The sequence below is a fragment of the Panicum virgatum genome, chromosome 5N, assembly GCF_016808335.1.
Source record: "Panicum virgatum strain AP13 chromosome 5N, P.virgatum_v5, whole genome shotgun sequence".
Classification (NCBI taxonomy): Eukaryota; Viridiplantae; Streptophyta; class Magnoliopsida; order Poales; family Poaceae; genus Panicum; species Panicum virgatum.
In genome coordinates, this window is record NC_053149.1 from 49,588,950 (window position 1) to 49,659,754 (window position 70,805).

The following is a 70,805-nucleotide window of genomic DNA, read 5'->3' on the forward strand; positions in this document are numbered from 1 at the left end:
GGGACACAGTTGGCTCCAGATACAGGTGGCCTAGGCCCATTCACCGAGTTGGAGAAGGCCGATGCAGTAGGCTTGTTTCTGGCATATGGGCAGTTGGCAATGTAATGCCTTGTCTCACGACAGTTGAAACAAGCCCTAGCATTGTTGTTGTTGGTGGTGACTTGGCTGGCATTGCTCTGCGGGGCCTTCATGGCGTTCTGGCACCTGAACTGTGTGTTAGGGGCCTGGGGGCCTGTCACTTGGGACTGGGTCCTATACTACAATGGGGCCTGAGATCTTGGTGCAGGATAGCTGGAGCTTCTTGGTTTCTGGAAACAGTCCTGCTGGCGGGCCTTGCTTTTCAGGAATTTGCGCTTGTTATCCTTTCTTTCTTCAGCTTTGGCTCTTTCTGTGAGAATGGCCATGTTCATCAGCATATTGAAGTCTGGGTAGATCTGAGGGGGTAAGTAAGGTCCGAAGCTCTAGGTTCAATCCCTTCTTGAAAATGTCCTGCTTCTTTTCATCCTTGTCCACTTCCTCTAGTGCATAGCAGGCAAGCTCTATGAACTGATAAGTGTACTCCTCCACTGACTTGTTTCCTTGTTGCAGTTCCTTGCGCTTCATGGTGGCCGTGGGGATATGATAACGGCGGAACTCCTCCACGAATTTCTTCCAAGTGATGGTGGAGACATCTTTGGCAGCGGCATAGTAATTCTCCCACCAAGTTAAGGCAGTTCCGGTGAGTTGGTGAGCTGCCAGAAGAACCTTGTCTCAGTCTTGGCATTCGAACGACTCGAGCTTCCTCTGGATCACACGCAGCCAGTCATCTGCCTCCAAGGGGTTGTTGGATCCGGTAAAGGTAGGTGGCTTGGTTCTCAGGAAAGCTGTCAGCTTGTCATTCATGGTCTGCTCTCGTGGCCGCTTATTGACGAGGGTATTGGCCAGGGCTTCCAGTATGAGGGTCTGATTGCTGATCGCCTGTGCTAGGTCCCCGAAAGGTGGAGGTGGTGGCAGTGGCGCTTCTCCTTGGTTTCCTCCTTCGTTCTGGCTCACTTCCTGTTCTTCCTGATGAGGGTCCTGTCCGTTAGGTGGTCCTCCTGCGCCAGGGGCTGCAGTGGTCCGACTGTGGGAGGCTCTTGAACCGCATCGGGAAGACATCTGTAGATTGGGTAGAGTCTTTGTGAGACTGGGATTTGGATTAAGTGTTATTTAAGTTATTTAGTTCGTATTTTTGAAAAGGTAGAATCCACCTCCCGCCGAAAAGCACACCGACAACAACAAACACACAGACTAACAAACAACAAGCACAAACAACTTTATTACTACAAAGGGGGTACAACACTAGGACAAGACCAAAACGCATACTACACGTCCGGGTACAAAAGCCACAATTAAGGGTACAACTTAACCCAAAGGGGCTGGGATGGCTTTTTCTAGGGTAGCTTCGGGACATGCTACTCGCGGGGCGAGCCTTCTTCTGGGACGGAGTATGCCTCCAGGGGAATGAGCAGTCCTTACTCGCTGTTCTCTAGGTTTCCATTTTCCAGGGGTTGCTCAGCAGCTTCTCCTTAAACAGCGATAATAGGCCCTTCAGGGTTCTCGGGTGGGGCTTGTGGGGTCCCCAAAAGTGGTCCCCATCCTATGATGGGCGTCCCAAGTAGGACATGGGTTTTCCCGATTGCTGGGACTGGCGTTCCACTTCTGGTCCATTCTTGCATACGCTGGTCCCGGGCCTACCTGAAACTCTCCTGGGCAACCGCTTCACTACTGATCGCGGCTGCGGTTCTTGCCTCGGCTTGAGCCACCCGGATCTGATGCATTCTTACCGCGAGCTCTGCTTGCTCGGCCCGATGTGTCTGCTCCCTCAGGATGCTGGCTTGCTCGTCAAAGAGCTGATCCAAGGAGGCTAGGTAAGTAGCCACTTGGTACAGGGGGTCCTCTTCATGGCGGTGCCATTCCAGGCTTCTCATGCGACCCTCCCAAACTGGGGTTCTGACGGCCAGAGGAAAGAACCTCATCGGTGTGGGGGCAAGGTGTCCCTAAAAAATCTGGCACAGATAACGAAGCGCCTTCCTGACGACCAAGGGATAGGTGTCTTGGTACCTAAACCCTGTGGCGGTCACTCGCCATGGCTGGATGTCGGGGTAGTGGTCACTTTTGGCGATGACCAGGATCACCCTGCAGCGGGGGTACCATGGTGCTCGTACTCTCTGTTGTAGTACCTTGGGCGTTCCGAAACACCAAGACCCTCCAGGGCATTGATCAAAAGGCTGGGGAAGCCAAGTGCAGCTTGGCAAATGCCCTGGGTCCATCCTTCCTCAGCCATTTGAAAACAAAGATAGGGTGAACAAACTTTGCACAGATACTTGGGTACAAAGGGGATAGATGGTCCTTATTATTACAACAGGGTGTGGTACATTTTCCATGGATACACGATTATTAGGATAGAGGCTCTAGCTTAGGTGTGCTACTCTCCTATCATGGGGACTCTTTCTCGATCTGGATAGGACGCTTCTTTGGTGGAAGACACTGCTCCAACACCTCATCTTCGGTCTGAGTACCCTTAACCCAATGGGTTTCTTCGGGTTCTTCTTCTAACAACTCAGTTTCTGTTCTGAGTGCCTCGTAGTTTTGCCATTCGGTTTGGAGAGCGGCTAGGGAGTTCTCGGCTCGTAAGGCTCTTTTCCTTTGTAACTCCATCTCTTGGATTGTCTTTTCTGCCCTACGGATTTGGTGTTTCAGTTGTGCCGCCTGTTCGTGGTAGAGTTGGTCCAAGCCGGTGAGGTAGATGGATAGGTGGGAGACCGTATCTTCTAGTTCTTCTTCTTCCCTCCCAAGTCCTCTTCCTTCAGTAGGCGGGAAAAATCTCATAGGAGTCCGCTGAAGATGATGTTTGTAAACCACACGCAGACGTCGTAGGGCTTTTCGGGCGGCCTTTCGGTAGGTGTCTGGGAAGCAAAAGCCAGTGGTGGAGATGAACCAGGGTTCCACATCAGGATAGTGGGTGCTCTTTCCCACGAAGATCATCATGTCGCACCGAAGGGTGCCCACTGGAGTCGTACTCCCAGTATGTGTACTCCGGTGGGTCCACAACTCCGACGCATTTCAGGCTAAGTAGCAACAACTTATGGAGGCCACGCTCTGCGGGACAGATTCCGCCACTCCATCCGTCGTCAGCCATCTAGAACAGGGCAAGTGTCAACGGTGAGTGTGTGTGTGTGGGAAAAAGGGTAAAACAAGGAAAGTCCTAATGTGGAAAGGCTTGAAAAAAAGTCTCGATCATAGAGGTCACGTCCTACGGCCAACCTACAGCTCTGATATCACCTGAAGCGTATACAAATATCAGTCCCAGGAGGTTGTAACACATTTATTACATCAGATGGCACATCACCGTACAACTCTACGCGGTAATGGGCAATGAAGTGCCACTATCGCGAGGACAAGAACTAAAACCCAAACAAGAACGTGAACCATGTCGAGGTCATCAGAGTCTTGCGCCATACGAAGCTTCCTGTGGGTGACCCTAACCACAGGCAAGGTTGGGTGCAGAACGAAACCCCTACTCAACATCCTCGGGAAAAAATTCTGGATCCTCCTCTGTAAAAATTAAGCAAGAGTGAGTACAAACGTACTCAGCAAGTCCAACCCCACCCACGAAGGAGGATAATACATATTTCATGCATATGATTAATCAAGGATAAGGCTATCGGTTAATTTGTGGTAAAGCTAATTTTATGCAAGCGTTTATTTAGAAAGAAGAATTTTCATAAAGCAATTTTTATCGTAGCCGAGTAACAAAATGTGGTTGATTCTCACATAATCCAAGATTTTAAAAGTTGCTACCGGACACCTCATCCGTCGTAGCACACGGCACTGCTGCCGAACACTTTTCAAAAACAACTCACGCCATCCCAACCATCCCCAGAAGAAACGCTAGTTATGTGAACAAACCATAACCCACTTAATACCGTGAGCACGGCTATTCGATTAGGTTTTATACTCTGCAGAGGTTGTACACTTTACCCACAATCGGGGTACCATAGCACGATCACCTTAGTGTCGGTGCAGATCCCATCGAAGCCATTGCCCACCTTAGCTAGACCTGACTAGCCAACACGGGATCCACCAAGGGGTCATTGACCTACCAACGAGGCCCAACCGGGGTATAATTCACAAGGATCGTATCCCGTCTCCTTGATCACCAGCTGCTCACCAGCTCTCCTGATGACTAACAGACTAGCTAGTGAGATTTATGCTAAGCCGTTGCCACACACAACGATCGAGTGGTTGTACAATAAATTGAGTTAGGTGAGATGACACATTAACTCGGTCCTTAATTGTGACAAGATGGATATCTCCCAACCTTGCTCAACCACACAGGTACGAGCACACCATTTGGCGTCGCACACAGAAATCACCATCCATCTCATCTAAGCATGTCTTTCTTTTATTTCCCTAAAATCCCATTTTTCTCATTTTGATACTCATGCTTTTCTTTGTTTTGAAAACACTTTGTAATGATATTTGAAGTGTAATGAGTAACCGGATCCTAAGCATGCTAGCAGGGTTTATCATCCAAACAGAGTAAATCATATTTAGAGACAAACCTAGGTTATCAAAGAATGGTCATAAAAATCAAAGGGTAGCTTTCCAACCGGGTTTTAGCAGAAAAGCAATATACAATTTTCAAAACATGCTAATAGGTTGTTTTTATAAAATTGGGATAAATATGCATCAAAGTATGAGATTAGACTTGCCGTCCTCAAAGCCTTCCGGGAGTTCCGGCTCACGGTACGGGTCCTTGGGCTCCGGCTCGCGGTACTGGCCTTCATACTCCGGCTGGCCTCCAAGCTCGTTCTCCTCCTCAATCACTCCGTCGGCTACGGCGATTACAGCGCAACGGCAAACAAATTAAGCAAGCACACAAAATAAAATAGAATAAAATGAGCTCAGAGGAAAAGATAATAGAGGGAACCAATGGTGTATGCTTTTGTAAGAATTTAGAAATTACGGAGAAAGAACTTGGCATGGTCGAGATAATATAGTTACAAGGTTGATGGCTTAATTAATTCCAAAAATGGAATAACATATGGGGAAGGGAGTGCACGGGTGTTAGCCTGTAGGACCACAAATGGGCGTTTTGGATTGGTAATTGGGCTAATGCTTGGTACTTTGTTTAAGTGTGCTGGCTGAAAAAAAAACAGAGGTGGGAGGGGTCACGCGACGGGGAGGCAGGACGTCGACGTCCTTGCGGCGCCGCTGATTCCCACGAGCAGCTCGCTGGAGCTTCACCGGAATCGAGCTGTGGTCCACCGTTTTCAAATCCGAGGGTATAGGGAGAGAGAGAGAGAGAGAGAGAGAGAGAGAGAGAAGGGCGAGGGGATTTCATTCAGGTGGCTCCGGGCATGAGAAACGAATGGGAAGGGGGTCCACCCCGAGCAGCCATGGCTGCGGTCATTGGAGCTCGTGGGAAGCTCGGCTCAGGCAGGGAGAGCGAATGCCGCCAGTTGGTGCTGGTGGAGGAGGGTACAAAGGTGCTTACCTCAAGAGGAATTGGCTTGAGATGGGCTGGTGAGGGAGATCGACGGTGGCGTTGTTATCACCATAAATTAACAGGGTTAATTAATGGGCCGCGAGCAAGTTGGGCTTAAAGCAGGAATTAAAGAAGGCTTGTGAATCGGCTCCTGCGTGAGTGTTTGGGCCATGTGGGCCATGTATCTTTAGATTTAGTTCAGTTTGGGTTAGAGATAGAGTCTGATTTTTACACGTTGGTTTAGCTTGTTTTCCAAGTCTCTGGACTATAAATATGTACCCTATGATATTCGTAAAGGAAAGAACGTCATCACGTCTAGCAACAACAATTCTCGGCGCACCGCCACCTCTAATCCTAGGATTTCATCCAAGTAAGCGCCATGCTGCCCTGATCCCTTCTTGCGATCAGTGCAGCATTGTTCTTGCTTTTACCTTGGTATTACTCGTACTGAAGCGTTTTTTATGGCGAGTAGTGCTAGTTATCCTGATGTTCATAGCATGACCTTTAGTAGATTTATCATACTCTTGTTGTTTATCATCTACGAATATCATGTTATCTCTGTGTGATCATGTATTAATCTTACGCTAATTCTCGTTGCATAGAGTTAGTCGCGTAGAGATAACACCCTACTTCTTTTCTATCTAGTAGATCTAATCTGTTATGGTTTGTTCCTATAATTAAGAATCGGCATAATATCTGCTAGGTTAGGCCTTGCAAACGGGTTGGACGATCTGGCGGCGTATTAGATGCTTTGCCTTGATCTTAATAGGGATTGATCCGGGAATCGGCTTTCGCTTATTCTTAGGCCTCTATTCTGGTTAAGGTTTGGTTATCTATTACGCTCGTTAGGCCTAACTATGTGTAAAATGTTCCGATCTAGCAGTGAAGCTTTTACCGTCGTGGATTGGATTAGCTAGATCTAATTGAAGCAGTTTTTGCAGTTATTTGCTTTATCTATTAATATCCGGATATGCAGATCTGATCTGACACCGGGACTCATTCGGCTCTTTAAAGCTGATGCAAGAGTCGTCCCGGGGAGCCAACCACGGCTCGGACTAATGTTTACACGTGTTTGTGCATGCAGGCAAATCGTCGAAAGCACGTTCGCACCTTCCTGATTGGGTATAGGTCAGGTGGCACGCCCTGCATCTCCGGAAGCGTCGGTGTGTGCCAGGATCTGAGCCGTTGACCGAGGGACCGGTGCCAGGCAGCCTCCCGGCTCTTCGTGTTGCCTGTCGCTACTCGCCGGTGGGTTTTGATCGACAACACATTCTGGCACGCCCTGTGGGACCTTCATCAGCAACAACGTCCACCGCCGAGATGACTGGACCTCAGAACCAAGCGCCGGTTCCGCCGGCCACCATCAGGTGGAAGGGGTTCTCACCCGAAGGCGCTCTCGACAACGTCGACCTGTCCATACCGTCAGAGGAGCGCACCAGAGCCCTGCGCCAGGAGATGAACTACATGGTGGCTCACTCGCTTCATCGGCACTCAGAAAGCCTGGTGAACGAGCTCGAGCGTGTGGCACATCGCGTCATCCAGGAGGCGATCAAGAACCAGTACTCCCCATCGGGACCAATCCTGGGGAGTCACAGGGGAGAAGCCCCACTTCAGTCTAGGCCGCCAATGACATATTCGCTCACAACTCCAGGACCGCAGACTTCGCCGATCTACGTCGTCTACAAGATCGGCGGTGATCCCGGGGAGGGCCAGTTCCTGAGCGAGCCGCCTAAGGAGATCCCGCACGGCTACACGTACGTGTACATACCTGACAACATCAACCCAACACGCGCGGGACAGCTGGTGAGTACAGGAGCTTCAGGGGCAGATGCGGAGAAACAAGCATGGCTAGCGAAGTACGCTACCGGGCCGAGTGCTGAGCCCTCGGCCCCAGGAGTTCTTAGTGTGGAGAAGATCAGCGCAATACTAAGGGACCAGTTCGGCATTCTGCCCAAGAGAAAGGCGATCGGCTATTTCAAGCCGTACCCAAGCGACTACGACTTGATCCCGTTGCCACCCAAGTATCGGCTCCCGGAGTTCACCAAGTTCAGCGGGTCAGAAGGGGCCAGCTCCATCGAGCATGTGAGCCGATACCTAACGCAGCTCGGGATGACTTCAGTTTCAGATCCTCTAAGGGTCCGGTTCTTCCGCCAGTCTCTCACGGGCTCAGCTTTTGGATGGTACACGTCATTGGCCCCAGATTCGATCCGCACTTGGAGGCAGCTGGAATACCAGTTCCACACCCAGTATCACTCAGAGGCTGCTGAAGCCGGGATTGCCGACCTCTCCCAAGTCAGGCAGAAATGAGGGGAAAGTGTGTCGGAGTACGTACAGCGCTTCAGAGAGGTTAAGAATCGATGCTACTCATCGCGCATCACAGAAAAGGAGGCAGTCGATTTGGCAGTTCTGGGGCTCACTAAGCCGATCAAGGATCTGGCTTTTCAGTTGGAATTCACCTCTCTGGCGCACATGGTGCAGAAGCTCACGATGTACGAACACTATCACCCTGAGCTGTACCAAGAAAAATTCAAGCGCCATGTGAATTTGGCCCAAGTAAATGATTCTGATGATTCTAGCGGGGAAAAAGAAGTGGCTGTGGCAAAGTGGACCCGGGGGGCAAACCTCATCCCGTGCAAGTGGGTCAAACAGAAGGGGCTTGTGAAGGACTTTGACTTTGACGTGGCCAAGGCAGAGCAGATATTCGATCTACTGCTCAAAGAAAAGCAGTTGAAGCTCCCAGAGAATCACAAGCTGCCAATGACGCAAGAGCTGCGGGAGAGGCCGTACTGCAAGTGGCACCACTCGTTCACCCATGCCACGAATGACTGCAAGGAGCTGTGTTGGCAGATCCAATCGGCTATTGAGCAAGGCCGATTAATTTTGGCCCAACACACGATGAAGGTTGACAGTCAACCGTTCCCACAGGCTAACGTGGTGGGGCTGTCAGATCTTAGACCTGAGGGCCAGAATTTTGCGTTCTAGATTAACATGGTGGGACCCGTACGCCGCCATGACGAGCAGAGGAAAGAGGCCGATTCTGGCAAACGGCCCCAGGATGAAGACGAGTCGGAGCAGCAACATATTACTGAAGAACAAGTGCGTCACATCCGCAATCAAGTCCCAGCTTCCAATCGGCTTCTTGAAAAATACGAGTATCAGTACAAGCTGCGTCGCCGGTATGAATCGGAAGAGGAGGAGTACGAGCAGCGCACGGGGAGAACGCTGGGGAGGCGCCAGGCTATACGCGACCACTGGCATTGCCCGTTCTTCAGGTACTGTTGGAATTCCGGCATGAGCCGATTGCCTACTGTCGATGATTGCCTGGAGTGCAGGCCTCGGGGACGCCAGTCAGGCGAGACGTCTGTGTTCCGGCGCTTGGGGCCCAAAGCGCGTCACGACGACCATGTTGAGCGGCCATCCAGGGATGATCTTGAGCTCGAAGGGGAGGATAAGTATCATCGTCCACGATGGTGTCCTGACGGAAGCGCAGAGTGCAGCGCTTACGCAATCTCGAAGAGGCGGAAGCAAGGTAGCTCGACGTATTGAGGAAGGCGCGCCCGGATCTCGCGGGGCAAGTCAGGCGCCTGCAAAGAGTGGCAAGGCACCCTCCAAGGAGGGAGTGGCGTCCCAAGCATTTAAAAGCCGATGAGAAACCGTCGGCTGATGTGAATATGGTATTTGTGCTCCAGTCGGAATTTCGAGCGCCTCATCCGGAGGAGCTAGCCGTCGCGCAGCTGGATCTTGGCCCCACAGCCGATCATCTTTGAGAAGCCCAAGGAGAAAATCTACAAGCACCTGAAGGGGTTATATCTCAAGGGTCTCATCGACGGCAAGCCTGTGAACAGGATGTTGGTCGACACCGGCGCCGTAGTCAATTTGATGCCGTACTCAGTGCTGCGCTGATTGGGTCGTTCTGCTGCTGACCTTATCAAGACCAATGTAATGCTCAATGATTTCAACGGGCAGCCGTCGGAGGCAAAGGGCGTCCTCAATGTGGAGTTGACAGTTGGCCGCAAGACCGTCCCAACCTCGTTCTTCATCATCAACAGTAAGAGTACGTACACAGTGCTGCTTGGGAGGGATTGGATTCACGCCAATTGTTGTGTTCCTTCCATAATGCACCAGTGTTTGGTTCAATGGGATGGCGACGAAGTGGAGGTGGTCCGTGCATATGACTCCAACGAGGTTTCGCTCGCAGACATGAACGCCTGGGACGCGGAAGGATAAGAGCCGATCTCAGGGATTGCGCTGGAAGACTGTGATCGGATCGAAGCGACAAAAAACGGATTGAGACTGGTCTTATCCACTGGCCTCACAGAATAAACACATCCTGGCACGCTACGGAATTTAGCAGGTTTAGAGAGGCCGGTCCCAGCAACCGGCCCCAAAAAGTAGATAATTCTTATTTGGAGTTGAAACTGTTACATTATGAACAAACAATAGCCTGCTCTAGCAGTTGGTTAGTTATTGAGTATTCAGTTTTGAATTGTAATACAGAAACGGCCAGCCCGTACGGTCGGCCTAAAATTTTCTTTTGTTATCTCTCCATGTTTGCTGTCGACGTGGCAGATGACGACGAGTTGCCTGCGTTCACAGTTGATTTTACAAGCGATGGCAAGTTGGGGTACGGGTTTACATCAGCTGACGATTTGAAGGAAGTTGATATCGGTCCCGGGGATAAGCCATGACCAACATTTATCAGCAAAAGGTTAGACCCGAGCCTACGTGAGCCGATGATAACACTATTGAGAGAATACCGGGACTGTTTCGCATGGGATTATACTAAAATGCCTGGTCTGGATAGAAGCATCGTCGAACATCGGCTCCCGCTTAAGAAAGGATTCCGGCTGTTTCAACAACGAGCACGACAGATGAAGGCCGAAATCCTAGAGGAGGTTAAGAAAGAGGTGCAAAAGATGTTGGATGCAGGGTTCATCAGGCCATGTCGGTATGCAGAATGGATCTCCAGCGTGGTCCCTGTACAAAATAAGGATGGCCGATGGAGAGTCTGCGTGGATTTCAGAGACCTCAACAGAGCAACGCCAAAGGACGAGTATCCGGTGCCCGTCGCGGAAACATTGATCAACGCAGCTGCCGGTCACAAAATGCTGAGCTTTATGGATGGTAATGCCGGCTACAACCAGATCTTCATGGCCCCAGAGGATATAAGCAAGACCGCGTTCAGAGTACCAAGCGCGGTCGGCTTGTTCGAGTACATGGTTATGACCTTTGGATTGAAAAATGCCGGTGCAATATATCAACGCGCCATGAATTACATTTTTCATGATCTCATCGGCGAACTGGTAGAAATCTACATTGATGATGTCGTGGTCAAGTCCACATCGGCTTGGGGACATCTGGAAGTTTGCGTCAAGTCTTGGAGCGGACTCGGAGGTTTGGGCTCAGAATGAACCCGAAGAAATGCGCCTTTGGTGTATCGGCCGGTCAGTTCTTAGGATTCCTGGTACATGAGCGAGGAATCGAGATCGGTTTAAAGAGTCAAGAAGCTGTAAGGACAATGAAGATCTGGTACATGAGCGAGGAATCGAGATCGGTTTAAAGAGTCAAGAATCAACTACTACGAAGGAGTTACAGAAGCTCATCGGCAAAATCAACTTTGTCAGACGATTTATCTCCAATCTGTCTGGGCGTATCGAGCCGTTCATGGGTCAGGTAAAGATCAAGTCTGAGGATGAGTTTCACTGGGGGGAAGGACAACAGCAGGCTTTCGACGAAATCAAGGGATACTTGTCGAAGCCTCCAGTGTTGGTTACTCCTCAGCAAGACAGGCCTTTCTTCATGTACTTGTCTGTGGGAGACACTTCCATCATCTCGGTGCTAGTTCAGAAACATGACGATTAGGAGAGGGTTGTTTTCTACCTCAGCAGACGCATGTTGGACGCTGAGACCAGTTATCCTGAGATTGAGAAGCTTTGCCTTTGTTTGTTCTTTACATGAACAAAGCTTCGTCATATTTTGCTCTCGGCGGAAACGATCGTTATCTGCATGTCGGATGTCATAAGGCATATGCTGTCGGCTCCTTTTCTAAAAGGCCGACTCGGAAAAAGGATGTTTGCGTTGTCGGAGTTCGATATCCGATATCAACCTGCAAAGGCAGTCAAGAGACAGGCACTGGCGGATCTCATTGCAGACAGGGTCAACACTGACGTGGCCGCACTTTTTATACGTTCTTGGGCCATATTTTTCGACAGATCGGCGTGTGATGATTGGTGTGGCGTGGGAATTCTTTTGGTATCGCCTCGAGGGGTGACTTATTCCTTTTCCATCAGGGTGACTACTCCATGCACCAATAATTTAGTAGAGTATGAGGCTGTTCGCAAGGGGATGAAATTACTCCTGGAAGCTGGCGCAGAAGCAGTGGAAATATTTGGGGATTCGAAACTGGTGATTTCTTAGCTCACGGAAGAATATAGATGTGAGAGCGAGGCTCTTTTTCCGATATGGATGCAGTGCCGTGAGTTGATGTCACAATTCAGGTACATTAATTTCCACTGGATATGCAGGACTTTGAACAATGAAGCCAATGACTTGGCACAGATGGCTTTCGGATATAAGAAAACAACCGATGGGGTCGATGTAGAGGTTCAGTTTCTAGAACTTGGAGATTGGAGAGCCGATATCTTCAATTATTTGAAGGATTCGGCTCAGGGGGCACCCAGAAGGATAAGACTCAAAGCTATGAAGTATGTTCTGATAGGGGACGATATGTTCTATAGGACTTTGGAAGGACTGCTGCTTAAATGTCTGGGGCCTTCGGAGTTGAATCGGATTTTGCATGAGGTTCATGAGGGAGCCTGCAGTACTCATCAATCGGCCCATAAGATGAAGTGGCTGATTAGGCGAACGGATATTACTGGCCTACCATGCTTGAGGACTGCTTTAAATATTACAAGGGATGTCAGGCATATCAGAGATTCGGCAAGATTCAGATGGTGCCGGCAACAGTAACGAATCCTATCATTAAGCCATGGCCGTTCAGGGGTTGGGCCATGGATATGATTGGCTAGATCAACCCGCCATCCAGCAAAGGTCACCAATGGGTGTTGGCTGTCACGGATTATTTCACGAAATGGGTGGAGGCGGTACCCATGAGGTCGGTGGCATCAAAAGATGTGATCAGTTTCATTAAAGAGCACATCATTCATAGGTTCGGGATTCCCCAGACCATTACGACCGATGGAGGATCGGTCTTTATATCAGAGGAATTTAGGAAGTTCGCCGATGACATAGGGTTCAAGCTGATCAGCTCATCCCCATATTATGCCCAGGCTAATGGACAGGCAGAAGCATCCAACCAGAGCCTTATCAAGCTGATCAAAAGGAAGATCGATGAATATCCTAGGCGCTGGCATGAGGTGTTGTCAGAGGCTTTGTGGGCATATCGTATTTCGTGTCACGGATCCATCAAGACGTCACCATACCATCTGTTCTACGGTCAAGACGTTGTGTTGCCATGGGAGATCACAGCCGGATCGAGGCGTGTTGAGTTCCAGAATGATCTGTCAGCTGAGGTGTATGCAGCCTTGATGAGCGACAATGTGGAGGATCTCACAGAGCTAAGACTTTGGTCACTTGAGAAGATCAAGGAAAACAAGGCTAAAGTCGCTCGTTCATACAACAAAAAGGTCAAGCCAAAAAATTTCAAGGTTGGAGACCTGGTTTGGGAGGCAGTGCTACCATTGGGAACTAAAGATAGGAAGTATGGTAAATGGTCTCCAACTTGGCATGGGCCGTACAAGGTTGATCAGGTCCTGCCTGGAAATACGTACATGCTTGAAGAATTAGACGGTGTCAAGTTTCCTGTAGCCGTCAATGGCCAACACCTCAAGAAATATTTCCCGAGCATGTGGGAAGGCGAATAACAAGAGCCGATGAAATCCAACTGGCTGTATTATAAAAGGCCAACACGTTGAGTTGGCTAGTAAAAAAAAGGGGAGAGAGGCCAACACGTTGAGTTGGCCAGTAAAAACTATATATATGATAAGCAAGGCAGCCGATGTGTAACCATCGACTTAAGATGTTGTTAATAGATACGAGTTTCAGATTTAACAGGCAACATTAAATGTTCTCTGAATTGTTCTACTAGTTCAGGAACCCTTCTAGGGCATGGATGGCTTCTGCGCGTATGGCGTCGGCTTTTGCTATGATCGCTTCGTCGTCCTTGTCATCGCCTGTTACTATCTGTTGACTCAAGGTGATTATCTCTATGAACTCTGCCCGTATCTGCTCGGTCATTTCTTGGGCTTCTTGCTTGGAGTTTGCAATCGAGGCTTTCTCCTCTTGGATCAGTCTCTGGGTGGTGCGAACCTTTTCTTCGAGTTCCACCAGTTCTTTCTCCAGGAGATTGAGTCGCCTTGTACTCGCGGAGATATCATCTCTAGCATCCAGAGTTGCTTTCTTCTGGTTGAGCATCTTGCACTTTTGAGCGATGTCGGCTTTCAGAGAAATTTGAGAATGATGTAATTCTATTCTCTGTTGTGCTGCTTTCACCTCTGTCCGAAAGAAGGGAAGATGGCCGGCTGGCCAGAGCATGACCTGAAGTGACTCTGGGAGTTGGGATTCTATCTGCTCGAGGATTTTCTTTATTTCGCAGGAATCATCAACCAGGGTACTGATTGGAGCAGATATCAGATTTTTGATGTGTTGAAGCTGATCGCGAGGTCAATCGGCTGCCGTGATGATGGTACTTTCGCTCCAGGGGCAATCAGGCCCATTGATGCTGGGTCAAAGGAGAGCAAATCTGAAATATTGAAGCCCTGTGGAGATATTGGAGTTAGTTTTGGGAACAAGGTGCATCAATGGAGTTATCGACTGATTTAGAATCGGCTCATGTAGTGTTACCTGTTCTGAGGAAGAAGCAATGGTCGGTCTGGGTGCGATCGGCTCAGTTGGGTTTGAGGCAACAACAGGGGCATCGGCTATATCAACCTGTTCATCACGACCTCCATCGGAGCATCGGGAGTTCCGGGTTGAACTTCCATCGGTACATCAGCTGTTGCAGTTCCTTCGCTGCGAATTTCTGCTGGAACGATGGTTGATTCTTGCTATTCTTGGATTTCAGTTGTTCCAGTGTCGGCTTCATGAACGTTAGTTCCCTGTTGTGCTGGGCTTCCAGTACTGAGGATGTCTCCAGCTGCGTCCTGGAAATAGGATTGTAGTCGACCAGAATATATATGCGTAAGGAAGAAGTTTCAGAGAGGTGAATTACCTGGTTGGTGTTGGATTCTGATAGATTCGGGGAAGGTTGCGCTGTTTTCTTGATGACTCGTCTTGCGATGATCTTCTTTTTCTTAGTCGAGACTCGGGGGGCAGCACTTCCAGAGGTTTGTCTCCGCTTAGAAGCCGACTGGGGTGAGTCTGGCTGAATAGTCATTATTACTTTCTTCATTGGCGGTGATTCCTTGCAAAAAAAGAACATCAGGGGCGGTTGGAAGGAAGTGGAATGGCTCCCCGTTACTGGTCATGGGTTCTGGATCATCTTGTTGCTGTAAGCAAGGTGAGCAGGGTAAGCCAAGTAAAGTGGTAGAGGACTTAGAAAGAATAGGTGCACAGATTCAATACCTCTTCCTCGGGGATTGCATATTCAGGACCAATTTGCTGCAGTAGAGGGCCTAAAACTCTTCTGAATACATGAGTTTTCCACATTCCCCACCATGTGTTAAAGTCGATTGACGAGGAAGTAAAGGACATATCGGCTGGTATTTGAATGTGGAGGTTGTCAAACATGTTGTAGCATCTTGAGCTGGTAAGACCATTGTGCAAATCGGCTCTACTCTCCACCAAGTGGTGAATATGGAAGTGGGGAGGGACTTGTCCTAAGCCAAATTGCCGAGCTGCTACGACTGGTTGATAGGTTTCATAACCTGGTTTGATGATTCTGTTGGAAGTACTTATGCCAACAGGGAGGAAGCCAGGTCGAATCATTAGGGAATATAGATGCCGAGTGCTGCCGTCATCGGCAAAGCTATCCAGCCTGAAGGTAGTTGGGTTTTCAAAGGCTTCAGATTCAGTGAATGGAAAGTAGAGGGGATTGTCTAGACCTTTGTAGAAAACTCTAAATCAGTTTGCTGCATCTGTCGAGTTCAGTTTACTGCCAGGGAGGCTGAATAGGGCTTGGCCATAGCTGGTGCATCAAATTGGCTTGCCATTCTCGTCGGGGAAGGAATTCTTGGCTAGGCTTTGAAAGTTTGGAATCTGATGCTGGAAGTAGAGTTGTGCCCATAACTGAATAAACCACCAAGGGCCTCCAGTTCTGAGTTTCCTTTGGCTGAGCAAATTAGTTGTCATCAGATGGAGACATCTGTATGTTTCTCCGAGAAAAAGTTTGCATAGGCTGGTGCGGTTGCCATGGGCCAGATGGTAAGCCAAAGGAAGGTAATTCTTAGTTGGAGCTAAGGACCACATAAAATAGAATGTTCTAACCAAAGATTTAAAAAGGCTGTGTGTTCTTTTTTAGTTACTAGACCTTTTGTCTTCATGTGCTGGTTCATGTAAGTACTCCAGTTTGTGCAGGATGAAAGTTTGAAGGGGGCTTCTACCATTCTGTGGGCTGCAGGATCAGGGGATCTAATGTCTAGGCCAGTAATCATGGTAACATCTAGCAAAGTAGGGGTCATGGGTCCATCACCAAAGAGGAAGCAGTTCAGAGCGTCGGACCAGAAATAGCCGATGGTCTTCAGAAGGTTTTCATCTTTATCAAGGGGGGATAATGATAAACTGAGTACATCAGCTATGTTCAATTCTTGCCACAAGGGCATATAGGCTCTTGCTACTCTGCTAAACCATGCAATCCAGCTCTCGGGTGGATTAGACCAGGCTCTTAAGCAGTCGGCCCAGGAATTTAAATTAATGTCTTGACTTACGAAAGGGATTCTATTCGCTTCACAGGAGATTAAATCTGTGGGATTTTCATAAACTCGTGGGCCAAGACAAAAAGATTTGGGATTGGAAGGATGCGGCAAAAGGATGTTTGACACCTGGAGTTCAGAAATTCAGAAATTTATATATGGTGTCATATTTCGGAGTTTAATTCATTCGAAGGTTTAATGAGCTGAAGAAAGTTAAAAGGACAAGCTGAATATTACCTTCAGGCCGTAGATTGCCACATCGACGATTGGAGATCTCGCTGTTTGAGCTTCGGAATCCGCCATGGTTCAGATCTGCTAACTTAGGGTTTGGTTGGTTTGCGGGCTCTGGTTCAAGTTTTGGATATTTTGTGAGTTTTTGCTCGAACTTATGGAGCGGGATTCTCGAATTGCGCTCGAATTTGGAATATCTATTTCGAGTTGGATTCAGAGTGGAGGTGATGTTCTGTTCTTATGCTGGTTGTTTCTAATTTTGAATTTCGTCGGCTCTTGGATATTAGTAAAGCCCGGTGCGGTGCCATCGGCTTTTGGAGAGTGATCCGAGCAAGCGTTTAAAAGATAAGAGACTTCATTAAAGATTGAGTCTTACAAGCGGAAGAGCCGATTTGACAAAGGACGAATCCTTCGGCTCTACATTATTACTCCTACAGTACTACCTACATCTGCCGCTCGTAGGCACCTAGGTACCTATGGTGCTTGGGGCTTTGCGCCGGCATGTCTCCGCCGTCGCTGTCGTCGCCATCGTCGTCGGCACTGCTGCCACCACTGGCCTCGTCGTCGTTGCTCCGGCCGCCGCCGCCGTTGCTTTCCTCTTCGTTATCCCCCTCGGGGGACCCGAGGAACCGGAAGGCGTTTCCGGCCATCGGGTCATCGCCGCTAGAGGAGGAGCCGATCTCCTCTTCCGAGGAGGAATCGGCTCCATCCCAAGAGAAGTCGTCATCGCTGTCGCTCTCCAGCTCCTCCTGGAATAGGAGCCGGAGGTCCTCGTCGTCCTCGGAGACGACCCCGAAGTTGAACTCCTCTGCATCCCAATGCAGAGGAGCGAGCGCCTCGTGCGCCGCCGTCGGGTCGTACTCCGGCGTCGGCTCTCGGCTCTCGGAGATGGAGTGGGGGGAGGAGACGGAGGAACTCGAGGAAGAGGGGGAGAAAGGGGAGCCAATGGAGTAGGAGTCAGAGGAGGAGGAGATCGCCATGGCTGATGTAGGTTTGGGTGTCCTGCGCTGTTTGGCTATGGGAGGAGGGTGAGTTTGTGGTGAAAGGAGTCGATTCGGGGTAGATTAAGTAATAAAAAATGGAAGATGGATCGGCATTTTCACATTCTGCGAGGAGCCGGCTGCAGAGACATTGCGTCTTCAATGGTGGTTGTAGTGCGTTTTAATGAGCATCAACGGGAAGATGAAGCAACGAAATGGTTTTGGAATTATCATTGCCAAAACCAGGGGGCATGTTATCACCATAAATTAACAAGGTTAATTAATGGGCCGCGAGCAAGTTGGGCTTAAAGCAGGAATTAAAGACGGCTTGTGAATCGGCTCCTGCGTGAGTGTTTGGGCCATGTATCTTTAGATTTAGTTCAGTTTGGGTTAGAGATAGAGTCCGATTGGGACACGTTGGTTTAGATTGTTTTTTCAAATCTCTGGACTATAAATATGTACCCTATGATATTCGTAAAGGAAAGAACGTCATCACGTCTCGTAACAACAATTCTTTGCGCACCGCCACTCCTAATCTTAGGGTTTCATCCAAGTAAGCGTCATGCTGCCCTGATCACTTCTTGCGATCAGGGCAGCATTATCCTTGCTTTTACCTTGGTATTACTCATACTGAAGCGTTTTTTATGGCGAGTAGTGCTAGTTATCCTGATGTTCGTAGCATGACCTTTAGTAAATTTATCATGCTCTTGTTGTTTATCATCTACGAATATCATGTTATCTCTTCGTGATCTGTATTAATCTTACGCTAATTCTCGTTGCATAGAGTTAGTCGCGTAGAGATAACACCCTGCTTCTTTTCTATCTAGTAGATCTAATCTGTTATGGTTTGTTCTTATACTTAAGAACCGGCTTAATATCTGCTAGGTTAGGCCTTGCAAACGGGTTGGACGATCCGGCGACGTATTAGATGCTTTGCCTTGATCTTAATAGGGATTGATCCGGGAATCGGCTTTCGCTTATTCTTAGGCCTCTATTATGGTTAAGGTTTGGTTATCTATTACGCTCGTTAGGCCTAACTACGTGTAGGATGTTCCAATCTAGCAGTGAAGCTTTTACCGTCGTGGATTGGATTAGCTAGATCTAATTGAAGCAGTTTTTGCAGTTATTTGCTTTATCTATTAATATCCGGATATGCAGATCTGATCTGACACCGGGACTCATTCGGCTCTTTAAAACCGTTACAAGAGTCGTCCCGGGGAGCCGACCACGGCTCGGACTAATGTTTACACGTGTTTGTGCATGCAGACAAATCGTCGAAAGCACGTTCGCACCTTTCTGATCGGGTATAGGTCAGGTGGCACGCCCTGCATCTCCGGAAGCGTCGGCGTGTGCCAGGATCTGGGCCGTTGACCGAGGGACCGGTGCCAGCCAGCGCCCCGGCAGCCTCCCGGCTCTTCGTGTTGCCTGTCGCTACTCGCCGGTGGGTTTTGACCGACAATAGGCGTGCGTGGCTCTGTTCTTGCTCGAGGAACAGAGGAGAGGGAAATTGAAGCGAGGAAGAAGAAGGGCGACGGGGCTGGTGGCACGGCGAACTCGGCGTGGCGATGGCGAGTAGCTTGGGCGGCTTTTATAGGCGGCGGGGGCGGGTGTTGTGCCAACGCTCGCCTGCTCACCTTCAATGGCGTTGCGACGAGACGGCAGGGGCGGCAGGCGGTGAAGGGACGGGTCGGGCCGGCGCCCTGGCGTGCTCGTGCGGCCTTGCGCGTGGGAGGCGAGGCTGAGGCGCTGTGGCGCACGGCGGCAGTCGCGGCGGCCGGCACGGCTTTGGCCCGGCGAGCAGCTCGGTGTGGTGATGGGACGATACGGCGGCTCGGCGGCAGCGGCTTGGCACTACGCGGGTGGCGCGGTGCGGCATGCGGCCTTGCCCGCGAAGCTCGCGAGCAAATCCCGGCTTTTGCTCGGCTTGCGTCGCGCGTGCTATGGCTGTGCTGCTGCTGTGTGCATGCGTGGGGTCACGCTGAGCGAGGGCGGCGGGGGCCTGGCTTGGTGTGCTCGCACGCGGCCTGAACGCCGCAGCATTGATTGAGGCAGGCTCGCTTGTGCATGCGTGTGTGCTTGTGCCTGGCTTGGTTGCTTGCATGTGGGGCGAATGAACGTGAGGAGGAAGAATGTGCAAAAGAGATTAGAGAGAAGGAAAGAATTAGGGAGGGTTTTAGGCTGCACGGTGGATTTAAAAGGAAGCAAGTATTTGAATAGTGATTAGACAAAAGGTAGAAATTTAGATGACCAGGGAGATTGAGCTCGAAAGATGAATTCATGCAAAAAGGTTTTGAATTCACATGATTTTTTAATATAAATTTTTGGGCTGTTACACTTCGGTGCGGCACCTACTTAGATCATTGTTTGGTACATGCTTTCGGCGGGTAGTTTTTACATAGTCTATATATATATACATATATATATATACATATATATATATATACATATATATATATATATATATATACCGATAAACTTTCGACGTCGTATTTGTATAGTTATTATATAATATTATTTTAATTTTTATGGATAACAGGGTCATGAAACTTTGGTGCCGCAGCCACTTAGATCATTGTTTGGTTCGTGGATATATACCTTTCTAAAGCAAGTAAGATTTTTTACCTAAACTTTTAATTTAGTCTGTCTTGTGTCATTGACAGTTGAACCTTTAGTTCATCCCATATGCGGTTGGACCAGCCCTCCGTCCACGACTCGATCACGTAGATCTTATAAATTAACATATGAGCTACTATATACATCCGATACTAATACAAATTATTAAATATTATTGTTTTACACTGGTTGATGTGGAGTCTATTTTGGTTGAATACTAGCTTACACTGGGATTTTCATCTCGTTTGGCCCATATAGAATTTGAGGCCTTGTTTAGTTCACGAAATTTTTTGGGTTTTGGTACTGTAGCACTTTCGTTGTTATTTGGCAATTAATGTATAATCATAAACTAATTAGGCTTAAAAGATTCATCTCATCATTTATAATTAAAATGTGTAATTAGTTATTTTTTAATTGCATTTAGTGCTCCATGCGTGTGTCTGAAGATTCGATGTGATATGTATTGTAGGAAAATTTTTGGAACTAAACATGGCCTGAATTATTGTTTGCCGCATGTTCAAACACATCTTAGATGATGAAGTGTCTCATTGCCACCTTTAGTACTTGGGATAAAGATCCCTCAAAAAGTCTAATGGTGAAGATAGACTTCAGTCTAAAGATGAAGATAGACTTTGTAAAATGTAAATAAAGTTTAAGTCTAAAGATGAAGATAGACTTTGTGAAATGTAAAGTACTATGACGGAGCTTTTTAACAAAACGCATTAAGATCCCATAAATAGGATACACCATAAGTCCTATCTATAAACAAAACATGTTAAGATCCCATACATATGATACACCATTGGTCCTACCTATAAATATATGCTGGCACACCCTACCCTATGAGCATCTTTGAAAATTGGCGCAGTACAACTTGGAATTGATAACTAATGCTTTGTCTACTACTGAAAGAATTTACTGCTAAAAGAAGCATGTTGTTAATTTCTAAAACGATCAAGAAAATGCTACCCACGCAACGATTATGTGTAGGAGTTCAAAAGTATTATTCAATACTTACAACCCAATAGTTCTTATATGAATATATCACAATCCTTTGTATAAATTAAATTGTGTATTATGATGATACACCAAAATCAATTTTTCTCAAGAGAGAACTAGACCCTGTGTCATCATTTTGCAATCTTTAATATATTTAGCAAAACTGAATTTTATAGTACCTGAACTAAATTTGTCCAAGAAATTTATATGAACATGCAGTAATATCAAAGCTTGGCAAGGCATTATGTATCTATTAAGTTTCTTTAATTTAATCAGTTTTGTTTGCATTTAATTATCATAATATGATATTGCTCGTTTTCATGAGTTACTATGTTCATAATGATATACACCTAATGGAAAATTGCATGGCAGTGAATGTAAGATTTGGTTAAAAAGAGTGCTTACCCAATTAAGATGTAGAACTCGTGTGAAGCACTTCTTGTGGGCGATTATTACACCCAACAAAATTGCTTTATATATACCTAGTTATACTACAACAAAATGCATGATTACATTCAAAATGCCTGGAAGCTTTACTGTCAAACGGAATATTAGGTCCACTAGAATTCAATGATATTGGCTGGAACAAAGGACCCCTTTTGTCCCGGCCTGGCGTTCCCGGTTGGGAAACCGGGACAACAAGGGTTTCCCAACCGGGATAAATTAGCGTTTCTGTAATAGTGTGGTTAGCGTCGCCAAATAAGGTCAGCCGCTACATCATTTAGCGTACTTTTAGTGAGCTATAGGGCTCATAGCGCTATGTAGCATAGAAAACTGCAATATCGTAGCGGCTCTTTTAAGCACACATGTTATAGTATTCTTTTAAGTATGATAAGACTGTCAGACTTGATGCGTAGCATATTGTTACTTGTTATCATTAAAACAAGACTACTGTCAAAGTATGTTCCTGTTAGATCCTTCTTGCTAGTTCTCCCAATAGCAGGAAAAAGATAAAAACGTATGCATAGCATAATCATTCCGGTCAAGGTAGAAATACCGTTCTCATACTTGATTGCTACGCTTAACTGCACACACAGTGCGGCAATAGCTGCCTAGCTGGACAGTAGACACAGCCCCGGTGCACCACTCGACTTCGTCGCTCCACCTCACTGCGCAGCCGGCGGAAACGGACAAGCTCCGGCGCACGTCCGAGCTGGTGCACCGGGCCTCTAAAAAAATCGTGCCCCCCCGCACGGCCGCGCGGTCGCTGGCGCGGCGCGGGGTGAGGCGGACGCGCGCCGGGCTCATGGCAGCTACCGCCCCGCCGCTTCCCTGCACGCAAAACTGCCTCGCGCCCCGCCTCTTCTTTAAGTCAAGCCCCCCGTGTGCCTCCCTCCGCGGCGCCGCGACGATCCCCTCCCACTCGCAGTCGCAGACCAACGGCGACGGTACTAGGTACTAGCAAGTGCCGGTCCCACATGCCTCTCGCTGCGGCTGCCGTCGCCGCCGTCGCCTGCCCCTCCCCGGTCGGCCTCGGCCGCCCCTTGTGCCGTGTCTACGCCCATCCGCGCCGCCGGCGGGGGTTCCGGTTGGAGGCCAGCTCATCGGCGCCCGCGCCCGCGCCGGCTGCGGCGGATGAGGGGGCTGGAGCGGGGCCGTGCCCCGTGGTCAGGTTCGACATGGACGATTTCGCCGTCGCTGACCGCGTCAGCGTCGGGCTCCATGGACGGGTGGGTGCTGATCGGGATCCGCTGATTCGCTCTCCAGCTCGCTGATTTTGTTGCGCTTCTCCTACTTTTTTGCTAACGGTTTGAGATTTTTTATTGGGTCCGTGGTGTAGTCGGATGAGATGATCTTCGAGGCCACGGTGCGCGATCCGAGCAGGTCAGTGTCGTAGTACACTCTAGAGAGTTCGAATTCGTTGCATTCGTGGCGATTGTTTCTGATTTTGGTGTTCAGCGAGCTGTATGGGTCAACGGTGGTGCTGCGGCAGCTGAAGAGCTCGCAGGCGAAGCGCAGGGGCCGGCGCGCGCTTGAGGTGGGTTTCCTCTCTGATGAGCTGTTGATTTAATGCTTTGGAGTACGTGTGGAACTCGGTGGTTCAGCTCGAGGTGGCTGTGTGATTTCAGGTACTGACGAAGCTGGCTCGCCGCCAGATGATGTACCATTCGTACGCACTGCAGGTCCATGGTTACATCGCTCCGGGCAATGCCGTGGAGCAGGAAGATGTCCCTTTCGTACTGGTGCATGGGGTTAGTGCTTTTTTCCTACTTGCTCAAGCTGATCTGGCTTATGTCACTTTCAGGTTTCAATTTTGGGCCTAATTGCAGTTTGCAGTCATTTTCATGTCAGCTCATGGGTTTTAGGGTGTATATAGGTGTACTTAAAACATTAATTTGCAAATTCTCCCAACAGAATGTCGGAGCTCGAACAGAGTTATTTTTGTGTATATTACCTTAACTCTTCAATAAGGACTAGGTTTTGCTTCCTTCTGGATTGAGCAAATGCACTGGTTGAGGCACTGCTTTTGTTGATTCATCATTTCAGGGTTTATTTATTTTTATGCAGTATCATGGGAGTTATTCCCTGCGTCACTGGTTGCAACTCTCGGATTGGCTCCCAACCTTAGAAGCAACATTAGCATTGGATGAAGAACAAGTTAGGAGGGTTGGAGATGACTCTGTTGGAGGACCAGCTGTATCTCGACAGCTACGTTTAATTAGGATTTTGATGAGAGACCTTTTGATTGGTGTAAGTTGCAAGCACTACATTTCTTGAAATGCACTCATTACCTGTTTATCTGGAACTGAAGGCATATTTTATTTGATGCAGGTAAATTATCTACATAGCCATGGGTTGGCACATACTGAGCTGAGATTAGAGAATGTTCACGTGAGCCCAATAGACAAGCATGTTAAGGTGAGCAGCCTTTCTTTTTTTATGGTCGTCATCTGTTGCATCAATCATGCTTCATGGTTTATTGTGGACATTATATTACATTTTTGTGCAATGTAGTCGAACAACTGAAAGTTACATTGCTCATTGCACATGATTTTGCATAAACATGTGGTCAGCATTTGCATTGTACCTGGCTGTGATTGAACAGTTTACTTGTATAAATTATTTACATTGCAATTTTTATGTGTTTTTTGTAAGTTATGTTATCCCATTCACCGTTTTCTGCTGAATCATACTCGTAGAACCTGTTAAAATGCCAAAATCAACAGTTGTCTCTACCTTTTGTATGCCAATAACAAACCCATTTATGTTTGACTCTTTTTTTAGTTAAGGAATCAGGCACCATGATATCATAGGCTCTCAAATGTTAACCGTTGTTAATCATGACAGTTATAACTTGCCACACAGATGAGCAACTGAATGATTGTCATGTGGGCTACACATTTCTCTTTGATCTTCTGCAGCTTTATTTCTTGATAAATGAAAAGATTGAGGTCATTCTCTCTTCTGGCTATAAACTCGCTTCTCAAGCAATGAGAGCTTCTTGGAAAATTCAACTTCTAACTGGAAAACCCTAGCAGATATTGATCAATCCAAGATATCATTATCAGTGTTGTTGAAATGTCATACCAGTATCTTTGTACATTACATTCTGATCACCACAATATTTTTCAGCACTTTGCAGATACTGTGTTTCTATTTTTTTAAAAAAAGAATTCTTAATGAATTGATAATTCTCTTTTTTTGGGAAGAATCCAAATATCACCAACTTGATTTGGTTTATGAAAAATTCATAGATTTGTGTAAATTCTTCTATTAGGAAGACCTGCGACTATCTCTTGAATGGAAATATTAAGTGTGGTGCGGTATTGATAGAAATAAACACCTAGACCCAGATTCTACTGTTTCTTGAATGATATTATGTGAACCAGCCCAACAAGAATAGCTATTTCTCTTCTTTTGTAATTGAATATGACATTTGAACTACTATGATCCTTAGCAATCTTAGGTCGTAGCTAATCCTGTCTCTAAGGAAACTAACCCCTAAGCATTGTTTGGTGCCAACTTGCCATGAGCCCATTTGGCCCAGCTATGCCTTTGACCCACACCCATGAAAACACTGATACACAGAATGCACTTATACGAATTGCTTATACACATATGCATGACATTAATCTATGGAATATATAAATTGAATTGAACTAAACCATTGAGTTAATGTTCAAGGCTCTGGTCTATTCCGTAAACCTTTTTTATTTTTTCATCTATACCTGACTTAACTAGCTTCTTTGATGATTTATTTATTTAGGTTGGTATTCTTGGAAATGCTGCTGATTTTCATGACAATGATCCTAGCAGTAGCACAGTAGCAAGTAACAATGAAAGGCGGAAAATGATGATAGCATTTGACATGAGGTAAGGTTTTGTATGAAATAAAGAAGCTCTTGTAGGCTTGTACACATCTGTCTAATTGCTTTTAAACAGTAGGTAGCATGAAGCACGAACCTTTATATACTTTAATTTAAGGGTCTTTTTCTCTTTGGTCCCTACTCTCTAGATGTGTTGGCTTCATCATGGCAAAGATGGTTTTAAGAGAGCTAATGGATTCTTCAACTTTCTTTAAATTCAAATCGTTCCTGACAAAGGTTTGTTTTATGCACTTCCCTGGCGTTATATCCTATTTGCCACTTTATGGTTCAAGCCTTTACCTTACTAAGATATGTGGTAGCCATAGTATGCTCATACTGTCACACAGTATACCACCTAGCACATATCGCAGAAGGTCCAATGCTATTTTATGAGCATTGCATGGAAGTAAGAATTATGGAAGTGGCATCCCAAGGCAATGAATGGCCTGCCTAATGAAAACATATGCTCCAGAGTTCTCAGCCACATCGTGGTTTTGTTTTATTGCAGGATATTAGATGCTCTTCTGACCTGAATTATTAGACTCTGTTTTATCTTACTGAAACTACCTGGTTTCAATTTTTAATACCACATGTTGGTGCAGGCGAGTCCAATATTTGATAAATACACTAGTACTAGAACTGACTAAACTATCATTTCCTTTCTTGGTTTGCTCTATTTCAGGGAAATGATCCATCCTGTTTGCGTGAGTTCCTTCTACCAATTCTGTGCCAAAATTCTCCATCTGGGAATATTGGTTTGCAGGCAAGTATTTATTTCCAGTAATCTATTGGGATATCATTTCTTCAAGCAATCTGATAGCGTCTTTTCTTACTGTTCCTTAGATGCTAGATAGGCAATGGGGTGCTGGTTGGAATCTTTTGGCCTTATTGCTGGCAACAAAACCTGAGAAAAGGATAAGGTGATATTATCATTCTATCAACATTCCTAGTCAATCCACAAGCTAAACACTACAAATTTAAAGATAGGATGGTTTCCGGCATTATAGAGTTGTAGATTCTTATTTTGTTGCACCAAGTCTGCAGTTGCCTTGATGCATTGCGGCACCCCTTCCTCTGTGGACCAAAATGGCGTATAAATCCATCAACTAGTATCATTCGATGGGGCTTGGGATCCACTGCTGTCCGCATGGCTGAAGATTATATCTATGGAAGTCATCAGGTACTAATTTCTTCACATGGGTGGATCATGTCTTAAGCTGCATCTCATTCCTAGTCTTGCCAAAAGGCTTGATCTTGCACCTAAACTTGCCAAAAGCTGCATCTCTTGTTCTTTTTGCATATTTACAGCGGAGGCGGTTAGCGTATTTCGTTGAATTGATGGAGGTCCTGAACCCTAATTTGAGAACAGAGGTAATGTCTTATTCTTCAAGCCCTGATAATGATGAACTATGTTACATGAACATTTTCCGGATATAGTTATGCTGGTAGCAACATTCCACTTTGGAGATTAGTCATCGTTTCGTGCATACAATAATTGCTCAGGTGTATATGCTATGAATTGCTCATACTCTATCATCATGGTGAAGTGGATAAATATTTGTTTTCTTTTTTTGGTATTTCCTTCTATTTTATTTATTTATTTATTTATTTATTGCTGCAAGATGGATAGTCTGGTTAAATTTGGTTTCAGTTTTTTATTCCTCTCCTTTTTCCCCTTCATTTTTTATTCTATGGTTGGCACTATTGTTTTATCTCATTATGCTTTTATTTATTTAGAACTGGCTTCAGCTCCTACATGGTCGTTGGCGTCTCTTGTACTGTACTGGAAGACACATTGGGCTCACGCTTCGTCAGCCTTCCCCTAGAATCCTCATCAGTGATGTGTTCCTCACAGTTAGTTCAGAGTCCGCTGATCCAGTCTTCTCTCTTATGTCGGATATTGGTTTCAGAATTATGCCAGAATCTAATTGGCCTCATGACAAATCTGGCACCGAAGGAGTTTTGTCTGTCACAACATCAGCAAGAATAGCTGCTGGGAGGATTTATATTAATGAACAGGACAGTAAAGAGAGTAGGGCCGCATCTTCTAGATCTTCTAGGAGATATCTTCGCGGTAAATGGAGAAAAGCTTCAAAGATGAAGGAGCTGCCAGCTAGTCTCCCCAGTGTAAACATTGCCATGGATGAAGTCAACATATCGATGAGCTGCAACTCGACTTTGAATGTCAACTCTGCACAAAAAGTGCTGCAAGAGATCCGCACGCAGACCCCACCGGAAATGTTCGATTTGTCAAAGATTGTCTGCGGGACATACATCGATGCGAGGTTGATGGTTCTTCGTGGTGTCAACGGGTCGGCTCTGCTTTTCATTAGATCGAATCCAAGGACCAATTCCTGAGGAGAATCGGTTCGCCATGTAATGTGTATTCTCTCTGTACATTCTGTATTCCTAGCTGCGCATTCATTTGTAGCAGGTGTGGATAAGATGCTGTAGGCCATTGTTAGATTGTTATATATCTTCAGCTTGATTAAAAGCTACTGCCCTTTGGCTTTTTTAATTTAAGGGCAGGAGCACTGCCATATCATATAGGGAAAATTCGATTCGTGCCACCACAACTCCGTGAAATTGGGTGTCACGTTCAAAATCATGCCACTCAATGGCATGGATTTCAACATGAAATCCAACTTCAAGAAATTGTAGTGGCATGGATCAAAATGACCCTATCATATAAGGAGGATTAGAATGCAGGTTCTTACATAAGTGTGCTTACATAATGAAATTATAAAACTCGAGCTCGTACTGAAAGACAACATTAAGAAGACAAAAAGCTCGGCTGCCTCTGAAGCGCTTGTCGTCGGACCTCCATTTCTTCTCTGATGAAACCCAGGACTGCTGTTGGTGATTGTGACGTCCCCTGAAATATTCTTCTGTCCTCTCATTCCAAGCCGTGTAAATCAGTATAGCGACGACCTTGGTTTCTGCTTTTCTGAAGTTGTGTTGCTCATCGTCAGATTCTACCAGTCCTCAATGCCAACCCCTGAAGGAGGTACATTGATCAGGCCCCCAGTCCAATTCCGAACCAAGTTCCAAACTTGCTGGGCGAAAGCACAGTGCAGACAAAGGTGAGCAGCAGATTCCTGCTCCTAATCGCAAAAACGGTGAGAGCTTCTTCCTCCAAGCAAGTTTGTACAGGTGTGGTGCAAAATCCCTCGGTGCCAAACCATTGGCCCAAGTTGAGTCCCAAAATGCAGCTGTACGACCATTCCCAATTGTAACAGTTGTGCTGCACCTAAACAGATGTTTGTCAGCTTCAGAACATGGGACATCAGAGCCAACCCAAGACCGTTCAGGGTCTGCCCATTGGAACCAACGAAGTCGTAGGGTAGGGCCCTGCTGAATTTCCCGTATCTCACGCGGCAAAGGCTTTGTTTGGTTTGTTCTAGAGTTCCTAGAACACGTGCCCCGAGATGAGAATATTGTATGTATGAAGTACTAAATGAAGTCTATTTGTAAAACTTTTTTATAAACAAGTGTAACCTTTCGCGACGAATCTAACGATGGTAATTAATTGCTGATTGCCTACAGTGATGTTACAGTAACCATCCTCAAATGATGCGGTCAAAGACCTCATTAGATTCTTCAGGGTTCCTAGCGCAGGGGTTCTAAAGTTGGTTTGGTAAATTGTCTTTATTTGACACCCCTAATTAGCGGTCAAATTACGTTCTAACCCATTAACCAAACAATGCCAAAATGGACGCGTGTAGCGCGCGTCCGGCAGCGCGAGGTCCGGCAGCGCGAGGAGGAGCGCTCCGCCATTCTCTCTCTGCTTCGGAAGAACAAAAAAGAGTAAAGTCCATCACCGGTCCCTAAACTTGTGTCGCTGTGTCATCCTGGTCCCTAAACTCACAAATCGACTGTTCAGGTCCTCAAACTTATCCATCTGTGGCATCTCGGTCCATAAACTTGTTCGACTGTGTCATCCCGGTCCCTAAACTAGAAAATCAAATGTTTACGTCCTCAAATTTGTTCAATCATGTCATTCTGGTCCCTAAACTTGATTTTGAGTCTCATATGGGTGAAACAAGGCGATTTAAAATCTATATATCAAAAATTAATTCATAACTTTTTCATATAAACTTGAATAAAGATAAACTTTATGTCAAAATGGTAGCCCTCGGCGTAATCTGCAATTTTGTAGTTTAAATATTTTTGAATTAAAGCTGTTTAGGGTCTCAAAATATTGTTGTCAGTTTATAGATTTTGAAATTTAAAAGTTAAAATTAAATTTTGGGACTCTAAACAATTTTAATTCAAAAAATTTCAACTGCAAAGTTGTAGATCGCATCGAGAGATACAATTTTGATATAAAGTTTGTCTTCATTCGAGTTCATATGGAAAAGTTATAAATTATTTTTTGATATAGAGGTTATAGATTGTCCGATTTGGACTTAGATGAGACTCAAAACCAAATTTAGGGACTGAAATGATACGACTGGACAAGTTTGAGGATCTAAACAGATGTTTTATAAGTCTAGGGACTGGAATGACATAATCAAACAAGTTTGAGGACCTAAACGATCGATTTACGAGTTCAGGGACCAAGATGATACAATCGAACAAGTTTAGGGACCGGTGACGCACTTTACTCAAAAAAAAAAAAACTAGCCTTCGCAATGGCGGCCGCCGGCGCTCATCCGCAGTGCGCGCGCAGGAACGCGTGAAGCGGGAGCTTGCGACTGACAAAGCTCGAAGCCATCGGAGCACGCGGAGGAGAGGCTTGGCCGCCGGAGCTTGCGCCCACCATAGCTCATGGAGGAGGGGCGAGGCTGGAGAGGAGCGCTGCCGCAAGACCCGGGAAGAGCGTGGCCACTGCCGCAGAGGGATATGCCACCGGGGCGATGCCGTCCGTGGCGGAGGTCAACATGACCGGGGCAGAGCTAGGCCTCCGTGCCAGGTCGACATGGTCGGGGCGGAGCCAGACTGCCGCCACGGGTTGACACAGCCAGGGTGGAGTGGGGCCATCACGTCGGGTCGACACAACCGGGGTGGAGTGGCCGGGCCGTCGCCACGAGTCGATGCGGCTGGAGTGGAGCGGGGTCCCCACGAGAAACACCGGCGGCAAGGCGGTCGTCAAGCCCCTCACCGCCGGCGTCCCCAGTGGCCGCACCTGCTGCGTCGTCCTCGGCATCATCCGTGGAGTCCGCTCCCTCAAGCTCCCCGACCCGCTGCGCCCCGTCCCCACTCGTATCGACGACGGAGTGAATTTTGATATTTGACGTTGAATACGCAGGTCTTATCTCTTTTGACATTAAATTCGCAGGCCTTTCAAAATATAATATTGAGTGTGCAAATTCTATTGAAACGGGGGATTTCTGCTTTTTTTCATGATTTCACGAATTTCACTAATATTTTTTCTTATCTAGGAACCTGAACTTCACATTCTACTCTCACTCCATCCTATCCGAAAGAATCGATTGGATCCAGTCGACTCTAGGGTTGGCAACGGGTCGGGTAAGGTGCGGGTAGAGCAAATACCCGCCTGCGACAATACCCGAAATTATAAGGCATACCCGTACTCACGAAATCTAGCGGGTAAAATTTTAGACCCATACCCGTCGGTACCCATCGGGTGTTTTAATAATAGCTTAAATAACCTATCATTCTGTCTCAGCATATTTTAAATTTATCATCCATATAAGCAAACGCAAAGTATTAGTAGAACTAATCGGATCATCTTCCACCATTTTTTTCTTATTTTAAACATCTATTTTGTAGTTGTATATAAGTACATGTGTTCAATTCTAGTTATGTATTCATCTAAAAAATGTAACAATGATCATACGCTTCACTACAAATAATAAGCAAAATATCAATGTCATATTCATATTTTTTTAGTTCACACAATCTCACTATCTATCTATTTAGTTCATACAATCACAAGAACATGAGACATAAAATTTGTGAATGATATGAGTTCACTTGATTATTTTTTGTATTCGGGTACCCGTTGGGTACCCTCGGGTGAAATTTTATACCCATATTCTTGCCCTCCGGTAAAATTTCATAATCATACCCTCACCAGTCGGGTCGGGTACCCACGGGTACCCGCACCCGTGGGTAAAATTGACATCCCTAGTCGGCTCTTCCTTTCTCCCGTGCCCTCTCTTGGCTCTTTTATTCCGCTGGAGGCCTCCATCCGCACGACAGCTAGCTAGACGGCCGCTCTGGCAGCGGGCTCGCTACGGCCGGCAGCGGGGCGAAGACCGGCGTGACCTCGAGACAATATAGGCCTCGAGATAGAGAGGGAAGAACACGTGAGAACTAGAGAAGGGGATCGATCTATTCTAATCGATTGGATAGGATAGGGAGAGGGTAGATTGGGAAGTTCAGGTGCCCAGAAAAGGAAAGTCATTAGTGCAATTCGCGAAATCATGAAAAAGAGCCGAAATCTCCTGTTTCAAAAGAATTCGCATGTTCGATGTCATATTTTGAAAAATCTGCAAATTTAATGTCAAAAGAGATGAGGCATGCGTATTCGTTGTCAAATATCAAAATTCCTCCACCGCCGTTCCGTTCCACCTCCCAATCAATCCGCAGGAGCAGGCCCAGGAAGCGCTAGAGAAGTGGAAACCCCGGGTGGTGCCATGGGCGGCAGCACGGGACGAGCACCTCAAGCTTGCGCTGTGGCAGGATAAGAAGGCTAGGAAGCCCACGAGCGCGGAGACAGAGCTGGCGGCCGGCGAGCTGGACCGGCTGCGGTAGGTGGCTCGCGGGATGTGGTGGAGGACCTGCATCAAAATCCTCACTCTCACCCTCATCCTCAGACCTCAGTCCCTCTCCCTCACCTGTCCGTCAGTTGTCTACTCAGATGGACGATGAGGATTGGATTAACACTTTTGATGATTACATGTCCAAGCAGCCAACCGTGACCTCCACTTATGTACGAATAGAGTCAGATTTATACTTAGAAGAGTCACTACTGCCTAGGACACAAGAGTTGGATATTATTCAAAGGTGGCAACATATAGGGCTCAAATACCCAACGTTGTGGAAAAATGCATGTGATGTCCTTGCTATTCATGTGACTACGATGGCATATGAGTCAGTCTTTAGTACTAGTGGTAAAATAATTAGTCCACATCGTAGTAGACTTGCTCTATCAATGATTGAAGCACTTATGTGTATGCAAGCATGGTCCCATGCTGATATATTAGGTAAGTGTAATTTCTATAAGTGGTCTCATTCCATATAAGTTATAGTACTAATTATGAATATATCAATGCAGGGTATCAATCTACTTTCGTTGGTGCTTTGATGACTTGTCTTGATGGAAAAAAATGAAAAAATTGTATTGCTGTTATTTTCTTATGTATTCAACTTATGAATTTACAATGGGTTGAAGATTTAAGTAATGAGCTACTCTCTCTATTTTTGTTTCACAGGATGAAGATAATTCCACCATAATTGATGAATGAAAATGAACTATGTAATAATGTTATTTGTTTGGAGGCCTACTGTTATTTGTTTGTTATCTGTTTGGCGGACTATGGATTTTGAATTGTTTGATTTGTGTTGTTTCGCACTTGTATTGAACTGGGAGTGCTTCTTGTGTGGTGTTGCTCTGTTTGTAATAATCTCAACTAGGTTCAGTTCGTGTTATCATGTACTCTTATATTGCCCTTGGTTGCTGGAATGCTGGTTTGTAAAAAAAATCGGGTTTTGGATTATCCGTCAGGTTTCCGGTTTGGGGCTGGATTTTCACCCGAATCAGAGTTCGGGTGAGGTCGGATTTTATGTTTGAGTTTCGATATTAGGTGCCCAAACACTCCACTCGAATCGAACCTGTCGCCATCCTCACGAGCCCGACATACAGCTGGGGGTCTGGGGTGGTGTCCATACCCACCACGAACAAGTACACGTTCTGCGACTATGCCCCAGAGCAAAGGAGCCACGGGAGCGCTACAGCTCGTGGCACTTGGCTTCATCCATCTGCTCGTCAGGTGTATGCGGCGCCGGCGCCGCAGCGTGAGGAGCCGTGGACTGGATCGATGTGACGGGGGATTAGAAAAAAAGTTCAATTTACTCCCTACAAGTAAGTATAGTGAAAAGTCTGATAACTTTTCTAAATTATAATTTAGTTCAATTTATCCAAAAACTATACTCACTCCGTCTAAACTGTAAGTAATCCTAACTTTTTTTGGAGAGTTTTTCAAGTTTGACCATGTTTAAACAATAAAGTACTTATATTTATGATACCAAATAAATAACATTAGATTCTTCATTAAATATATTTTTATAGTATATCTATACAGTGATATAAATCTTTATAATTTTTCTATATATTTTTTAAATATAAAAATAGTTTGACTCTGCAAGAAAAATAGAATGACTTACAATTTGAAGTGGAGGTATACTATTTAGTTTATTTTACCGCACGATACAATTATCCTTTTTATTTTTCCATTTATAATTTATTTTTAATTTCAAATTTTGCAAGGTTGTGGTGGGCATCACAATGCATATTAAAATTATAATAATTTTTTCATCGTTATTTTTCATATAAGTTTGAACTCCAACAATTAATATATTATTAAATATTCTAACTTATCAGAATAATAATAAAAGATTGTCATGTAATTTTTCTAACATGTGTTATAATGTGTACTATCATTTTGTAAATTTTCTATTTAAAACTCTACCTATGTATGGAGAAATAAAAAAAGGACAAATTGTATTCGAAGTAATTTGAACTAAAGAGCATAGTTAGGAGTTGGAATGCAAGTTAGATAATTTTTGGATCATTGGGTCGACTCAAAAAGTTGATAAAACAGACTAGAATGGCATTATATGTAAATAGTTTGGAAGGAGAAATGAACTAGAGTGGTATGTCATTGTAATTAACTAGCTGACTCAAAAAAAAACACCATTGAGTAGCCACTTGCATTCTTAGTTTGGAAGATAAAATGAACCTAGGGTTATTCACATGTTGACTACAGTGAAGGTAGGGGAGTAATTTAGACTTTTTTCATTAGAATACGACAAGCCCCGAGATGGGAAAAAGAACATGGCTGGGAATCAAGGGCTAAGACCCTGTTTGTTTTTAGGGTTTTTTTAGCCCTTGTCACATCAAAAGAGATTTTACTATTTAAGAGTATCAAATAAAATCTTTTTTATAAAACTTTTTGTATATATGGGTGCTAATTCGTGAGACGAATCTAATGAGACTAATTAATCCATAATTTAATACAGTGATGCTATAATAACCATCTGTTAATTATAAATTAATATATCTCATTAAATGCGTCTCGGAGTTTAGCTTCGGAGTTCTACAATTAGTTATTTAATTAGATTTCATTTAATACTTCTAAATATCAAAATTCTTTTTGATATAACATGGTTTAAAGTTTAGTTCTTGGATTCAAACAACTCCTAAGATTCAGTTGGTTACGGGATGTGTGGTGGTGGGGCGAATGAGAAAACGGGACGGCAAATCACGGAGTTATGGGAGGTCGATAACGAGCGTTGGAGAGGATCTGTGGACTCCATGCGGGCCTTGAAAGCTTGAAGTCGAAGAAGGCCTTTAGCGTCTAATTGGGCTTAAAAGAAAGGTAAACCCAATGGGCAGCTGAAAATTGGGCCAATATTAGCGGTTCCATTATATATTCAACACGATCCAGTAAACGAAAAGAAAAAATTATGAGACAGTCATGACAGTCACTGCACCAAAATGGATGAAAATGACCAGCGTTTAGCTATCAGCTCACCGAAAGGCGAAAGGTATTGCGGTTCTATATAGGGGGCAAATTTAGACGCACGCTGCCAGCGCCTCAGCCCTGGGCTGAGCGCATGACCAAATTAAAAAGGATCATCGAAAGGAACTAGAACATTCGGCGCACGATTCACGCTCTACCATTTAAACCATCAAATGCTTGTAACCATAAGGCAATAGAAAATAAAAGTGACGAACTATATGCACGGTATGATGAATTGAATAGAAATCACCACCTCCAGGAGCCATTACATTAATAGAAACTCGCTGTAATTGTCACTTTTTGCAAGGAATGGAATAATGTTGCCAACACTTCATTACAATTAACAAATTACTTATTATGTAGTCTACCATAACTACAGTCGCAGTGGCACTATAAGAGCGTGGCCAACGGGTCGACAAGGCCCCTATAACAAGTAGACGTCGGAGAGAGAAAAAGGAGAGAGAGAAGAAAATTGTCCCTAGAATCATCGACCCTCGCTAAGGCCTCCTCCAAAGGGAGGCAACGTCCCTAGCTTTAGATGAGCTGGAGGAAAGAGAAACAATGAAAACATCCGAGCTAGCGAGTATTCCGTTGCTAGCGGATGGCGCGACACCCGAGCCACAGTGGGACCACATAGGAATCGAGGTGGAACTAGCGAGTAAGCCTTATGCTCTTTGAGATTGATAGAATAAAAAAAAAACTAACGATAGATCCTACAGAAACTTAAAGCACCCTCCCTCCTCCGCGTTGTCGGCGATGTCGTCCCTTCCGCTGAAGGAGGCCTAAGACCGTCCACAGTGGAAGGAGCAAATGGAGGAGCAAATACACTGTTTGGCACTGTAGATGCACTGTATGGCACTGTAGACAGAGAGGGCGTGGGAAACGAGGAGGGAGCAAATTTGCTCTTGCTCCCTCCACTGTGGTCGGCCTAAGCACTGGATTCCACATCAGCGGGCTCCACCAGCATGGTTTCCTGTGCCGAGCGACAGAACACGTCGAAGAGAGAAGAATGCAATCGATTAAAAAACTCAGACATGCGAGACCAATAAAATTTTAAAAAGCATGCTATAGATAATCCATTGGACAGGTAGCCTGTAACACTCTTTATAGGTAATGTGGAGCAAGTCATAGAAAGCTGCTGTCTACAACTGCTGCGGGTGCCCTTTAATTAGCATGGACAATGTTTAGTTATACTTCCTTCTCATCAATTATACACACACTCCCCATCCACACCCCCAATTATGTTTAGTTATACTTCCTTCTCAACAATTATACACACACTCCCGATCCACACCCCCAATCAAATCTGCACCTGCCACTTCGAAATTCTTTAAGGCAGTGAGCACGGCATCAATTATGCTCTTGCCGCACTAATTAATGTGGCACTACTTGCAACAAAGTCACCTCTCCAATTTGCAGCGAAAATAAAAATTTGCAACAAAATTGCTACCTTCTTGCTCTGATCGAAGCTCAAATTCATCAATTCTCAGCTGAGCAGCGGCACTGCGGGATGGACTCGCAGTTCAGCGCAGCGGCAGCATGGGCAGACGGCAGGGCTCCTCGCAGTCGCAGGATGGCTGCAGCACGCACAGCCGAGCAGCAGCGCCCCCGCGTGGGATGGGCGGCGGCGCGCGCGGGCGAGGAGCGGCCCCGCTGACCGGGCAGCGGCGTGGCCTCATGCGGTGAAGCCGCGTGAGACGAGCGGTGGCCTGGCTAACTAAATCAATAGAGATGAACATGTGTTCGCCTTCAACCGCTCCTTTGCCTCAGCCTCCTCAAGAGCGGTTACTTATATGATTATATATAAGTATAAATATGCTAAAGCCCAAATTGGTTCTTTAACCAATTAACCCTTAGGCTAATTTGAAATCTAAAGATTAATACTTGAATTAGTACTCTAAAGTTTAGCGTCTAGAATTATTTGGATCCATAAAAGTTTAGCCTCTAGAGTTGTTTGGATCCATAAGTTAATTTAAGGACAAAAACACATATCCAATCATTAGCTCTATCTTCATGGATGGAGGATAAGGAGAAAATCAACCTTTTAGTGGGGTATATGCCGAAATAGTCCCAATAAACATCTTTTGGAGGATATAATTTTTTAAGAGAGGCTAATTCGCTTTAGCTCCTAATAGCCTCCTTTAGGGTCAAAGGGCTCTGGATCCAACGGGATCTAAGTTTGAATTTGCTCTAAAAGTCAAAATCTAGATGTGGATTATTTTTTACAAAGAGATTGAGTTGCAACTTTACGTACTCGTGTACAAGGTAAATTGGATACTACTACCAGGGGTAAAGCTACGTTATGATTAGGGGGTGCATTAGCACCCCCTAAAATTGAAAAAACAGTGATCATGCTCAAATTTTCATTATATTTGCACCCCATGACTCAACTTTATGCACCCACGAGACAAGCGCACCCCTCTCCCATTTGCTCTAGTTTCGCCATTGACTACTACTATAAACTGTCAAACTTCTCCAACTTTCACTATCTAGTGATGACATATAACTTAAAATTCTCCCAGTTTCTTGCTCAAACAGAATAGCTCAGGACGCCAATCTGTCCCTACCACAAAATTCGCAGCATTCCCATGCGGATGGACGTGTCACGGACAGGGTTAAAAATCCTGACAAGAACCGATCCGGTTTTATCGGTAACCGTCAAACTGGTCCGGTCCGGTTCTGTTCGATTTCAAACCGGCCCATATTCAAAATTCAAATTTGAATTCCAAAAAATGAAAAATTCTCAAAAAATTCCTAAAGATACTTCAAGTTGCGACGACTCTAATGGTGTCAAATTTTTTCAAATATTCATTCATTTAGTATACTTTGCGGGTATGTGAAGTTAAACAAAAAAACGTACATACAAAAGTATACAGATACATTGTATTAATATAAAAGTAATACAAAAGAGGGTTGGAGGATTTATTTAGGCTAAAATATGTTATACAAACATTCATTTAGTATACTGTGCGGGCATTTGAATTTAAACCAAAAAAGAAAAAAAAAATTGAATTTGGCCGGTTACCACTCAAACCGATCGGTTACCGTTCAAACCGGACCGGTATACCGGTCTAACTGGTCGGCATACCGATAGGAACCGGTTGAACAGAGGTCTTTAATTTGAATTTTGAATTTGATCAATTTTTATCGGTAACCGGTCAAACCGGACCGGTTTACCGCTATAGGTGGACGACAGTTTGATCCCACGGGTCCGTAAAAAAAACCCTGGGCACGGAACGAGTTGGCTTGACAAGGAAGGAAGTCTGGATCGCTGGTCCAACGCTTAGGTCACCCAACCACACCCCACCCGATGCTCCGTTGGCCCATGACAGGTGGGGCCAGCGTCGCCGCCGTCCTCGAATTCTCCTCCACTCCCAGCGGCCTTTCCTTTTTAACCCCTCGGGCTTTGCTGGCATCTCGCAGTTCGATCCCTCCCCACCCCCCACTCTGCTGCGACTGCGAACGAAGTCCAAGGCAGACGCTGGTGGAGAGGAGATGCAGAACGTGGTAGAGGTCGAGCCAGGCCACCCGGCCGCCGATGGCCGCCCCTCCGTGGGCCCCACCTACCGGAGCGCCTTCGCCTGCGACGGGTTCCCGCCCCCCGTCCCCGGGCTGAACAGCTGCTACGACATCTTCCGGTGAGCTCTCTCGCGCGCGATTCCGTGCTGCGGGCGGGGTTTATGGAGCTTGCTGTTCCCCTAGCGAGCCGTGAGGCGAGAGGTGGCGGGAGATTGCTTGCTTGGATTTTTTTTCTTCTTTTGGCTTCGTGTGGTAGATGTGTGCCGTGTGCGTGTGCTGCTCGTGCTCTTGCATAGGAAGATTCGGAAGCTGTGACGAATGCCCCTTTCGGTTATTTGCCTCTGTTCCTTTTAGGAGGACTGGGATTTCAACATGACTAATTTCTCGGTTAGTTGCTTGTTTATGCCAGCATGGGGATTTGCCTGATTTTTAAATACCCCCGAATTAAATAGAGTAGTGGATTAGTTGATTTTTATCTGCTGCTAGTGCCTTTGCTTTTCAACCCCCCCCCCCCCCCACCGAAAAACAAAGTAATCCAATTCTGCATGAGATTTATTTCCATGCTCACTTAGTACCTTTTGCTGTGAATGGTTTGAGATCCTAGTTAGTTATAGTTCAGATTCGCTTGGCCGTTGTGGGAGCAGTCACTCTCTTAGGCTTTCAGTTGTTTGGATCCGGACCTACTTTGTTCCATCGTGGGATAACGAATCATGGACGCTTCATTTCTCTCCGTTTTTGTTGCCAGATTTGCCATTTTGTCCTGGTTGCAACGTTTTACTGATCTTCATTTCACCTAGCTGTTCCTGATGGGGCAAGATCTCCTAGATGTTGGTCGGTAGGCACTGCTATTGTTTTGTTCAGTCTCGTGATCTCGTCTATCGTCCTGCAAAAATTTTAATCAAGTTCAGAAATGTATCCGAACAAACTTTCTCTGAATCAGGTAGAACTGGCGGACAAAATATAAGCTTGTCACACACTTCGACGAAGCAATTTTAAGTGGAATACACTTTGACGAAGCAAGTTTAACTGCAATACGAATCTGTATTTTCGTGTAGCGTTGAAGGGTTGTAATGTTTGATGTCACATGGGTGATGGGTCAGTGCATCAAATCCCATGTTTGGTTTGTGCTGTACTGTTGGCCTTTACATTCTAGCCTGTGGACTTGCTTCTGACAACTATTACAAATAATAAATTAGCCCAGGGAATTGACAGGATAGGTCGGCCAGGCATTTTAGGCTTCTGACTTCCTTCCGTACAACCCTTAAATTTGGTGGCGTATTTTTCTTTATTCCAATGAATCAAGTGGCCTCTTTGTCTACAAATACTAAAATCTTCAATCTGTGGGTCTCACACTGTCTCTCCTTACACAGGATGGCAGTGGAAAAGTATCCAGACAACAGAATGCTTGGCCACCGTGAGATTGTTGATGGAAAGGTAACTGCATTACTCTGTGAACAACTTCTGTTGCACATGAAGACTCCAGCGATATGGTGCTGGCTCAAAGATGGTTTATCTTGTATAATAGGCTGGCGCATACGTCTGGAAGACATACAGGGAGGTTTTTGACATTGCAAGCAAAATTGGTAACTCTATTAGGAGCTGTGGACTTGCAAAGGTTTGGTAACTGTTCTTAGAGTTCTGTTAATTTATTCAATAAAATTCTAATTTACCTGAGCATTGGATGTTGAATTTTTATCTCACCTTGCAAAAACAGTAGAATTGAACACTGGGAACTTTTGATCATCTAAGGCGCTTCAATTTGATGCACTGTTGATTAAAGAATCATGCCATCTTTTGCTGACTAAAAATTTCGAGTTGGTGATTTTGCAGGGTAGTCGTTGCGGTATATATGGTGCTAATTGTCCTGAATGGATTATCACAATGGAGGTAAAATATTTTCTGTTGGTGGCTTTTGATTCAGTGAATTCTCATCTTTTGGTTATAACCAGGAAAAGTTGGATCCGCTAAGTTTGTATTTTGAACTTCCGAAATTCTGTGTTTGTAAGGTTTCCTTGTCAACTTATTCACCTTGAAATCTTTATCCTTTGCAGGCTTGCAATGCCCATGGAATCTACTGTGTCCCATTATATGACACGCTCGGTATATATTCTTCAATCTTCATGGCTTCAGCTGTGGCTATACATGAATGAGGCCACCATGTTCTGTTTGTAATACATCTTGCTAGGCATTTTTATTGTGCATGTGTGGACCATATGCTTCTTTGGGAACAAGCATTGATATGCTTAATTGCTTATGTGTGTACATTCTTATTTCTTTAAAAAGAACTAAGCCTTGTGACACCTCCGGAAGATTTTAACAAGTTATTTGATGTCCTTTTAGTTTATATGTGAATCAATTATGTAGGGAATTAACTAGGAAAGTGAATAGTATCATATAACTATATAAGTACTAATCTGTCCCCCTTGACCACCACTTGTGCATCTACTAGCATTAAGAGAACATATGAGCATACAGCTAGTCTTCATATTGAACACAATCTTTTTGTAGGAGCTGGTGCTGTAGAGTTTATTCTATGCCACGCAGAAGTTGAGATTGCTTTTGCTGAGGAAAAGAAAATTGAGCTGGTATGGTGCTTTACCTTGCTTGCAGAATTAATATGCTTGTGATGTCTCATGTAATCTGTGTCCTGTCATGGAACTTCTCTTAATTTGGTATTCTTTTCTTTGATTTGGTTATGAATACATGAAGTTGGCCCCAATTTGTTAGTGTGTCTGTAAACATATTTAGATCAGTTCATTAGTCTACAAGAGCCATATATCAGCTGTCTTTATCCCTGACGAAGGTCTACTTTCATTTATCTCTCAATAGTTCTGTCACTTGTCTGGATCAATAGAATCACAATCATGTATACACAATAAAAAATATTGCCCAAAAAATTCTTATCTGATGAGTTTTCTATAGCCTAGCTATTATCTTGGTGGCATTGTGGAAGTGGATGAGCTTATGGAGAGGAGGGGGAACTAGGCTTAGAGGTAAAATGGCTCTTGATACAATGTTACATTGTTAGGAATGTTCCTTATCCAATCCACGAGTCAAGATTTATGCATGTTCAAGATAAAGCAAAATGACAGAAAAGCCCCTAGCTAACCATACCTATAACACATAACTAACAGAGTAACAGACTCAACCTACTCAACATGGCCTTTCTATTTTTACATTTTGGGACAAAATTTGAGATGTGTTTCTGATATGATTATGTGTCTTATATTTCGATACATATGTTTAATGTTTCTAATGGCATGCTGAATATTTTCAATTTGGGCAGCTCTTGAAGACCTTACCCAAGTCAAATGAGTTCTTGAAAAGTAAGTCAATATATCCTTAGACTTAGATGGATCCCATCGTCCAGAACTAAAATGTTTCTCCTATGGCAGTGATTGTGAGTTTTGGGAAGGTAACTCAAGAACAAAAGGAAGAAGCTTCCAAATATGGGCTGTCAATCTACTCATGGGATGAATTTCTGTCCTTGGTAAGATGCTCCAGCTCTTTGTGGGGTTCATTTTAATATTATTGATCCACAACTTTGCTAATATTTGTCTTTCCACACATGCGAGTGAAAACTGCATAAGCAAATACATATAGTCATTCATGGAACATCAAAATGAAGACTTTGATCATTTAAAATTAGTTTAGTCTGCTGTTGTTGTACGTGATCATATAAATATAATACTCCCTCCATTAAATTTTTGTAAGGTGCATGAGCATTCTGAGATTTAAAGTTTTTATCCTTGACCGAAGTTTAACTTTGGTGACCACATTGGTCAAACCATGCCCTATATTTGAAATGGAGGGAGTACATTATTGCTGACAAAATAACTGAAGTTGAATGCTGCTCCAACTGTTTAGTTGTAACTCCCTCCGTCCTGAAATACAAGGCATTGAAGGGTTCAAAATTTGTACTTTAATATAAGACATTCTAGGACTTTTGGACAAGTATTAAAAGGAAATCATTTATTTTTTCTTGGCTCTTAGATGCATAGTTACCTTTTTTTCCCCTCCTTCCTCCACTGCTTAATTTTAGGAACAACTTCAATTATAGTTGGTAAACTAGGAGTTCTTGAAGGGTACATGTGTCTTTTGTTCTCTCCCTTAATCTGTCCTAGAATTGCTAGAATGACTTACATTACAGGATGGAGGGGGTATGACCTTGCAGTGACCTACCTGTGGCAGACACAAAAGTATTTTGTTTAACTGTACAATTCGTATAAAATATTTAACCAGGCTGATCGTAGTGTTGCTGTTAATTACTATTCACTTTTTACATGTGGTGTTCTTTCTGCAGGCAGCTGACCAAGAATTTGATCTTCCAGTCAAGGAGAAGGCAGATATATGCACTATAATGTATACTAGTGGAACTACTGGTGACCCAAAAGGAGTACTGATATCCAATGCAAGCATTATTTGTCTCATCGCAGGTGTGGACCGGCTACTTAACTGTGTAAATGAGAAGGTGAGATCTCTGGAAGCTCTTGCATTATGCAACCTTACCTCACACTGGATAACCTTTAAGATCTTCAACCAATATTCGAATTTCAGCTGGCAGAAATCGATGTTTACATGTCTTACCTTCCTCTTGCGCACATCTTTGATCGTGTTGTGGAAGAGCTGTTTATTTTCCATGGTGCCTCTATTGGATTCTGGCGTGGGGTAAGCATCACACTGTGTTCACCTGAATACCTTTTTGTAATTTTACTTTTGGGCCTATCCTGACTGTTAACTTCTTTGTCACAGGATGTTAAGCTGCTAGTTGAAGATATTGGTGTGCTGAAACCAACAATCTTTTGTGCTGTCCCACGTGTTCTTGATCGGATATTTTCTGGTAAGGAGCTACTTGAAACATATGTATCTCAGTCTCATAAATAATTTTAGTGGATGGGATATCTTATGTGGTTATAAGCAGTACAATAATACATATGTATCGTATAATTAAATCAGATTGTTTGGGAATTGATTATGGTAGGTCATTTTTTTTACTAACACTATAATTTTCCTTTGCTAAAGTACCCGTTCTGTGCTAATGTTCTTATTAATAGATGCTTATGGTGAACTTTCACCTGTTGTTGGAATATTTTGTCAACTTTATCTGCCCCATCAATAATCTTGAGCGATTTAGCCAGATGGCCTGACCTACTATTCACCTCAGTAGATTGTATGTAGTCATTCTGTATCGAGTCTTACCTACTTTATCTATCACTAATTTAGGGTTTACCCCATTAACCTGTTCCGTTTATGCATCTGCATGTTTCATTTCTGCTCTTACTAAATGAAAAATTGGTAGGTGAGGTTGTTTTAGTCTTTCTCTTTCATATAAGCTCGTGTGAATGTGGTGTATAGTTTTTGGTCAATCTATTGGAGCAGTTTGCTTTCACTGTTGAAAAATGTGACATCCCGGCCCAACAAGGATGAATTTGAGCCCACTAGTGGCCCAAGTGTGAGTGGCATGGCATGTGTGGGGAGTTGTCCCACCTTGCTAGTTGAGGGTGAGGCTCACCAACGTATAAACCCAAGTGCCAAGTGCATTTCAACCCCCCGGGTTAACCCTTTTATGCGAAGCGAGGACGAAAGTGTAAGCGGGGTTGGTGCGACCGTGCGAGTGAGTGTTTTACTCAACGTGCGAGTAGAACTGAGCCATATTTGTTACTGGGGCTTGACAAAAAGTCTTTGAAACTGCCACTATGTGTGCAAGTTTGAGTGTTCATGGCTATAATCTTCTCACATTTTCTGATTTTTCAGGACTACAAGCTAAAATTTCCTCTGGTGGTTTTATAAAGAGTACACTATTCAATCTTGCTTACAAATTGTAAGTTTAATATCCTAAATGTTCTAAAGTCAATGTTTCTTTATGATGTATCTTTTTTCTTTAATTACTAAGTGCCTGTAGCTGCGGACTCCAGTTAACCTTACCTTTTACAATTCCAAGTGTTAAGTGAACATTGTATTTTGCAGCAAGCAGTTTAGAATGATGAGAGGAGCCAAGCACGATGAAGCTGCTACCATATGTGACAAAGTAGTTTTTAGTAAGGTAGTTAAATTTGGCAGCCAATGATTCTTGACTGAATTATTTTTCCATTTTGAATTTAACTTATTGATCTTCAGGTGAAAGAGGGTCTCGGTGGCAATGTTAGACTTATTTTATCTGGAGCTGCTCCACTTGCTACCCATGTTGAAGAATACTTGCGAGTGGTGACGTGCGCACATGTCCTACAAGGATACGGTACATTTGTTATTTGATGTGAAAACAAGAAACTCCTATTCTTGTGATGGGTTCAAGTCCTTGCTACTGACATTTTTCTGTTGTAGTTCATCTAGTTGTATAGTGTAGTACTGTCAGTTAGATCTAGCATTAAAGCATGGAAATTGGTGTAGCTATGTAAATTAAGTTACTATAATTCATAGTTGGCTGCTTAGTTAACTACTTGGTAGAATGCCCTCTTGGTTTCTATTTTTAGCATCCTTAATGCTTCAGGCTTGTATTATCAGTGTAGTTGATAACCCTCAATAAATAAGAATCTGTCACCTCCTCCCCCCCCCCCCCCCCTTTTTTTTTGCATGACATGCACTTAGTTTTGAATGGGTTTTCAACATAAATAGAGAAAGATGGGTCTTCACCTTAAACAGGGAAAAATAGGGGTCTAATGTGTTCTTTTAGCCTGCTAGGTCATATATGTGCAAGCTGTTACTTTATTGAGGGCGTGAACAGAATTTTGACTTTTCAACCTATGTCTGTACTGAAATATCTTGACTGATATTTCCTTTTAGGTCTCACGGAAACTTGTGCTGGATCTTTTGTCTCGTTGCCAAATCAGATGTCCATGATAGGAACTGTTGGTCCCCCAGTGCCAAACATTGATGTTCGTCTGGAGTCTGTCCCAGAAATGGATTATGATGCACTTGCGAGCACAGCTCGTGGAGAAATCTGCATCAAGGGAGAAACATTATTCTCAGGATACTGCAAGCGTGAAGACCTTACAAAGGAGGTCTTGGTTGATGGGTGGTTCCATACTGGTGCGTTTTACTCATTAGTTGCCCATACCGTTGCTGTGTAAAGTTTTGACATAGTGATCACAATTTTTAAGGCATGCATTTTTAGCAGTTCAATTTCCACGTAAAATTCACTCAGAGTTCCAGACTTCCAGTGATGTTGCAGATCCAAAATGTTCTATTTCGTAATTCAATGAAGCTGGCATCTGACACGAATCCCTATTCTGCTTGCAGGTGACATTGGTGAGTGGCAACCTGATGGAAGTATGAAAATCATAGATCGCAAAAAGAATATATTCAAACTTTCACAGGGAGAATACGTGGCAGTTGAAAATTTGGAGAATATTTATGGCCTTGTTTCTGCTATAGACTCGGTATGTAGTGCTATATATTCAAACTTTCACAGGGATCAACCTTTTAATTTCTATGGTCTTTGAATTTTTCTGTGATATTGTTCTGTATATGAAAATGTAACAAAACTGGATTGGTTGGAACAACTTTTCAGGTATGGATATATGGGAACAGCTTTGAATCCTTCCTTGTTGCTGTGGCCAATCCCAACAAGGAGGCTCTTGAGAGTTGGGCTGCAGCAAATGGAATAAGTGGTGATTTTGAATCCTTGTGCCAGAATCCAAAAGCAAAAGAATACATTTTAGGAGAACTGTCAAGAATAGGAAAAGATAAGAAGGTGAGGATATGGTTGTTCTCTTGTTTCGCTCTTTCTAGCAATTCTTGTCTGCTCGATCCTGGTGCTCATGCCATAACACTACTTGTTTCCGCAGCTCAAAGGTTTTGAATTCATCAAAGATGTACACCTTGAACCAGTGCCCTTTGATATGGAACGCGACTTGATCACTCCAACATACAAAAAGAAACGGCCACAGCTGCTCAAGTACTACCAGGTACTGCTCATTGAAATATTGTCGGAGTACCTCCAGTTTATTTTGTTTACTTGAATCCGTATGACTGTCATTTGTTGAACAGTTCTTGAATTTGTTTAAGCTGTGTGAACGAGAGAGCAGTAATCTTTATGCCTGCAAGCATTATAGTAGGATGCTTGGATCATCCTTGGTGCTAATGTTGTTCCATTCTATCGAATTCTTTTGCTTGTTTATGGGTTGTGATGTCTTGGGCTCAAACAAGGCAGCTTTTCTGAGTTACTACCGTTCAATTTGCAGGGCGTGATCGACCACATGTACAAAAGTGCCAAGTGAGCTCACCATGTCGTATAGAACAACATCCGAGATGAAGAATCCCAACGCTGAAGGAGTTGATAGAAGTACCGAACAGAGAAATGTTGTATTTTGATGTATATATGTTGGTAGGTCGGACGCCAGAATCATGCATCAACTTTCAGTTAATAGGCCGTGTTTGGTTTATGGAGGGGAAAAAATTGCATCATCTGAACATCACGTGTTTGGTTGTAACAGTGTAAGCCCAGGCGATGGTAGGTGGCACGGACGGGGGACGTCCCCGGTCACATACCCCAACGCAAGATGCGCTCATGCGCCCTCCCCCCACTCCCGCAAAGAGCAGCCGCCTGCTCCCTGACGCGCCGCCGCTGCCCCTCCAAGCTGTGTGCACGTAGCAATTCTCTTAGTTTTGATGTGTTTGGCTGTACCAAACACATGGGAAAGTTTTCATGTTTTTTTTCTCCACTTAAATCAAACGGGCAATGTCACCATCACCAGCATGCAGGGGTACAGACCATTTCTAAATCGCTTCGACTCGGAAAGCGCCATCCTGATTAGCAGAATAGTTACATGTCGGGCGAACTTTCAGCCTCTGTATTCTTGAATCGCACCCTTGACTTGTGCCCCCCTCCAGACTCTTGACATGCCTCTTGTCCTCCCCGAATATACTGCCGGTCTCTGTGTTGCATTCAATGATCGAGTGGTGTCCATGCCTGTTCAGCTGTTCTTACAGAGTGCTGTAGTAATGAAACTTGTGGGTGGTGGGCTGGTGGCCCACCACAGCAACCTCGGTGCTGCTGGTTCGTTTCCGGTTCTGGAGCAGTTCGATGTGCCAGCAGACCAATATAGGATTATTATTCGTTTGACGCTTTATGACAGTACGGGTCTGTTTAGATCACTTTAGATTTTTAGAAGAGAATCTTCAATATTTAAAATATTAAATGTAGACTAATCACAAAATTAATTATAGATCTCGTCTGTAAACTACGAGACGAATCTAATGAGTCTAATTAATCTATAATTAGCACATGTTTACTGTATCTTTACTATAGCAATTTAGTGTCTAATCACGATCTAATTAGGCTTATTAGATTCGTTTCGCGATTTATAGTCCATTTGTGTAATACGATTTATTTTTCGATTATATTTAGTACACCATGCAAGTGGTTTATAATTTTTTTTTGAGGATAGATTTACAAAAATTTTGGATTTTGCATTTTTGGGGTGTAAGAACGACAGTAACGCAGCTTCCAAATGTACTGACCTTTGCCGTCTTTCAGACTGGGACCGCAGCTCAGTACGGCAGATTACGCTTTACAGGAGGTGGTAGTGGTACTATGAAAGGCGCAGGTTTTTTTCTTTTTTCTTGCGAAGGTAAAAAAACGCAAGTTATGGTCTCGGTTGGGCTGACAAAGCAGCCGCCGAAGCTGAAAACAGAGAGGAGGGAGGAGGCAGCTCCCCAGCTTAGGTCAAAATTTGGATGAAACTCCTATAAACAGAGAGGAGGCGGCAGCTTAGGTCATGGTTTGGATGAGACTCCTCCGCAGTTGGTCCTGGTCATTAAGATGTGAGCCCAGGCCCACACATCAGTTGGGTCGGTAACTTTCTTCTTTGACCAGTTTCGCTACCCTCGAGCGAGGCGGAGACGATTCGCCTCCCCGAGGGTAGGCTCGCTACCCTCGAGCGAGGCAGAGACGCGGGACGCGGTCGAGGGTCTCGATGGGAGCCCTCGAGCGAGATGGAGATCACCCCGCGGGTCCGAGGGGGGTGCGGATGGGCCGCGTGCTGGGCTTCTTTGAGTCCTTTCCTTTCTTCCAGATTGGAAGGAGGTCGTAGGCCTTCGTGGGCCCAGTTGCCTAATATGTGTTTACGTTTTTAGGGTGATTTTAGTACCCCGATTTGGGTGCCCCTAATCGTTGTCCCCGACAGTAGCCCCCGAGGCTTTGGTCGAATCAGGGGATTCGTCCAAATGGTATTTCGGCAATTTTACCCCTTGACGTGATCAGTCGGTGCTGCGCTCCCGCCAGGCGCACCCGGGTTCCGGCCCGGCGGTTGTGACAACTCGTCGGTCGGGGTAGTGCGTCTACGGAGAGAATAATCCGAGGCGCGCGCCCCTTTTTGTTTTGTTCCGGGGACGAGGCGCGTCAGCGTGCTGAGCGGGCCAAGGCCACGATGGCGCCTGCTGCTCGGTAGCCGTTGCTTTTGCCGCACTATCCCGCGCTCAGGGTCTCGGCCCCGCTTTCCCTGGTCGCCTTGCGACGCGTCGTTCGAGGGCAGTCGGCAAGCGCCGATGCTGTGCCGCTCAGCGTCCAGGGGCTTAGCTTTGCTTTGTCCCGTCATGTCTCAGCATGGTATACGAGGGTATCTTTCGCTCGTGGGGAGCCGCGCCGTCACGGGCGGTCCAAGCATTCGCCCTTCAACAGGCTTGAAGCTTGGCGCCTGACGCAGCTATAAATGGGGGTCGTGGGATTCTCTTTCCTCTCCAACTTCCCTGCTTTTACTTCTAGCATCGCCTAAGTCTCGTAATGTTTTCCTTTGCCTTTCACGACCGGCCCCCAGATGGGGTGGCCTGGCTTTTTTAGGCTTTGATGCTAGAAGAATGCTTGCGAGCGGCGGGGGAAAGCTGGAGAGGGCGCGCGCACCATCCCTTAGCTTCAGTGGGATTAGCGGAAGAGCATTGGGCTCGTGGGGTCCTGCTTCCGCGATGTCCCTTAGCCTAAAGGGGGGGTTGAGACGCCTGACCATGGCGTTGGTGCCAGGTTTGGTGGCCGTTCTTCGCATCGTCCCTTCTGGCGACAATGTCGCTCTTGGGGAGATGGTGTGGAGGGTGCTGTCCGCCAGCTTGACCCCCCGCAGGGTCTTCGGTGGAGGAGATGCTAGAAGAAAGCTTGCAAGGAGGGCATCTCGCTAGATCCGTGCGGTCTGGGCGCTGCTCCTCGCAATCCCGAGCAGCCTGGCCGTCACGCCGACCAAGGACTCGGTGCTCTTCATCGGCGCTCGCTCCTCCCCAAGACAGGGAAAATTGCCACGCAGGTGGCAATGCGTTTGTACTTTTCGACGGCTTTAAGCCGGTAACCCTTTGTAATCTTTGTTCGCAAAGATCGATGAAGTCTCCTTCTCCTTCACGGAGAGGACGACCAAAAGTGTATGGGTGGGCAACACCCCTGTAGGGGATTTTGGTCCTCGAATGTGTGAAGTCTCCTCCGCGGGGGCGCGTCAGCGCACCCGCGGGTGTAGCCCCCGAGGCCTTGGAGGAGTGTTTGCACTCGTCCAAGGGCTATAAACGTTGTCCTGCTTGGTTGCTTCACTGAGGTGGCCATCCAGCGTCTTTTTCAGCCGACATCGGCACTCCTTTCAACCAGCCTCGTCATTTTTCATGCTGGCACAGCGACCCAGTGTCCAGCTTAACCATCTGGCAGGCGCGCGTCAAGAGTGGGGGTATTGGTTAAACACACGGAACTTCGTAATCGACGGTCGTCGATCCATTCGAGGGTGCGGCCTAAGCCGCGGTGTGCGAGGAGCCCCCGAGCCCCGGCCTACGTAAAGGCGTTTGGGGAACCCTCGACTTTGGTTACAGCCCTCGTCGCCCTTCCGCAGGGAGGAGGGGTGAAGCGCACCATGCTACCCATGCCTGGGCCGCGAGCTATGGCTGCTTCAGTGAGCTGTTATCGGGTAGTTCAAGTGGACGTCCGTGCCCCGTTTGATAAGGGTCGGCTCGTGGTCCGTGGACACGTCACATAAAGCGCTCGCAAAGGTTCGCTAGGCGGGACTAGGACCCATTCGATAGGGTCCGAGGGCTCGATGCTCTCCCTCGATGGGATCCCCCTGCTAGGCACCCTCGACTGGCCTTGAACACTGCGTAGGACGTCTCGAACTCCGTATTCGAGGATAGCTTGTACGGCACATCCATGCAGTCCCTGACTCAGGCGATCTGGGGCGCCTGTCGAACCCTCGACGGGCCAGGCTTCGAACCCCTGATCAGTAAGGCCTCGGAATAAGGTTCCCTCGAGGGTGAAGAGCCCCCGAAAGGAATATTCCATCACGGTTTGCAAGCAGCGCGGAGTCGCTGGTCGTGTGCGCGGGTCTTTCGCTGGTCGTGGGCGACGTGGCCCGGTTCGTGCGGTGTAGTGCGGGCACGCCTTTTCAGGCGACTACCTCGGGTAGATGAAGCGGCGTGGGTGGCGGCTGACGGATGGAACAGTGCAACAGTCTCGCCGCACTCATCAGTTACCGCGCCGTAGTTATTGCCGAGTGCGCGCGTGGGAGACTCCGCGGTCATGGGGTCCATCCGTCAGCAACAGCGAAATCTACCGCATTTAATGCGGGTGATTCGTGCCGTGGCGGCGAATCCGCCCGTTGTGGTGAATAAAAGCCAGAAAAGGGGGGATTGTTTGGGCTCACCTGGTCATTTGCCTTCATCTCCCTTGTCTTCTCCGCCTCCCCTGCATCCTGAGCCCGCAGCCGAGAGCGGGAGGTGGAAGAAGGAGAGAGCGAGAGCGCACCTTAGGCACCGTAGAGCTTGCCTTCCCACATCCCCCCGTAATTCGAAGCAATATCGGACGTCCGGGAGCCGTTGCCATGGGGGAAATCCACCGCAACAGAGGCGGTTCTGGAGCAGTTGGTCGCCGACCGACTGCTACCGATGAACATCAGCTCAGAGCGGCCGATGTGGATTCCCCCGCGGTCGGAGGAGACCGAGCCGAATCCCCCCGAGGGCTACGTCGTGAGCCTCGTGCGTCTCCACGAGCGGGGATTCGGCGTCCCCGTCAGTAGATTCATGTGGGCGTTGTGCGAGTACTGCGGGGCGGAGCTGCACAACTTCGGCCCCAACTCCATCTCGCAGGCGGCGGTCTTCGTTGCTGTCTGCGAGGGATACCTGGGGATTGAAGCACATTGGGATCTGTGGATCCACCTGTTCTGCGGCGAGCTCTTCGTCAAGAACGTGCGAGGCCAACCGAAGAGGTTCGCGCACGCCGGCGGCCTAATGCTCCATTTGCGCCCGAGCCGGAAGAACCTGTACATCCCCAACAAGATGACCACGAACAACGCCGGGTGGACTCGAGGGTGGTTCTACCTGCTCAACTTCGGCAACAGGCTCCCGGCGTTCACCAATAAGGTGCTTCGGGAGAGACCAGTGAAGTGGGATTGGGGGATATCGCCCCCAGCGCATCAAGCCAGGCTCGAAGTGCTCACCGAGGCGTTGGTGCACCTGGCGAGGAAGGGGTTGACGGCGGCTGCCGTCATCGCAAACTTTCACCGGGAGAGGGTGATTCCTCTCACGGAGAGGAGCCTGCCGATCTTCAGCCTCACCCCCGGGGTCCCGGCCTCGGGCTCGAGGACGTCGATGGTGCTGCTCCCCCGAGGCATCGCTGCTCGGAGGGCGAGGAACACGGTGGCGGAATTCCCTGACGACGCAAACGATCTCTGGGAGATCAAGATGCGCCCCGAGCCGGGGTACCTTTCAGTGGTGAGTCTCGATTTCGATCCGTTGCCGACTTGTGCTATTCCTTTCCCCGCTCCCTGACTCTAATTTGATTGCGTTTTGCAGGGGGTGAGCCACAGGTGCCACCCCTCGAGGCCTCCGATCCCAGAGGAACGCGAAGTCAATCGCCTACATGCAGAGGCGGTGAAGAAGTGGAAAGACGCATTAGAGGAGGCTGCCAACAGGAAGAGGAAGAGGAAAGAAAAGCACGACAAGGCGCGCAAAATCGCACCCGCGGAGGGGAAGCCGCGGCCCACTACGCCCGAGTCCACGGATGAGGAGGAGGACACCTCGGATGCCGAGGTCAACCTCCCGGGTGATGACGAGGCGGCGACAGGCGCGGATTCTCCGCCGGTCTATCAAGAGGCTGGTGACGAGGACGCGCCAGTGACGCTGCGTGAAGCGAGGCCCACAGCAGGGTTGTTCGTAGACCCGCCCCTCGCGGGGGCGGAGCGGAGGTCGCCCACGCCAGCGGCGGGACGAAGGTCGCCCATGCCGGCGACGGGTGGAAGATCGTCTATGCCTGCGACAGAGCGGAGGTCGCCCCTGCCGGCGACGGGTAAGGGGATCCCCACGCCTGCGATGTCGACGGGCGGCGACGGGTCCGCGGGGAGTGCGGGGACGCCCGCCTAGACGGCCTCGAGGCTCCAGGCCGATCCGAGGACGACATCCTCGGATCAGTCGTCGAGTGGCGTCAATGTGCCGCGGGCCCGAAGAAGTGGCACGGGCAAACGCAGTATGAGCGCCCTGTCCGGGTAAGTGGTTTTGGTTTTATTCTTTGCGTTCATTTAATCGATCCCCCAATCCTGCTAACCTCAGCCTTCCTTCCCCGATTTCCAGCTCCGGGGCCGTCGCCAAGGATGCAGCCCCGCTCACGCCGGCCAAAGCCCTCAAGACCGGGGCGCGCGCCACGCCGCACACGGCGCCGCAAACCCCGCCCGTTGTGGATATTGTGGCGGCGGCCGCGAAGCTGTGGGAGGCGATGACTCGAGGGGCCCAAGCGGCCCAACAGGCTCGAGCGCCGGGGAATGGGGGCGATGGCAGCCAGAGTGGCGTTAAAGCAGCCGCTCAGGCTGACGCAGTGGGGGAGGCCGGCCGGGGCGGCGCAGATGACGCCACTTGGCTGGACATCGAAGTCGAGGTCAGTCGGAGCGACGCGGATAGCGCCGCCCGGCCGGTCACAGAAGAAGGAGCTGGTGGGGACGCGCAGGAGCGCCCTGCCAGCCAAACGGAGATGGAGACCCTCGTCCTCGAGCCCCCGAGGGCTGGGGTCGAGGGCGTCGCGGAGAAGGAGGAGTCGGCACCGAGGGCGCTGGTGGAGGAGGAAACCCGTGTCTCGGTGCCTGTAGAGGCCCGGGATGAGGGTGTCGTTGGGGCAACGACGGCGCAGGCAGCGCCAAAAAGCGTGGTGCCGGTGGTGCAACTGCCGGACAGCAGCGTGGAGTTCGGGGACTCGAGGGACATCGACCCCGCTGCTGCGGCAAGTGCTGCCGACCGGATCGCCGAGTTTACGTCAGCCTGCGAGGAGGTGCTCAATGCGGGGACATCCGAGTGGCCCCATCATGGGGCAATCATCCAGTCCGGGGTCCCCCCCGGAGTTTCTCCGCGATGAACAGGAGGAGGAGGCCATCTGGCAGGCGCAGATCGAGGCCGGTTCTCAGATTCTGAACCACCTCGATCGCGCCCTGGAGCTCCATAGGACGACAGATTACCAGATCAGTCAAGTAAGCTGCTCCCTCCTGAGAATCGTTCGTATTTGGCCTTGATTTCATGTGTTTTACCCACGCCTTTCCACTTGCAGTGGTTGAGGGACATCTCGCGCAAAAAGAGCGCCGAGATGACCTGGCTGTACTCCCAGGTGCGCTGGCTTGGGCAGCACAATGCTGGCTTGGTGCTTCAGAACATCGACGCTAATACCAAGATGACGGATCTAGGGGTGTGTCAGCAGGTGCTAGAGGAGGAGCTGGTGCGGACTGCCGGCGAGCGTGGCGTCCAGAGGGCCGCAGCAGAGCAGAAGGCTCAGAAAGCCGAGGCGCAAACCGTGAGCCGCAGCGCACTAGGACGGCACTCGAGCAGATGGAAGCCGAGCTCCAGCGCATGGAGGCCGAGCTCCAAGGCAAGGAGGCCAAGCTCCAGCGCGAGAAGGCGACCGTCGCCACGCTCACCGGGACCCACGAGGAGAAGGGCAAAGCCCTCAAGTCCAAAGAGGTGGCCATCCGGAATACGGAGGTCGCCCTCAAGGAGAAAGAGAACTCCTTGTCTTCACTCAAGGAGGCCGCCCGAGTCCAACAGGAGGAGGCACACAAGAATATCGCGGGTATGTGCTCGAAATTTCACTGTTGTTGGATTCTAATTTTCCGCAGCTTATTTTGGTACCTTTGATCAGAGCTGATGTAGAGAGTGGCGGACGAGACTGCGGCGAAGGAGGTGGTCAACACCGCGCTCATGGCGGCGCAAGCGGAGTACACTGACCTGGAGCGGACCGCTGTGAGCGTGTGTCAGGAACTCGAGGGGGAGGGCGTCGTGTCTGGTAGCTCGATGATCAGCCGCCTCCGAGCGCTAGGTGGCCGGATCGCCGAGCACGCCAAGAGCACCTTCCGGCTCGGTGTCCTGTGAGCCCTCGCCGTGGCCTCGACACACTATATCATGGACCTCCAGAGGGTGTCGTCGGGGTACGTCGTTCCCAATGATGCCGATGCGAACGCCGCGTCGGCCATCATGGACGACGCCGACGCAGCCGCCGAGGAGTTCGCGACAGTCCTGGCCGGGAAGCTCGAAACTGATATCCCCCCGATAGCCGAATTCGATGCTGCTACTGACCCGCCAAGGGGGGATGATAACCTATAGGGAGACTGGGCCTCGGAGCCCATGTAATGAATTAGTACTTGTTGTAATTGTACTTGTGAATTAAGAAATTCATTACTGTAAATCGACAGTGTGGCCCATTAAGGCCTTGTGCATTCGAGCCCACGTTTCTTTACTCTACTTCCGTGTTCTCGTATGCGACTTTGGTAAACTTCTGGGAGGAATTTTGCGTTCATAAGCGACTTAGGCGTGGGGTGGTGAGGGGGGTGCCGTATCCTGGAGGCGTAGGCGGCCCCACGACTCGGCCGGCCCCGTACCATAGTTGCTTATGCCTCGCGTCCGTTTTTTCCAAGTGCACGAGAAACTTAGAGACGGAAATTTTTCGAAAAAACATTGGCGACTTTTGGGGACGTTCGGGGGTTCCCCCCGTAGTAGCCCCCGAGGGAGGCGTGGCTTTGCCGAGGGTAAAGCCAGGCCTACCTCAGTGTTCGTGCGCATCCGAGCCCCCGAGAGTCCGGAAGGTTCCCAAAAAACAAACAGGTAAAGCATACTCCTTTATTGTTTCGGGAAATCGAAAATACGAGTACAAACGATGTACAAATAGCTCGGAACTCTAAGGATAGAAGCGACATAGCTGTTGTATGTTCCAAGCATTGGTGAAGACTTCGCTGTTTTCGTTCGCCAGCTTGTACGTGCCGGGCTTGAGCACCTCGGCGATGATGTATGGGCCTTCCCACGATGGTGAGAGCTTGTGGCAGCCCCTGTTGTCCTGTCGAAGCCTCAGCACCAAGTCCCCTTTGTTGAGGTCTCGGCGCCGAACTCTCTGCGCTTGATGTCTTCGCAAAGACTGCTGGTAGCGCGCAGAGTGTAGGAGCGCCACGTCTCGAGCCTCGTCTACTTGATCCAGCGAGTCTTCGCGGGCTCGCTGGTTCCGCTGCTCTTGATAGACCTTGAGCCTTGGTGACCCGTACTCCAGGTCCGTGGGGAGTATGGCCTCGGCGCCATAGACGAGGAAGAACGGGGTAAAACCTGTGGCTCTGCTTGGGGTCGTCCTCAGGCTCTAAATAACCGAGGGTAGCTCTGTGAGCCACCTCCGGCCAAACTTGTTCAGCTTGTTGAAGATCCTTGGTTTCAATCCTTGGAGGATCATGCCATTAGCACGCTCCACTTGCCCGTTTGTCTGTGGGTGCGCCACAGCCGACCAGTCCACACGTATGTGGAAGCTGTCGCAGAATGCCAAGAACTTCTTGCCTGTGAACTGGGTGCCGCTGTCGGTGATGATCGAGTTCGGGACCCCGAACCTGAAGACAATGTCAGTAAAGAACAGAATGGCTTGCTCGGATTAAATCTTGTCGATGGTTCGAGCCTCGATCCACTTGGTGAATTTGTCGATTGCTACCAACAAGTGGGTGAAGCCCCCGGGCGCCTTCTGCAGCGGGCCGACGAGGTCCAGCCCCCACACGGCAAATGGCCACGTGATGGGGATGGTCTGCAGAGCGTGGGCCGGGAGGTGCGTCTTTCGAGCGTAGAACTGGCAACCGTCGCAGGTCCGCACGACGTCAGTGGCGTCGGCGACCGCAGTGGGACAGTAAAAACCTTGTCGAAATGTGTTACCCATGAGGGTTCGTGGCGCGGCGTGATGACCGTAGGTGCCAGCGTGGATGTCACGGATCAGCTCCTTGCCCTCGGGGATGGGGATGCATCGCTGCAAGACGCCCGAGGGACTGCGCTTGTACAGCTCGTCGTCGATTAGGGCGGAGGACTTGGCCCGCCTAGCAAGGCGCCGCGCCTGAGCGCGGTCCGAGGGTAGGATCCCTCGAATCATCCAGTCGAGATACTGGGTGCGCCAATCTTGCGAAGTGGGGGCCTCGTCGATCTCCATTGCTTCGGCCTCGTCCGTGGAGGAGGTCTCGAAGTCAATGTCCATGGGCTCGGCCTCGAGGGCCCGGCATTCGAGGAGCCTGGCTCCACCGGATCCTTGAATTCGACGTAGGGCTTGGTGATGTCGCGAGCGAAGATGTTCGGGGGGACGGTGGTCCGCCCTGACGTGATCTTGGCTAGTTCGTCGGCATCCTCGTTGTACTTACGCGGGGCATGATTGAGTTCTAGGCCGTCGAACATGTCTTCGAGGCGGCGTACTACTTTGCAGTATGCCTCCATCTTCGGGTCGTGGCAGCTAGACTCCTTCATCAATTGGTCGATGATGAGTTGAGAGTCACTGCATACGTCGAGGCGCTTGACGCCAGCTCGATGGCGATGCGGAGGCCACTGAGGAGGGCCTCGTACTCCGCCATATTGTTAGACGCAGGGAAGTGCAAGCGTATTACATATCTCATGTGTTCTCCGAGGGGTGAGATGAAGAGGAGGCCAGCGCCGGCGCCGGTTTTCATCACCGACCCGTCGAAGTACATGGTCCAGCATTCAGCCTGGATTTGTGGTGGGGGTAGCTGAGTGTCCGTCCACTCAGCCACGATGTCAGCCAAGACTTGGGACTTGATCGCTTTGTGGGGGGCGTAAGTGAGAGTTTCTCTCATTAGCTCCACGGACCATTTGGCAATTCTACTCTCGGCTTCCCTGTTGCGGATTATCTCTCCCAGAGGGAAAGACAGCTTCGAGCAAGCTCGCGCACCAGGTTCCTGCACGTCGTCCCCTCGAGGAAGGCGTTGATGACCTCGACGTGGGTGACGCTAGGGAGCTCGGTGCATTGCTTGGAGAAGCGCCGCACGTAGTCACGAAGGGACTCATTGGGCCTCTGCCGACACCCTTTGAGGTCCCATGAGTTCCCAGGACGCACGTACGTGCCCTGGAAGTTGCCCACGACGATCTGGACTAAGTCGGCCCAGTTGTGGATCTGGTCCGCGGGCAAGTGCTCGAGCCACGTTCGTGTGGCGTCAGTAAGGTGACGGGGAAGGTTGCGGATGATAACCGCGTCTTCCGTCGCACCGCCCAGCTGGCATGCTAGGCGGTAGTCGTTGAGCCATACCGCGGGATCAGTCTCGCCCGAGTACTTGACGGGGGTGGTGGGTTGTCGAAAGCGTGGGGGAAAAGGAGCGGTTCGAATCTCCCGACTGAATACCTGGGTACCCGGAGGCTCCGGTGACTCGCCCCTGTCGTTCTCGGGGTCGAAGCGTCCACCCCGTCGAGGGGTGTACTTCCCTGCCATTGACGATGTAGAGGGCGTCGCCATCGCCTGCATGCCCCAGCGCGTGTCGTGGAGTCGCTACTCCTGCATTCTGATGCGGTCGTGCACCGAGGATGCCTTTGCGTCACGCGCTACGGCTGTCATTCCCTTCCCTCCTGGTGGTGTGTGCGCCGAAACCTCGTGGTCCTGGCGTGCAGTCCCACCGGGCTGCTTCAGGACTATCGAGCGCATGCGAGACGCAGAGCTCTCGGCCTGCTGCACAGCAGCTTGCTCGATGAGCGCCTGTGCCTCGTGGCGCAGGTTGCGACCCGAAGTCGTCGATAGCTCGGGCATCGCTTGGAGTAGGTAGGCCGCAGCGACGAGTTTTTCACCAGCCATTTTCAGTTCCGGAGGTTTGTCGACGTTGTCATCGGCTAGGATCCGCTCCCGGGCAACGCATGCCGCCGCCTGGGCATGTGTGCCACGCGCGGTGCGCTGTTGCTCGAGTGCGGTGTGCAGCTCTTGAGTCTGCCGACGCTGCTCGTCGAGCTTGGCTTGAAGCTCCTTGAGCTGCGCCAGCTGTGCCTGCCGCGCCGCCGAGCTGGACGAAGAAGAAGGGGCCGCAGCCGGCACCACCGGTTGGTTTGGCTGCGCGTCTGCTCCGTCGTTCCCGTCATCACCCGAAGCGTTGTCCTCTTGCCCGTCCGCGAGCTGGACCATGAAGCACTCCCGGGCGGTATCGTAATCCCCCTCGCTGGAGTCTTCGGAGAAGGTGAGGCAGTAAGACGCCGCGAGCTGGAACGAGCGGAAAGCGTCGGGGTCGCGGACCCCGGAGTAGTCCTCGGCCTCCTCGGCCGTGAAGTTGTCCATGAAGAAGCTGATGTCGTCGGCGATCGAGCTCGCCGTCTCGGGGTAGGAGTCGTTAGGAGATGATGCGATGAGGTTGCAGATCGACAGGAGGTGATGACCCGGCAGATCCTCATACTCGGCGAAGTTGGTGCCAGACGAAGAGGCGTAGGAGGCAGCGTTGCGCATCCCGATGGGGAAAGGCGACGCTGCAGTCGCGCCCCCCGGGAGGCACTAGGGCTGCAGTCGATGATGGTGCCGGCGTAACTGACGCCGAGGCACGTGATGACGATACGGTGGCCCCGTCGGCCGCGACGCTGAGCCGTGACATGGCAACCTCAACCCACGTGGGGGAGCTGAGGCGTGCCGCCCGGCGCTGCTCCACGCGCGCTTGCCGCGAGTGCTGGCCCGAGCGCCTGTTGCGCCGGGCTGGTGAAGTCAGAGTGTCAGGGTTGCGTCTGGGCGAGAGGAGCTCCATGAGGTAACCGTTGCCGATTGCTTTGAACTCAAAACTCCCGAACCAGATCACGTATACTGCTGGGATCGCGTATCCTCGGCCTTGCGGAGATCGCGTCGGCGTCCTGACAGCCCCAGCAGGCGGCGTGGTCATCGCTGTAGGGTGTACCGCCTTCCAGGTGTGGCGTGGCGGCGTTCCACGGGCCCTGCAGGACAGGGTCTTACATATATATGTGCGCCAGCGGTGGTGGGGCACGTGGCAGTCCCGCCCCCCTGGGTGGAGTGCTAGCACATGCGCTAAGTGGGTCCGGGAGTCACGTGGAGGTCCCGGACCCCTCGAGGGGGGAGGTCCGGGCCTCCGGCTGCTAGTGCTGAGCGTCCCTCTTTGGGGGACACGTGGCGACGCCGGATCCCTTCTCGAGCAGGGGACGGGTCCGGGGCCGTTGGTGTGGTGAGGTGGAGTCCGGATAGCAGGAGTTGGCAGAATAGTAACGGGAGCTGTGCCGAGCACGTCTCGTTCCGCGTCGCAGGTTCCCACAGTGTTGCCACAGCGTCCGGCATGGCGGAGTAGTGACTGGAGTTGGCGGACGGGACTCCGGTCACAGCTACTGTGCGGAATGGCGGGCTGACGCCGTCTGACCGGGGCACTGTGGAGGAGTGGTTGGCATGTACGATGGGCGGGTGAGCGGAAGGGCCGCTTGTCCTCTTCGTCGAGGGGTAGCCTCGAGCGAGACGGAGACGATTCGCCTCCCCTCGAGCGAGGCGGAGACGATTTGCCTCCCCGAGGGTAGGCTCGCTACCCTCGAGCGAGGCGGAGATGCGGGGCGCGGTCGAGGGTCTCGATGGGAGCCCTCGAGCGAGACGGAGATCACCCCGCGGGTCCGAGGGGGGTGCGGATGGGCCGCGTGCTGGGCTTCTTTGAGTCCTTTCCTTTCTTCCAGATTGGAAGGAGGCTGTAGGCCTTCGTGGGCCCAGTTACCTAATATGTGTTTGCGTTTTTAGGGTGATTTTAGTACCCCGATTAGGGTGCCCCTAATCGTGGTCCCCGACACGCCCAGGGTTAAACTCTGGGTGCGGTACCTTAAACTTCAGGTGAGCCAACCCTCGTTTGCACACTTCAGTTTTTGCCACCCGCTCCTTCAATAGCTAACCAAAATTAGTTAAGCGAAATGTTGTATGTAGCGCCTCAATCTATCACCAAGACTATGGGGAGATAAAGTTACTAGTGTTTATGACTTTTCAGCTAACCACACCGGGATTAAATTGATGATGAAGGAGTGCTATAGGTGAATTATGCGAGAAATGCTGTCAGTTGTGTATAAATTTTGAAGGCTGAAAAATCTTACATTTATTGAAAGAGGAAGTAACTTGAAAAGCTACTTCATAAGGGAAAAATCTTACCTGATTCTTCTTCATAAGGCAAGCTGAAGAGCTTGTGGCCCCTTCTACCCAGTCACCGCTAGACACCTACGGGCATATCGCTCTACAGCCCGAAGGCCACGAAAAAAATCTCCAAAACCCTGAATCCAGCTTGAAACTCTCACTATTGTAGCCAAATCGTGAGGTCAGAAATTTGACTAACAAATAGTACTATTCCTTTTTCACAAATAGATAAAGAGTAAAATTGATGTACAGTATCGGATTTTGTTTGTTTATTAGATACAATATACTTAGCCCTGCTACTAAATTTGTCTCGCTTAATTACGTTTCAGTTCGTCAGTCGTTATCATTATGTTGGAAACTGACAGGCGACAGCAAATGGCTTGGTCCATGAGTCGCTCTGAACTCTGCTGGCATCAAGATTGGACAGAGGACATGATCAGGTAAGAAAATGGATAACCACGCATGGAGAAAACGGTGAAACTCACGAAGTTATAAGAGTGGTAAAGGTACACACGTACAGAGTGCTGTCCTGGTGCCATCGAGTTAGAGAGGGAAGATACATGTGACCATCACATTTTTGTTTTGTTCCACTTGAAAAAAAATTAAAGTTCACCACATCCGTTCTATTTTTGTTGGATTTTTGAATGAAATTTGACCAAAACGTGAACAAAATTGAGCAACCACAATGAGAAAAAAAAGGAAACGTAGAATATTCATCAAATATATATTCGAGCCCATGTGCCTTTATCTCAATGAGACGTTGCCAGGACGAGCGAAATCACTAGACCTGAGAGCTTCACTGCGCTTCTGAACACATCTGACGGTTGCCTTTGCAAACATCAGTGGTTTGCTGATGAAGTGATGATGTGTCTGAACCAAAATGCTCAGTTTGCACTTTGCAGTCGTCAATTTATACTCCCTCCGTTCCAAATTATAAGTCATTCTAAGAATTTTGGAGAGTCAAACCATCTCAAAATTTGACCAAAATTATAAACAGAAGCACAAAGATTTATGACATCAAATAGGAATACTATGAAAATATAGCTAACAAATAATCTAATGATACTTAATAGGTATCATAAATATTATTATCTTGTTATATAAATTTGGTCAAATTTGAAAAACTTTGACTCTCCAAATTTTTTGAAATGACTTATAATTTGAAACGGAGGGAGTATGAGTTATTGCACGAAAATGGGTCGGGTCCGAACCATGCACCACTCTCCAGTGTAATCTTATATAAAATAAAGTTGAGAAAAGCAAAAATGTTCGAAGACAGAGTTCTATCACTAGCTAGGGGCCTTTTTTCTAGGTCTATATATAAAGCAAACATGGCCTGAGAGGGATATAGGTTTCCAAAAAATTTCAACAAATGATGTGTTTGTAGGAGTATAGCTCCGCCATTTAGAAGCTAGATCCATGCATGTTCTGCAAGCGTATAGGTAGTTCAGGGAAGAATTTCTGCTTATTGGGGAAGAAAGGGTATGTTCCTTGCTCACATTTGAAACTAGAGCTGTGCATATAATGCTCAAATGAGGCGAAAAATCTCAATTATTCCAATAGAAAAAGAGTTCAGGAATGTCTATTTCCGAATTCCGACATGTACATGTATGCACTACACTTTGTAAGAAGACGCGCCATGGTCTCAAAAATCAGTTGCTCTCCTGTTCCTAGCTATTCTGACAAACTGATGAAACTTCTATTTGCACGTGAGACTCCACGAGAATTTTTCCATTGATAGCCTACTGCTCGCCACCTGTGGACGCCGGGCCTTGTGCCGCAGACGGGCCTTCTTCCTGCGCCGCTGGCTTCTGCACCCGCACGCCGATGTCAATGCCAAAGAGAAGCACTCTGCCCGCCACGCCCGGTGCAGGTGCTGGCTCGGGGGTTCCCTCCACCGCCGACGCCGGACCAAGCTGCGCCGCCGCCTCCACGGCCGGCGCAGGCGATGCCCCGGCCCCGTCCGCGTGCGCGCTGGCCGGCAGCGCGAGCGCGAGGGCCGGTGGCGGTAGAGGGGGCGGGATGAGGCGCGGCTTCTTGTTGGGCACGATCGGCGGGCCCGCGTAGTGCTTCCTCATGTGGCCGCCGAGTTGTACCCCCGCGGGGAACGCCGCGCCGCAGAACTTGCACACGTGCGGCTTCTCCAGCTTGGCGTTGGGGCGGCACGCGACGGCGCCGTCCTCGAGCATCCCCTCCGCCGCCGCGGCGACCTCCCTGCTCCTGTGGGCCGCCACGTGGCCACCGAGCCCCTGGTGCGTCGGGAACCACTCGTTGCACTCCTTGCACGTGTAGCCGTTCGGGTTTTGCCGACCCGCAGCAGCCGGCTGCGGCGGCGGCGGCGGCGCCGAAGGGTGCTGGTGGATGGATTGAGCTTGCTCCGGTGCAGCAGGCGGCGTTGGCGGCGCCGTAGGGTGCTGGTGGATGGATGGAGCTTGCTCCGCTGCAGCAGACGACGTCGGCGGCGCGGCATGTTGGTGGACGACGGCCTCGCTGGGTGGATTTGCTGGTCCTGCCACCACTGCGTCCATGGCGGCGTTGTGCATCGGCTGCGCGCTGCTGCTCTGGCCGGAAACATTGGTCACTGCGGACGCCATGGGCAATGACGACGACAGAGTGGGCGTCGCGGACGCCATGGGCACGGACAACAGATTGGGTGCCGCGAACGCCAATGGTTTCGGCTGCAAGACGATCTTAGGTTCTGCAACCACGATGGCCATGGATTGGTCCGATTCAGCATTCGTAGAGGGAGCCGTCCTGCTCGCCAACCCCGAACAGCCTCGCTTGCCGGTGCCGCCCCAGCTTGCCACAACAGCCACGTCGCGCTTGATCCCCTTGCCCTTCCTGATCCCCTGCCCGTGAGCCCCAATCGCGTGAACCTTCATGTGCCCGCACACGGCCTTCTGGCTGCGGAACTCCTTCCCGCAGAAGGGGCAGGCGAGCGCCGCCCGCGCCGCGACCGGCGAGGACGCGCTGGCGCCGGCGCCGTTGCTGTTCGCTGCGACGGAGGATGGGCTGGTGGTGGCTTCACCGTAGCTCGCCGGGACGGAGCAGGCGGCGTTGCTGTCGCTGATGGTCTCGTCCGAGTCGCTCGAGGAGCAGCTGTGGCGGTTGTAATACTCCTCGGTGTCCGCGTCGGAGTGGTACCCGGGGACGACCTCGCCTTCCTCCGGCTCGTCGTCGCGCGGATCGGCGTGGCAGCGGCTGCTGGGGCGCCGCCACCGATCCTCAGAGGAGCCTCCTGCCATCAGGGGTGAGCGCGCTAGGGCCCCGCTGGCCTGCTGGTGGTGTGAATTGGAGCAGGGAATCGCTCTCGCTCCGCCGCACTCCCGAGCCCCAGAGACGACGAGAGGACCGACACCAGCTGCCGCTGGAGTCGAGAGTTGGTTTCACTTTCCCGGCCAGATCAGGGTCTCCTTTTATTGCGCGCCGTCACCCACGCTCCTCGGAGGCGGAGGCGGCAAGGACTCCGACTCTCCGAGACCGAGGCCGATACGAGGACGCCAGGACGGCGCGCTGGCGCAACCGCCGCGGAGTAGTAGTAGGACTAGGGCAGCCGCGTCACCGGCCCACACCGACTCCAGCCCGTTTCACACCGGGCGAGCTGCATTTTTTATCTGCTGGCACCGAGTCCGCGCAGATTAATTCAGAGATACAGATGAGAGGGTTTCGTGTTCGTCACCTAGACTTGAACACGGCCAACTGGCGCTCCGGATCCGATTCGGGAACAAGCTAAGCGAGAGACCTGAAGATGCAGCTGCACTGCAGGTTCGTTTCATTTGGGTCAGAAAAGAAATGGGACGGAGTTGCCTTTCCTGGAATGCTTGTTATTTGGGAATCTTTTCTGTTTTGTATGGTAAGAACATTGAGGCGATTTGTTTCTTTGGTTGAGATTTACTGTGCATACGAGTAATGTTATGGGTATTTGGATTTTGGTGTCGTATACCGTGCCAACTTAAGCAGTTTATGAGAGAGTTTGGGCTGAGGAAAACCGGCTAAAGTACTTACAATGAAGCAACCAACCAACAAGCCCAGATTAAAAGTGGAGCTCGACATAACGCACAATTGCCAAGCTTGCAAATGAAGTGATCGAGCAGCTCCGACTTTCTGGCGGACCCTCTGCCTCTTCCTTATAGGCATTGCACCCACGCACACATAGCTAGGAACCACGAGCCAGTGACCTTGCCAAGAGCGAGCTCGCTGATTCGCTGAGTGTCATCGTTGCCAAAGCATAAGAGTCCTGCATGCTCAAGTTTTAGAGTATATACAGTGACGATCTTTGGTACATCACTCCCTTTGCACAAATTGCAATATCTTGCTTGTTAGAATTCCCGGAATGCTTTGGAGAAAAATGGATATGAGCTAGTTACTTAAGTTTCTGATACTGTATAGTTTGTGTTGGTACCTACTATCAACGAAGTGCAGCATTTCTGGATGTGACTGAAATGGTGGTCGCCGCCTCGCCTCGCCGGGTGCCGCGACGCCTCAGAGCCCAACCGAGCGACCTCGTATCCGTGAGCAAGCTCAACATTGCCACCGGTGCAACAAATTGGGCTAGTAGAAAACGGACCGCACCGGCGTCTCGGCCGCACCCAGCAAGCGGCCGCACCTGGCAGTTGGCAAGTGGAGGAGGCGGTCTCGAGCCCACCGGATCCGCATCGGGATGTCCTGCAGCGGCGCCCCCAGGGCCGCCATCATCCTGAGCTTTCGACGTGGCCGCCTGATCCCCGATAGAGATGCTCTTTTCCTTTTCCTTTTCAGTTTCTCCCGACGATCATTTTCTTTTTCTGCAAAGGGGGATCAGCCGACGCAGTATGCACGGCCGATGCCATGCCCGCCGACACGCTCGGTGGCAGTGATGGCTAGTCCCCGGCCGGCCTAGGCTCTTGCCGCTTGGCATCCTGCGAAGACCTCCGCGAATGTACCATGGCCGCCGGAGAGCCCTGTGGGCTGCCCGCGTGACTCATCGATCAGTCCCCCGTCGACGGGACACTGCTCTCGTCGGTCGTGTCTGCGGGGGAGGCCCCGCTGCCCGGCGCCAGCGGTGACGAGGCTGTACTACATGCCAGCCCTCCTCAGGATGGCTTGATTAAGAGAGAAAAAGGAAAATGCTTGTTACCTCGGATGTCTGGAGGGAGCGTAGCACTACTAGAGTTATCTGCCACCTTGATTAGGCTCGTATAACGTAGCACTATTGTCTCGTCCTATGGTGTCCTGGATTGGCCATTTTCCGGACCTGGGCACATATGGTGAAGCTCATAGATCCAGTCTCGCTAGCTCCTAGCAAAGGAGCCTAATTTGTACCAGGAAGGATAATTTAGGAGAGTACAGCTCAGTGGCAATTGAGATAAATAGACACAAAAGTGAGGGTTACAGACCAAAACAAAATGGTTAGCCAAAATTGGACAAGCATGCAATTGCAGATTCTGAAAAATAGAACGTAGAAAAAGAATAAAAGACATCTAAATTATCAATTAGTACTTGTGCATTCTGCAGTACGAGTGTCAGGCAATGAGTACAAGATAACAGCAACAAGTACAGGACAAAGATATCAGCTAACAAGTAGAAAAATACCAATTCTAATCGGTCTAACTTCTGGCTACCATGACCGCTGTAGCGAAAATGGCCTATCATGCCATATTTCAATATAATATTTTGGTGATTGATATAGACAACACAACACTTGAACTAATATGATTGTTAAGATGATCATTCTCAGGCTTTTAGGTTCAAGTGATGACAAAGAGAAGATAGGCGTAGCTAGGCCCGAAGGGCCGCCCCAGGAATTTTGGTTTCACCGGTTGAACCGACGTTAGGGAAGTTGAATACGTCGGTGCAATGGATCCAGAAGCTGAGGCAAGGTCTATACACCGGATGAACCGACGATTGGGTCTTTGTGAATGTCGGTGCAGTTGTCCAGAGAGTTGGTTTTTCAGAGTTCACAGGACAACTATACTCACCGGTTAAACCGACGCAGCATCGGTTGATTGCCCGTACACGTAACGGCTAGTTTTTGAGGCATGCAGTTTAGTATCACCGGTTGAACCGACGATGGCTATTGGAGGTGCGTCGGATTAACCGGCGTTAAGTATTTTTCTGGCAGCTTTTCTCCAACGGCTATATTTGCTTGTGCTGCCTATATATACCCACAAGGCCGGGTCATTTGAGGTTGCTGGAGACTATGAAAGCATAAAAGAGTTAAAGATCCTCTCCAACCACCTTAGAGTTTCATTGTACACCATATAGGCTTAAGCACACTTGTGAGAGTGCTTAGTGCTTGATTAGGCTTAGTTCTTGAGAGAACTAGCTTGAGTGAAAGTCTTGCTGCGGCAAGCATCTTGTGTACTCATCGTGTGACCCTCCGACTTGGTGTGGAGTGGCAACGACACTTTGTGCGGGGAAGGAGACCCCTCTTGGTGAGAAGCTCCAATAGTGAAGACGGTGGCGTTGGTGACGCTTTGAGAGAGACGGTGGCGGTGGCCTTGTCTTGATGACTTGGCGCCACTTAACCTTTGCTTGCCGGAAGCCTTGGTGGCGAAAGCAAGACGGTGATCAAGCGAAGAGACTTGGCATCACACTTGTTCTTGTTGGACAAGTGGCCGTGAACGTAGGGAGGGACTTGTTGTCCTAACCGAACCACGTTAAATCGTATGTCTTGGTGTCTTCACCGGATTTTGCATATTCTCTCACTCACCTCTTTACTTAACGTATTACGTTTCCGCATTTGCTCTATCTTGCGTGCATTTACTTTCCTAGTTAGTTTGATTAGGATTGGCTATAGGTTGCAAGTCTTTTAAGGATAAGTAGAGAGTAGCATAGATAAATCTTAGTCATAACTAGCATGTGTAGGATGTGTTAGATTTATCTTATGCAAATAGATTGAGCCCTAGGTTAGAAACCGATTAGCGACCCTATTCACCCCCTCCCCCTCTAGGGTCGGACACCCCGGTGATCCTTACAACCGCTAACTCAATCTACTAACCATCGTGCGAATAAGTGATCTTGCCCTTCAAACAGTTCAGATGCCTCCTGAAACTGAAGGCACCGACTCCCATACACAGCGAAGGAGAGTAAGCACATGTTTTGATTGACAATATCTGCTCACGGCAGAGATTGAAAGCGATCTTTATGGTGGCTGGAATACCCTCGTCGCTTCTGATGCAACTTTGATACTGGCCTGCTGATTTCCCCTTCTCCTCGGACATCAGCTGTTGGCTTGTTTTTTGTCGCCCTTTTCATGTCATCAAGAGCAGTCATGTTTGTTCTACATGTTCTAAGGAAACTCTTGCACAATGCTACTGAAGCACCTGCACTTGCCCTAGTAGCTACCGCATTGGAATTAGCCACTTGTTTAGCCACTGTGGCTTCATTTGCACTAGCCTCTGCAGCAGCAGCAGCAGCAAGAATACAAGTTTTTTTCCACTAGTTCAGATTCAAGACGGCTGAAGGTAAGTTCCAATAGAGGCAACGATTGCCATCCAATGTCATGGCTGTCGTGTAACTTCAAGAGGTAATCCTCTGTCCAGAATGCTTCGATAGGAGCAACTGTTGCCAATCTCTCCAATGATTTTGAGACACGAACACGGACCGCAACCTCTCAACATCTGTAATTTGTCCTACAGTTTCTCTGTGAATGATGCGCATAATCAATAGCCATAGAACCTGTACGAACACCAACCTAGCCGCTATTGAGTTTGCAATCTTCCATGCAGTTACAAAGTAGACATAAATTAATTAGTAACAACAACAACTGCAATTGTAGTAGTAATAATGCACACTTTTGCCTAGCGATCTACTATCACTTCAATTCTTATGCAGCGTTTGTAAGATTGTAAAACAATGGAAACTAAAGAGTTCATTTACAGTTTATGGGAGTCATATATATTGTTGGGAATCGAGGTGGCCCTAATACCCACTAAATTGAGGACCTACACCTGAGACACACTAACTCACTGTAGAGTCGGTTAGCCTTTTCAATTTCTAGCTACTTAGTGTAGAGTCGGTTAGCCTTTTCAATTTCTAGCTACTTAGTAGGTCCTTTTGACGGCAGAGCCGCCTTCTCACTTCCAGGTGGTAGAGCCTACCAACAACAGATGAAGCTGGCTTCCGGAAGGCAGTACACTAAGTACTTAGAAACTGAACTTATACACTAAGTACTTAGAAACTGGAAGACTAACACTTACAAACACTTGCTTTATTATAACACAATAATATTACACAAGAGTACATAACACCTCTCTTTGTGGCTATCCTAGCACCTACCCTTCTCATCTACCATGCTCTTGGATGGGTTGGCATGGCAAGAAAGGGGGGCTCTGTTTATAGGACAAGGGGGAACCATGAGGTTGTAACAAGTGTCCCCCATTCTAGAAATTTCCTAGATATTATAATATTAGCTAATTTATTTTATTACTCAATCTAGACTACTCTATGGTAAATATCTTACTCTTGCATAGTGTAGAACATTATTGAAGGTTGCCTTGCCTTCTTTCACCACTCCCCCTCAAGGCAAACTTCTTTTCAATGTTGTCCTGCAGACCATGCCGAGCGCCTTTCGAAACTTCTCGAACTTTCCTTTGTTGAGACTTTTTGTGAGTATGTCTGCAGTCTGCTCCTCTGTCTTGGTAGGTACCATTATGATCTCGCCCTCAAGAACCTTTTATCTTATGTAGTGATAGTGACCTTCCATGTGTTTGGTCCTTGCATGAAAGACAATATTTTTTTACCAAACAAATGGAAGATAGATTGTCACAAAAAAAAATCCTTACTTGGTATTCTGTTGGCTGGTGAAGATCCTCCATCAACTGCTTGAGCCAGGTGCTTTCTTGTGCTGCCATTGCTGCTAATCGATACTTTGCTTCAATACTAGATAATGCCACAGTTGGTTGTCTCTTACCGCAACATGATATAGCTCCTGATTCAAGACTGAAGAAGTATCCCGTAGTTGATCGTCGTGTGCCAAAATTTCCAACATAGTCGACATCACAGTATCCCATCACATGACAATCCCATCCACCTCCTCCACCACCTCTCCCTCTCCCTCCCCCTCCTCCACCACCTTTCCGTCCACTACGGCTCCCGGACGCCCATCGGACCTGTCAGATGCCGCTCGCCGTCCACCACTACCCCTGTAGAAGTTGCTCAGAAAACTCATCTTTCCACCGCCTGTCATCTTTGTTTAGTTATCTGCAATCAAAAAGAATGAACAAAGAATACATACAAATAGATGCAAATTAAATGAAAAAAATATAACTAGAAATTAACATAATATATATTAAATAGTGCGAATCATACATGTATTAGAAATAATCATCATAATTGAGCACATGCGCCAACTTTGCTGAGTGCCTCCCTTGCGGCACTCGCCAAAGAGATGGTATGCTGAGTGTCAGCACTCTGCAAAAAGGAAATGTATCGTGTGCTGAGCCTTTGCCGGGTCGACACTCGGCAAAGAGCTTGTTTGCCGAGTGCCCGTGGTTTGGCACTCGGCAAAGCGCCGAGCACTCGGCGTATAAGCAATTTCCAGTAGTGTGGCCGAGGGTCCGGTGCCTAAGTTCTACGTCGCCGGCGGGCACGGGCGGTCGGAGGTGGCCAGGGCCGTCGCGGCGGCCGGCGGGGACCAGGCGCCGCTGTTGCAGGTTTTCCGCGACCATGGGTGGACCAGCAGATGCACGGCGAGGCGGAGTTAGACGTCGCGCTGAGCTTCTTCAACGTGAACATCACCACCGGCGAGAAAACTTATGACCACCACAACTGCAAGGTCGGCCTGGAGCTCCAC

The 70,805-nt window shown here is 48.3% G+C and overlaps 3 protein-coding genes across 4 annotated transcripts; 2 read left to right on the plus strand and 1 right to left on the minus strand.

The window, feature by feature from the left end:
* Positions 1-22,521: 22,521 nt before the first annotated feature.
* Positions 22,522-28,028, plus strand: LOC120672644 (probable plastid-lipid-associated protein 14, chloroplastic). Its single transcript, XM_039953167.1, has 13 exons — positions 22,522-22,873; positions 22,984-23,027; positions 23,103-23,181; positions 23,273-23,395; positions 23,712-23,894; positions 23,976-24,062; positions 25,411-25,517; positions 25,660-25,747; positions 26,193-26,273; positions 26,354-26,430; positions 26,555-26,690; positions 26,819-26,881; positions 27,248-28,028. Exons 1-13 carry the CDS (start codon positions 22,622-22,624, stop codon positions 27,866-27,868), a joined length of 1,941 nt encoding a protein of 646 aa, XP_039809101.1. The 5' UTR covers positions 22,522-22,621; the 3' UTR covers positions 27,869-28,028.
* A 10,605-nt stretch (positions 28,029-38,633) lies between these two features.
* On the plus strand, positions 38,634-47,151 carry LOC120672425 (long chain acyl-CoA synthetase 4-like). 2 transcript variants are annotated; one of them, XM_039952815.1, is made up of 19 exons: positions 38,635-38,861; positions 40,113-40,176; positions 40,268-40,357; positions 40,573-40,629; positions 40,794-40,842; positions 41,251-41,327; positions 42,029-42,068; positions 42,138-42,232; positions 43,046-43,213; positions 43,300-43,410; positions 43,495-43,582; positions 44,497-44,563; positions 44,710-44,785; positions 44,860-44,977; positions 45,523-45,768; positions 45,979-46,118; positions 46,250-46,432; positions 46,527-46,646; positions 46,923-47,151. In XM_039952815.1, the coding sequence occupies exons 1-19, from the start codon at positions 38,719-38,721 to the stop codon at positions 46,956-46,958; spliced, it is 1,968 nt and encodes a 655-aa protein (XP_039808749.1). In that variant the 5' UTR covers positions 38,635-38,718; the 3' UTR covers positions 46,959-47,151. The 2 variants fall into 2 exon arrangements, with proteins under 2 accessions (XP_039808750.1, XP_039808749.1); XM_039952816.1 differs by lacking the exon at positions 43,300-43,410 and having other exon boundaries at positions 38,634-38,861.
* A 15,621-nt stretch (positions 47,152-62,772) lies between these two features.
* LOC120674891 (proline-rich protein 36-like) lies at positions 62,773-64,275 on the minus strand. The gene has a single exon (XM_039955993.1). It carries the CDS (start codon positions 64,273-64,275, stop codon positions 62,773-62,775), a length of 1,503 nt encoding a protein of 500 aa, XP_039811927.1.
* Between the last annotated feature and the right edge of the window lie 6,530 nt (positions 64,276-70,805).

Excerpts from the sequence above, each read along its gene's own strand:
- LOC120672425 (XM_039952815.1), top strand. The coding sequence starts at position 38,719 with ATGCAGAACGTGGTAGAGGTCGAGCCAGGCCACCCGGCCGCCGATGGC. Across the intron at positions 40,177-40,267 it reads GTGAGATTGTTGATGGAAAG|GCTGGCGCATACGTCTGGAA; the intron begins GTAACTGCATTA and ends CTTGTATAATAG. Across the intron at positions 44,564-44,709 it reads TTCAATCTTGCTTACAAATT|CAAGCAGTTTAGAATGATGA; the intron begins GTAAGTTTAATA and ends TGTATTTTGCAG.
- LOC120674891 (XM_039955993.1), bottom strand. The coding sequence starts at position 64,275 with ATGGCAGGAGGCTCCTCTGAGGATCGGTGGCGGCGCCCCAGCAGCCGC.
- LOC120672644 (XM_039953167.1), top strand. The coding sequence starts at position 22,622 with ATGCCTCTCGCTGCGGCTGCCGTCGCCGCCGTCGCCTGCCCCTCCCCG. Across the intron at positions 26,274-26,353 it reads CTGGGAATATTGGTTTGCAG|ATGCTAGATAGGCAATGGGG; the intron begins GCAAGTATTTAT and ends ACTGTTCCTTAG. Across the intron at positions 26,691-26,818 it reads ATATCTATGGAAGTCATCAG|CGGAGGCGGTTAGCGTATTT; the intron begins GTACTAATTTCT and ends GCATATTTACAG.